We start from the raw sequence: 71,437 nt of genomic DNA on the forward strand, positions 1-71,437 counted from the left end.
AAGACAAAAGCTTTGTGTATATATCTTTTTCTCCTAATGAAAAAAACAACACTTTTTTCTTTCCTGCTGATAACTAATTGGAACAGTTAAACATGATACATGGAAAACTGGCTTAAGCAGAAAAGCAACAGAGCTAAGGGTGATGATCTACCGAACACCCTGAAATTATTTCCCAGTGAGGATATTTCTTCAGCAGCTCACCTAGAGAAACAAAGGCTTCATTATAGCCCATACGTAATGAAAACTGAATGCTAATAATTCAACATCAATTCATATTTAATACAGAAATTATGCAACTATGACACTCTTGCATCAGCTAAATGTCAATTCAAACAAATCCAACATCTTTCTGAAATCTATGAAATGCCTTTAAAAAATAATAATAACACAAATTCAATAGCACCATCGTGTGGCAGAAACAAAAACTACAAAAATATATATGAAAGGGAAAGGCACTCATTCTCGTGTGCATCCAGAACCTCTTCGTGCTCCTTCTTCGGAAACAATTCCACTCGTTTTAGGGACTCGACTCCAGATCAGGACAAATAGATCAGCCTAAGGCAGAAAGTGAGGAGGAATTAAAGAACCTTTTAATGAGGGTGAAAGAGGAGATCGCAAAATATGGTCTGAAGCTCAACATCAAAAAAACTAAGGTCATGGCCACTGGTCCCATCACCTCCTGACAAATAGAAGGGGAAGAAATGGAGGCAGTGAGAGATTCTACTTTCTTGGGATCCATTATCACTGCAGATGGTGACAGCAGTCACGAAATTAAAAGACGCCTGCTTCTTGGGATGAAAGCAATGACAAACCTAGACAGCATCTTAAAAAGCAGAGACATCATCTTGCTGACAAAGGTCCGTATAGTTAAAGCTATGGTTTTCCCAGTAGTGGTGTATGGAAGTGAGAGCTGGACCATAAAGAAGGCTGATCAGCAAAAAATTGATGCTTTTGAATTATGGTGCTGGAGGAGACTCTTGAGAGTCCCATGGACTGCAAGAAGATCAAACCCCTCCATTCTCTAAGAAATCAGCCCTGAGTGCTCACTAGAAGGACAGATCCTGAAGCTGAGGCTCCAGTACTTTGGCCACCTCATGAGAAGAGAAGACTCCATGGAAAAGACCCTAGTGTTGTGAAAGATGGAGGGCACAAGGAGAAGGGGACGACAGAGGACGAGATGGTGGGACAGTGTTCTCGAAGCTACCAACATGAGTCTGACCAAACTGCGGGAGGCAGTGGAAGACAGGAGTGCCTGGCGTGCTCTGGTTCATGGGGTCATGAAGAGTCGGACACGACTAAACGACTAAACAACAACAACAAGGCAGTTCAGTCCCTCAGGGAACTGTCTCTGCAGAGACTTCACTTGCAGGCAATATGCAGCCCAGCCCATCTCTCAGCTAAAATAACCAGCACTCAGCAAGCATTGCCCTGGACTCAGAGCTTGCCATGTGTTAGTGTATTAGAGAGATCTTGGGAGGGAAGCAGTGCATCACCTCTAGAGGCATGGCTGGTACAAACCTGCCACCTGCCACCTCCAGGAATCCCTTCTGGGGGAGGAAGGGAAAGGAGATTGTTAGCCACTTTAAGACTCCTTAAGGGGCGTGCAAGGTGGGATATCTAGTCCAAACTCCCCCCCCCTCCTGGGTTTTTATAAATTGCCCATTAGACATGGCAGTTTGGCATATACGTACATTGGCTTTAAAACAGGATTATATTAATTCCTGGAGGTTAAGGCTATCAAAGGCTACTAGCTATGATGGCAAAATTCTACCTTCACAGTCAGAGGTAATAATGCTTCTAAATACCAGTTGCTGGAAACCGTGAGATGAGAGAGTGCTCTAGTGCTTGGATCCTGCTGAATGGTCTCCCACAAGCCTCCTGAGAGAACAGGATGCTGGACTAGATGTGCCATTGGCCTGATCCAGCTGTTTTTTCTTACGTTCTTACATGACAAATGCCATTTAGCCTGTAGCCACATTTAAAGCACTATTATACTATTTTTTGACAGTTGTAGCTTCCGCCAAAGATTCTTGGAAACCCTAGTTTGTTAAAGATGCTGAGAGTTGTTAGATGACCCTTATTCCCCTCACCAGCCTGCCCTCTCCCCTCTCTCAAAATTGCAAACCCAAGACTTCATGCGAGGGCAGGGCAGCTCAAGCCTCTAAATCTAGGGGGCCTCACCAGCCTTCCCTCTCCCCAAATGCCACAGTCTCCCATCTCCCAAAATTGCAAACCCAATACTTCACGTGAGGGCAGGGCAACTCAGGCCCAGCAGCTATGAGACTCAGGGCTAGCCAGTGGGGCCCAATTTGAAGCAGTGGGGCGCAACTTGATTTTTTTTTTTTGTAGGGCCCCAGTTCACAGCCAAAGTCTATAAAATCTTATAGATATAAATAAAATCCATCTAGATTGCCCTGGTGCAGCGGCCCCCTTAGGAGCGGCACACAGGGCCCAATTTGACCAAATTGCTCAAATTGCTTTAAGGTCAGCCCTGATGAGACTGTGTAGGGGTTGGACTGACAAGCCCTGCACCTTCTAGGTCCCTGATGTCACCATTCAGAGTACAGACTCAAGGACTTGTTATGGAAATAAAGGGGGGGGCACTTATTGGAAATCAGTTTTGTCACCTCTTCCCCCCAAACCCTGGGACAATGAGCCCAGCCACCTTTTAGTCACAGTTGCATAAGCACTACACTACAGCATGGCCTGCACCCAATGTTGTTTTTGTACAATCTTGTTTGTCCTCAGTAACCAAAATTATATTATCAACGTATACAAGCAGAAAAGTTGTTTTCCTTCATTTGCAAGGAATCATACAAAACAAAGTGGCACTAATAAAGAAACGTTCCAGTGTGGCAACAGAAAGCAAACTAAAAATGCTTTTGCAGTTCATCAAAACTATCCAGAAATATCAAGTTAGAAAACTGGTGCTATTAACAGTAATCCTTCTGGTTGGTTAATTGGTTTGGCAACTTCCAGGCACATGATGTGTGATGCTAATTATTTCCCCCAAGAGTTAAATGATAATTGATCAGAGGCAGCTACCGGAGAGCTATGAGATTCAGGTGAGGGTGAGGATCATATGACTTGTCAATCCCAGCAGGTATATAAGAGGACAAGCTATGAGATTCAGGTGAGGGTGAGGGTACTTGTCAATATCAGCAGGTATATAAGAGGACGACCCAGCCTGCCTGCGGCTTGCCCAGGCCAAGCCCATCTCTTTCTATTCCCGTACGTTGTCACCCACAGAGCACAACTATGCTCAAATTGACAAAGAGGCATGTGCCATTCCCTCTGATGCAGATTATATATATATATATATATATATATATATATATATATATATATATATATATATATGGTTTTGCACATGTGCCCATCAAGCTGTGTGTGGGAATTATCCCTCCGTGTGTGGTGCTGTCAGGAGGGGGTCGTGCAAATGCTGCGGGTTGTGCAGAATGGAAATATTTAGGTATGATGCAGCTTGCAGAGGGGAAATTCAAGAGGGTGAGGGAGCATGGGTCCACTGTGGGGAGCGGAGCGCATTTCTTGCGCACGGGTGCCTGCCTGCAGAAGGGATTTGTGCTGCAGAGCTGTTGTGGAAAATGCCTATGTGGTTGTGTTGACAGGTGTGCAAAGGAGGGGTGCAGAAGCTAAAGCTATCTGTCTAGATGGCCTTTCCAAAGGCCAGGTTGTGCAGTCAGCTGGGGCCTGTAAAAAGCCAGGCCGGGAGCCACCTTAAGTTGAGGCTGCATAGGCCTTGTGGTGCATGTGATTCAGATTCTATTCAGTTGAACCTCTGGTTACAAAGTTGACATTTTTCAGCAATGCCCCCCTAGTGAGCCTTCTTTTGTTCACTTCTTTTTATTTCGAGGCAGTGCACATGTTTGTGGAACTGAAAACCTTTCCAGTCATGTGTTAATCCTGTCAAATCCCACATATGAATGTGGGGAAAGATGATGATGTGTAGCCTGGTGTAAATTAATTTGTAGCCTGGGGGAATTACCATGGCGTGGACTGTCCCTGAGAACCGTAGACTGTCCCCGGGACAGGTGAGGGTGCTGATCCCTTATTTTCAAATCCGAAACTTGACAGCTATGCCTATGGCATTGGGGGGGGGGCATTTCCACGGCAGAAGGCACTTGACTCTTTGTATAAACTGAACGTACACACAGAGAGAAATAATCCAGGATTGTCCTTTAGTCCTGGAAGACCTACTCCTTACAGTACTTTGCTAACCTTTTCCACCTGGCTTGGGAGGGTGGGGCCTTCACTGACTCCAGCTACAAAAGCTGAGGCTGTTCAGCAGGCTCTTGGGCTAGGGCATTGCCTTGGTGCAGGGCCGTCTCGTCCATTTGGGCTGGTGGTGCGGTGCACCAGGGCGCCGGGCCCCCAGGGGCGCCCCCGCGAGCCCGCCGGCATACCGGGCGCCCCCTCCCCAACCCGACCCCACGGGCAGGTGGGCAGGCAGGCGGGCGGGCGCTCGCGTGCCGGCGGCACAGCCCCATCTTCGAGCGCAGCGAGCAGGGGGGAGTAGTGCTGCCCCGCCAGCCTCCCCCCCGCCCCCACGGGCAGCCAGGTGCTTGCGCCGCCAGCGCTCTCCCCCGGACGCATGGGGGCGCCGGAAGGATTGAGCCCACTGGCAGCCCCCCTCCCCAACCCGCCCCCGCGGGTGGGCTGTTGGGCGGGCGCTCGCCAGCGGCATAGCCGCTGCCGCCCATGCCAGTCCCCAGCGGGCTGCGAGCCGGCCGCCATCGCCTCCCGTCCCGGGAGCACTGGAAGGGCGCGCAGAGCCCCGCGCCGCTCCAGCACCATGCCCCTCATCCCCTGCTCGCCCCCCCTCCTGAGGGGCGGCAAGTGCGAGAGGGAGGCAGCGGAGAGGCGGTACACCGGGGGCGCCGGAGGGATCACTGCGCCACGGCGGCCGATCTCCTTAAGATGGCCCTGCCTTGGTGGAAGGTGTTGTGGGTTTTTTCATGTTTTTTATTCAGATTTCTTAAGTATACAAAAGCAGTGTGGTGTCTCTTCAAGTTATGATTTCTGCAATTCAGTTGCATTTGTTATGAGACATTAATGATACATACAATGTTATGTTAGAAAGAAAAGAGGGGAAAAGAGGGAGAGTGGTGGGTGGGGTGGGGGTGGGTGCTTTTGTTTCCATTGTACTTAAGTGTATGTGTGGTGTTTTGTGTCAGCTTTACTTTGTGTGTGTGTGTGTGTGTGTGTGTGTGTGGTGTTGCTGCTGCTGCTGCTGCTGCTGCTGCTGCTACTGATTCTCTCCTTTTTTGTACTGTATCTTTATCTTAGATATTTATGTGGAATTTTTTTCCATTTGCTTGTTTACTTTTTGATGTATGATTTATTGTTTATGACTTTTTTTGCTACGTTTGTAGTTGTGCGATTTTATTTTTCAGGTTGCAAGCCGCCCTTGAGCGTGGCTTTAACGATGGAAAGGCAAACACAATCGATCCCTGGCCGCTGGAACTAAAAAGAGACGGCGGAGAAAAGCTCCATAATCTCAGTTACATGTAGGTAGCCGTGTTGGTCTGCCATAGTCAAAACAAACTATAAAATCAAAAAATCCTTCCAGTAGCACCTTAGAGACCAACTAAGTTTGTTCTTAGTATGCGCTTAAGTGTGTATGCACACGAAAGCTCATACCAAGAGCAAACTTAGTTGGTCTCTAAAGTGCTACTGGAAGGATTTTTTGATTCCATAATCTCACTCCACTCCACCCCACCCTATCCCCAGTTCAGCACGGCCGATTTTTTCTCCATTGTACAAATCGGCCGGTAAACTCCATCCGCGTCCGTCCTATAATGCTATTTAGTCCTCCTTGACAGGGGGGAAATCGGGAAATGCGCCCATTAACCAGCTCCTGCCTCCTTTGCTGCTGAGAACACCTTCCTTCCGTCCTTCGCGTGCGTGCGCATCACATGACCTCGTGCTCCTCCAATCAGAGGCTCCGGGGCGCCGTTCAAACCATCCGGCAGCGGTTGCCCTCCTGTCTGGCGTCGCTCGCCATCGCCTTGGACCGGGCGCGCTATGGAGGGCCGGGTGGTGTCTCCGGGTCCCTACCGAGCCACCAAGCTAGTAAGCGGGGCGGAGAAAGCGGCGAGGGAGGGACACACCCCGGGGCGATGAATGCAGAGCTGCGCATTAACCAGCAAGCCCGGAGTGCGCGGTTGGGCGGCTTCACACGTGACACGCGTGTCTGCTTGTATTCGTGTCTGTTTTGTTCTTTAATAAGAACTTTTCCCCCTTAAGGTTGCCTTTTGGGGTCCCGAAAGAGTTTACCTCTCCCCCCTCCCCATCCTCTCCAGGTGCTTGAAACCAATAAAAAAACACAATGAAACAAAATTAAACGCAAAGAAAATTGAGAAAACCTTCAGACTGGGCATGGGGTGGACAGTCTGTGGGGTTGTTGTTTTTTTCTACCAGCTTAAAAGCCATCAGGGATGCGGTTTGTTTTAATTTCTTTTTGCATGCTACAGTCATGGCATGCGAAGGTTTTTCTCTTCCTTGTCCACATGCTAGTAATCAGCAACTGGCTTCTTCGCCCAGGGACACCACCACCTGTACATCAGGGGTGGGGAAATTGTGATCCACCAGATATTGTTGGATTGTGCGGTCCCAGCCAGCATGACAAGTGGTCAGGGATAATGGGAGTTGTAGTCCAATAAGATATGGAGGGTCACATCTTATTGATTCCCCATGGACATGGGGTGTAAAGTCCTCCACGTGTGATTGCTACATGCAGCGCTACCCAGAAGTGGTTTCTATTTAGGGCCACAAAACTTATTTGGAAAATTATCCAGTTCCACACTGGTGAAGCTGGTATTTTTAATTTCTTTTGCCTAGAAGTGCATGTTTAACATCAGGCTTCCTCAAACTCGGCCCTCCAGATGTTTTGAGACTACAATTCCCATCATCCCCAACCACTGGTCCTGCTAGCTAGGGATCATGGGAGTTGTAGGCCAAAAACATCTGGAGGGCAGAGTTTGAGGAAGCCTGTTTAACATCATACACAAGGTGGTTACTACTCCACGTTAGAATCTGTGGATTAACACCTGTAAGTATGCATTGACAGGTGCTAACTGCTCTTAATATGTTTAGTGATTAATGAATATGTGATTCGTGGTGGCATGACAAAACATTTGCCTATATTGAAGAAGCCGTGGAGTGATCATATGATTCCTTCTTTGCACATCTGCGGATTCCACACTTCACAGCACTGCCATGTGTAATCAGCCCTTTGTTAATACCCTTCTACCTAAGGAGGAATGTTACTACATTTTCAATTGCTGTTATGGCTGAAATGAGAATTCTGACATGCATTAATAATTCCTTGGTAAACAGCACAGGGTTTGTGGTATATTTGGGCATTGGTATATTATGTGGTGGAAAACTTACAGTTTCATTACCAATTCCAAACTGCAGATTCTGGTTAGCTTATTCTTGTTGTTTTTTAAAACCTAAATTTCACTTCTGCCTTGTAGTGGAATGAAGTTACTAAATATTTTCGGGCAGAAATGCCACGAAGGAAACACAGGCAACACTTCAAAAAATATGGGAATTGTTTTACTGCAACAGAAGCAATCGACTGGCTTCATGAATTACTGAAGAATAACAGTAATTTTGGTCCAGAAGTTACTAGGCAGCAAACTATTCAGCTGTTAAGGAAATTTCTCAAAAATCATGTGATAGAGGATATAAAAGGAAGATGGGGCTCAGAGAATCTGGATGACAACCATAACTTGTTCAGGTAATATATAACCATATTGACAGAACTTGGAAAAAATGGGTTGATTGGATGCAAAAGTCCTGTTGATTTCCCCTGTTTCATGTATTACTTCCAAAAATAATGAGGTTTTAATTTATTCACAGTTTCCACCTTTGAGTAACATGGAATTGAAAATTAGCTGTAGCATCATATTATCATCTAGTAGTATGATATAATATGCACTAGGCTTGTGCCAAACTGCTTGGGATGCTGGGCTTACTTTATCCTGTTCATACAACGAAAGAATTCCTCTTCTTCCTACGTTTCAGTACTTGAATGTGACATGTATCCATTACCTTAATGAAAATTGTTGACTTTTATACTGTAAATGTTTTTGAGTGATGAACACTTTCCCAAATATTTAATTACTTTGAAATGCAAACTGTGTTTCAAAATAGCCTGTGACGCTACTGTTCAATGTTGAGCTTTTGTGTTTTAAAATTATAGGTTTCCTTCGGTTTCCCCAGTGAAAATTCTGCCACGTCGGTATCCGTTGAGTGAGAGCACAGATAATATTTCTAAACAGACAGAAAAGATATTTAAGTTGCCACATTTCTCCAGGAGAACACCCAAAAAATTTGAATTCCGGGAATGTAAGGTAATAGGTTATTTCTGACTCTATGATTCTATTTACAGGTGGGTAGCCATGTTGGTCTGCCATATGACTCATTATGCACGCTTACCTGGGAGTAAACCCATGGAACAGACCTACTTCTGAGTATTTATTAGATTTCTATCCTTCTCCAAGAAACTCAGTGTAGCAGTATACATGGTTGCCCTCTTCTCCATTTTATCCTCACAACAACCCTGTGATGTAGGCTAAGCTAAGAGATGGCGACTGACCCAAGGTCACCCAGTGAGCTTCATGGCTGAGTGGGGATTTGAACCCAACTCCAGGCCAGTGGCCATGCTGGCTGGAGCTGATGAACACAGTAGTCCAACAGCATCTGGGAAAGCTACAAGTTGCCCACTCCTACGTTATGGCGTTGCAGGATTGCTGTAAACATTGTGGGAACGGCTAACTGATGAGCAATTGTGGGAACATCCATTAGCGGACGTCTGGCTTCCAGTCAGAGCCAGTGTGGTGTAGTGGTTAAGAGTGGTGGACTAGTAATCTGGGGGAACCGGGTTCGCATCTATGCTCCTCCACATGCAGCTGCTGGGTGACCTTGGGCTAGTCACACTTCTCTGAAGTCTCTCAGCCCCACTCACCTCACAGAGTGTTTGTTGTGGGGGAGGAAGGGAAAGGAGAATGTTAGCCGCTTTGAGACTCCTTCGGGTAGTGAAAAGCGGGATATCAAATCCAAACTCTTCTTCTTCCAGACTCCTGGAAGGATGGGGAGGAGAAGGGTTGTTATGAGACAGTCTGACTCTCTCCCAACTCTTGAGTAAAAGTCTTGACTATACATATTTATAATGCCTTTTATTATTGCTCCTTTATAGGAGAACACAGAAAATGTGAAAAGTGAAATGATGGAAGAGGACAGGAAAAATATGTACATCAGACAAATAACACAAGCAGACATAGACGAAGTTTGGAGAAACACGGTTGTGATACAGTGAGTGACAAATGGTCTTCTTCACTCCCATCATTTCCCAATGTGCCTAAGGATAGAATCGTTAACTTCTTGGGCAAAGATCATTGTAGTGTCCCGATAATCAGCTGAGATTCTCAAAGCATTCTGTTGGGAGAAGCCTCCTTTTAAGTTGTATACTTTATTGCTGGCAGAGCATTTTGAGTACATTCGTACCTTGGTTTTCAAACGCCTTGGGAGTCAAACGTTCTTTGGAACCCAAATGTCCTACAGCCAATCGGAAGCTGTGCCTTGGTATTCAAACATTTTGGAAGTCAAACGGACTTCTGGAACGAATTCCATTCAACTTCCAAGGTACCACTGTACTGGAAATTTTGAGCTTAGCAAGCTTATACACCAAATTGAATTATAATATTAGCATTTCTAAAGATCACTAGTTCTATTAAAATATAAGTGCATGGATTTAAGTTGGGAAAGACAGGGTGTATTTGGAAGAAGAGATATTTATTCTAGGGAAGAATGTGTGTGCTTTGTCTCTGGCCCTGTTTATATTTTAATGATAAACTCCTCTGGTTAATTTTTTAAAAACCTATTTTTAAGCCATGGGTAATGAAGATAGTTTGTTTAACTAACAAAAGTTTGCTTTACTCCACAATCTCTGGTTCATATGTAATACCAAGCTAGGTTTTGTGAAAACCAAAACTAAACTCAGCCAAACTCCTCCTGGCTGCATAGCTGATAATGAGCAGAGGGAGGAGTGTGTGAGCCCAAAACTCACAGCAGCTCATGCAAGTAGTGGTAAATCATAGTTAAGCATTACTTATGAACATGGCTTCTGTGGTACTTCATGGAACTTCTGTTGGACTTTTGAAGATGCCCGGTCTCTAGTGTCCTTGTCCTTTACCTGTCTGTGCTTAACAGATTTATCCTTGCTTATTATGATGCCTTAGACACCACAGGAAAATTCATTTCAGACTAGGCACTAAAGTGGATTTACATGGCCACCCCTCTTCCCCTATACTATGATTTATTTACTTAACACAAACTCCTCCCTCCAAAAAAGAAAAAACCTGGAAGTAGCGCGATTTGAGCGCTTCTGCGCATGCGCAAAGTGCACAGAAGCGTTCTGCGCATCCGGGGGTCACGTGCACTCCGGAAAGGCTTCCGGGTTGTGGGCGTTCTTAACTTGAATGTCCGCAACCCAGGGTATGACTGTATATCGAATCCTTTTGCAAGCCTGTTTTCTTTAGAGACCCCCCCCCAAAGTGACATGCTCAGTTCTGGAATTATCTGGTGTGTTGTTTTTTTCCTCCTTGCAGTTTGCAAACTATTTTAGGCATGCCATCACTCAACGAAGTATTGCACCCTGCACAAATAGTTCCTCGGTACATAATATACAACATGACTAATACAAGTAAACGTGGCATTGTTCTTCTGCAAGACAAATCAGGCAAGTCCTATACAATTATTTGAAAACCTGATTTTCACTCCCCCCTTCAAATATTATGGAAAGTGCAGTACAGTATTTCTCCTGTCTGGTAATTTAACATCGGTATTAAAATCTAATAATTAATTCCACACATGTTTACTATGAAGCCCTCAGTAATTTGAAAGATATCTGTCTCCTTTCCTACAGGCCCTCCCAGATGTTAAGATCAGCAGAGGGGGCTCTCTTGGTAGTTTTCCCTCCCTCAGAAGCTTCCGGGGTGCCCTGGGAGAGGACATTCTCTGTGGAAGCCCCTAAGTTGTGGAATTCCCTCCCCATGGGGGGGGGGGGTGCCTGGCTTCTTCACTATTCAGCTTTTAGTGAATTTTGAAGACGTGCCTGACCTTTGACACCTGAGACGTGTGTTTTCAGAGCCCACCCGTTTTGTGTGATTGTGATCTGTTTTAACTGTTTCAAGTTTTTAATTGTAACCCCCCCTGGGATGTGCTAGTGAATGGTGGGTGACAAATGCAATAATAATAATTTCAACAGAGCTTCAATTTAAATATGCTTCATTATCACAACCTAGCACAAGGGAATAAAGAGCAAATGGGAAGTCTAGAACTTTTGCTTCTCAAACTACATGTTTTAAAACAAGTTACGTCAGTTAAGGGTAAGCTAGTGTGATGCAGTGACTAGAAAATTAACCATGAAACTTTTAAAGAGAGTGACCTTGAGCAACTGGTAACTCTTGGTCTAATTCCCAGCTATGTCTCATGGGTAGCATGAGGGTAAAAGTGAGGTGTTATATCTTCCAGAATATGCCCTTAGATGATGGATGAAACAGGACAAATAGAAAGAATATGTGAAGTCTGCTCGTAAGAATAATAATGGGAACTGCTCAATTTGTCTCTTCCTTCCTCTACCCCCTTCCTTGCAGAAGACCTCCCTCACTGGGTACTGTCAGCTATGAAGTGCTTGGCAAACTGTAAGTTAGACACACATTGTTTGAAATGTCAGGTGCTGAAATAAAAATGGAAAACAGAATAGAAATACCAATACTATATTGGTGACATCTGCTGGGCTCTTATTTATTCTGGGCTTCCGATAATCTGATTTTTAGAATATTTTATGAGATAAGTGAAATTAAGGCCGAAAAAAGAGCAAAATAGTAACACTGTAATTCCATAAATGCACCACAAATTTGTGCCTGATCTGTACAATGGCAGTTCTTAAAAGAATTGTTGTGTTATGTCATGTCAGGGGTCCATCCACCACCATACCCCAGCCAGAATAACTAGCTACCTTTATTTTTGCCACTCAGGAAGATAATTCCATTTGTATAATTCTGTATGATGGTTATGGCCGAAATCCTAACCCCTGCTGTCAGGGCTTTTCAGAGCAGCAGAGGGGCTGCCACATCCACACACCAGCCACTCACGGAATGCAGAAGCAGGGTGGGGAGGCTTGTATCCCATCCCTGTACCAGCTGCAGCAGTTGGGCCCAATCCTAGGCTGCTCCGCTTTCAGAATGCCTGTTTCTGAGATTTCTGCTGGTGGAGATCCTGCCTGCTAATCCCGACCATAAAGAGGGTTGGAGTCTTCTGCCCCGTAAAATCACACACATACAGCTCTTTGTGTTGTTTCCTGTTGTAAATTTTTGAAGAGTCGAGTTCAGCGTTAATGAGATTTATTTCCTTTTGTATTTTAGGGCCTAGAAGCAATGGCACAAGCCAGCCAATGTACATGGGCTTTGAACGAGATGTATTCAAAACAGTCGCTGACTATTTTCTTAGTCTTCCTGAACCTTTGCTTACATTTCAGTACTATGAGTTATTTGTGAATATACTGGGTACGTATTCCTCTAGTTCTGAGGCACCCCAAACTTTAATGGGCATTTGAGAAGATAGACTAAGACGCCATGTGTCTGAGCAAAATCACTTGGTGTATCTTAGATTTTCAGAGTGAACTCTGGCTGACTTAATAGAACAAGTAATTCATTATAAATTTTAACAGCTTGGTTTTCTGTTCTTAGTCTTTGCACTGAATGCTGAACACTGACTGGCTTGTTATGTGTCCTTAGTCTTGCATATCTGAGCTATCTGTTGCACTTACGTTTTTGAATATCCTCTGACTGAGCAAGTGTTCTCTTCAACATGACTAACTTTTCTGACTTAACTTTTCTGACTTACGTTGCTTGTCTTGTTGCCCTGTCACATCACCTGCATCTGAACTTGTATTTCATTTTCTGATAGTTTTGTGTGGCTGCATCGCAGTTCCAAATAGATCCAGTGGAAAATCTAGTGCACGGAATGACTTGACGCTTTCAAAAACTCCACCCTTAAACTCTTTCAAGTCAACTGAATGCCTTCTGCTAAGTTTGCTCCATCTTAAGACTGGCGAAAAGGACAAAGCTGAGGCTTCCCAAACAGTTTCTGTAAAGTGCACAGCTGAAAGGGGACATGATAAAAAGTTGCAGCATGATAGTGCACCTTGTGAACATGCCACCGTTCATGAACTAGCAGGTGGAAGTTGTCAGGACCTTTCAAGAGTGAAAAATGAACAAGCTATGCCTCTCAAACTTAAGGCGAGGTGTTACTCTTTGGAGGGAATTACAGATACCGCCTCAAGCAAGTGTAGTAAAGACGGACTAAAAACACTTTCTGAAACTGGAGTTCATATACCGTTTGCAAGTAATGGAGACCAGCTGTTTCATTCTGCGCGTAATCCAGACTGTTTCTTGGGCCTTTGTTCAGACGTCGCTGGCCCAAAACAAACATGTGGCTTCAAGAGAGTTTCCGCATCAAGTATTCCAGACCAAGAGCTGTCTAGTGTTAACCACAAATCAAAGCAACTTTGCAGATCTCGTAGTTTACGTGGAAATAGCAGCTCTGGCTGGTGTAGTGCCCATGCTCCAGTTGCAGAGATCCCGGTGAAACCACATCCTTTGGGCCATCTGGGCCAAAAAACCCAAAGCACCACTACACTGGTTACTAAAATAGGGAATAAACCTGGGAATTCTGATATGGCCATCAGTAAAAGACTCTGCAAAAGTGCAACACAACTTTCAGAAAACACGCTTCCCCCCAGCACCCTTATGTTGACTGGCACAAGTAAGATTGCTTTCCTGAGCATGGGATTTGTTTGTTTATTTATTTATTTATATTTACTAACTAGTTTGTTTTTCTGCCTTTTTTTTTCCTTTGCACAAACACCAAGGTTTTAAATGACTAAACGTATTCGACAAGATTTGTCAAAACAGTTCCTATGGCCTTTGAGGTTCAGTAATTTTTAAAAACTAATATTTTACCATGCAAGCATCAGTATTTTCTGTAGTGCATGCTAATGCCAAATGTGTGTGTGCTCTTCTGTCAGTGCTGTTATATTTGTGTAATTCAGCATATTTGTAACTTGCGTGGCTACTGGGCAACTCTCTTCCAAACAACATATAGAGAAAAGAGAGAAGCTGCTATTGGGCACAGACTGCTAAATCACTTGTCTAGTCTCTAAACTTCTAAACGACCAGCTAGAAGGTTTTTTGTAATTGGACTTCAGCACACTTCGGTGTTAAAATAATAAAGTTTTGCTTTCATTTGCTCTTCACCTGCATTACTGGAGCAAAATGAAGTGTGTTCAGGATCTTAGCACAACAGTCTAGGATAGAGCACATAACTAACTTCTTAACTGGAATAGAAAAAATCACTGTAAAACTATTCCTTTGTGTTATGCGGGGAAATTAACGTGCAGAATTGCTAATTCTGCTTTTGATACAGTTACCGAGAATAATGTCTGTCCCCAATTCTTAATTTGCTAGAGCTGCTCCAATCTCATTTAGAAAGAGTTGCTATTGAAGCACTGCAGATCTGTTGCTTATTGCTTCCTCCATCAAATCGCAGAAAACTTCAACTCTTGATGCGCATGATCACTCGAATAAGTGAAAATGTTGATATGCCACGACTTCATGATGCAGTGGGCACCAGGTCTTTGGTAAGATGCCTTGCTTTCCAAATTTTTCTTAAGTTGTTCCATTGTACAACTGAAATTTTAGGCTTCCAATGTTATCAGTCTTCCCTTCTGTGCCATTATTACTGTTAAGGGGATATGTCTTGGGAAGGAACGTGATGCCACATTCCTTCCCAAAGAATTGCCTCAATATTCGGTACAATTCTTTTGTTTCCTAACCAGTTTGTTTAAATGTTTCCAGATGATACAGACATTTTCTCGATGTATATTGTGTTGTGAAGAAGAAGTCGATCTTGATGAGTTGCTTGCCATAAGATTAGTTTCCTTTCTAATGGATCATCACGGAGAAATTCTAGAAGTCCCAATTTATTTACAAGTGGCTGTACAAGAACACTTAGAAATTTTAAAAACTACTCAGGTAAGGGAAAAGGTTGAAGCATGCCTTTCATGCTTCAAACAAAAACTCTTATGAGTCAGAGATCTTAACTACTGAGCTTGCTGTCTTTTTTCTCAGCCTGGATCTTGGGACACATTCGTCATAAGTTAACTATTTAAGGCTCCTACTTAAAATGCAGAATTTGACATTTCTTGCCCCTTAAACATAAGGATGTTTTGCATCCTTGAGGTACTATTCTTCCCATATCTTCAGGCAATTGTAATAGTTTGGCTCCTGGCGAAGATTCTGTAGAAATCGTTCGGTTGCTTTTTGGCTATTACAGTGGTGCCTTGGTTGTCAAACTTAAATCCGTTCCAGGAGTCCATTTGACGCCCGGAACTGCTTGAAAACCAAGGCACGGCTTCTGAATGGCTGCAGGAGCTTCCTGCAGTCAATCAGAAGCCGAGGAAACCACATTGGATGTTCAGCTGCCGAAAAACGTTCGCAAACTGGAACACTTAATTCCAGGTTTGCGGCATTCGGGAGCCGATTTGTTTGGGAGGCAAGCCATTCAACAACCAAGGTACCACTGTACTCAGTTTGGTCTTCAGGGAATTCTGTGGACTTTCAGACCTGATTATTAATTGACAGGAATCAAGTTTTCATTATGTTACTTCGTACTATAACTTTTCTCTGTACTGTAACTCTCAGTCCAATGGCCCTGGGTACGTCTGTGGTTTTAGAAAATTGGGTCATATTTTTATCATACTTGGATTCCATTGTTCATTGGTATCTTACCCTTTGGGAGTTTCAGCCTCTATAAGTAGGTCACTATTATCATCATCATCATCATCATCATCCACATGTGACAGATAGAGAGAGGGCTCTGAGAGTCCTGGTTTGAAACCCATTCAGTGCATCCCTGGCTTAGATTGGAACTGGGAGCGTCAGATTGAGAGTGCTTGCTGTTTAACAAATGCACCAAACCGGCTCTGTGTAAAATGCCCGGAACTTCACATTATCTTTGTTTGCAGATGGAGTGCCTAGGGGAAGAACTGAGCACCATATTTCCAACTTACTCCTACTGTGAGAGGATAACTTCTCAGGAATTTGATGCACAAAAGATTTTCACCTCTCAGGCAGCAGTTGCTGAGCTTCTGGAAAGTATCATTAAGGACAGAAAATTAACTGTGAAAGACAAGAAGAAAAAGCTTAAGCAGGTAATAGATGTTAAACCTGCACCAACATTATTTGTGAAGCAGGTGGCCATTTAGTTCTCAGAACTGACAGTTAAGTTGCCTCTGGCACTCTCATTTGGATGAAAATTGTCTGCCTGGAAATGGATGCTTGCAGTGTGGAGAACAAAGGGCATCTTTTTCTTTTTCCTTTTAAAAAATCTGCATCTGTTCCTGAAGCCTGCTACAACCCCATCACTGCTGCCTCTTCAGTTTTAGTGGTGAAAACAAGGCTTATTTCGCAAAGGTTAAGGTGGCACCTTAGGCCTGGCAAGTCGAGCAAAGATATAACAGCTCTGGCCCAGGTTGCTACTTTAATCTTGCTGCTAATTAGCATTCTGCTTAGGCACTTATCTGTGTTAAGGAGGTGTCCCTTTAGTGCACCAGAACTTCTGTTGAGGTGTAGGTGGCTGCTCCTCTTGACCTCCAAAATTCGCCCCCATCCCAGCTGTGATGATCAGGGACTTTCTAGTGCTACAGTGTTCATTGTGCCAGCTGCTTTGCCAGTGCAAATATGACTGTGTTGTAACTCCATAATGGGAGGATACGGCATTCTTTTATGGGATTGAAATCCCTGGCTATAGTATGCAGAATCATACCTAGCCCACCTCAAGATGTCTGGCTGAATGGCAATGCATTTTGCAAACTAGCGGTGGGTGGTGGTGGGGATTCTTTTCGTTTTTTTAATGGATCAAGAGCAAGTCTGCAGTAGAGATTTATGCCTCCTTCACCAGCCGAATCCTATGCCTCTTGACTTGGAAATAAGTGCCACTGTCCAATACGATTTGCTCTCCAATTAGTATGCAAAGGATTTCAGGCTTAAAGGGTTAATGGTGGACATGCTGTGTTTGCAACTGGTCTCTGCTTTGATATTACTAGTACTCTAAAATGACACATACACTCCTGCAGTTGTTAGGAAAAAGTGCATGCTAGGTTGAATAAGTAGGAGTCGGTTCCCCCCCCCCCCCGGTAAGTGTTTAGCTTGGTTTATTCAAGGTCACCTGACACACAATTTACTGTAATCTACTTTTGGGTAAAGTACAATATCTTTGGAAGCTTAATACAGAGGATTTCTGTTCTTCTGCAGAAACCTTTGAGTTTGTTTTTTCCTGGACAAACCCCCTACACAAAATTGTACTTGTCCCAGGACGTTCTGAGTCTTATGACTGGAGTCCAGCTCTAACGCAAGCAGCTTTTAAATCACCAAGTTGTTGTTACTATTCTCTGTACTCTCTTGTAGTAATGGAGACTTTGTTGGGCTTGAATTGTTTCTTAAATTCAGCCAAAAGGACATCATGCCATTGAAAGTTCTTACTCTGTAGCTAGCTGGTTGCCAGTGAAAGAATTGTTTCATTCTGGATAGCAAGAAGTCTTAAGCCAGTATTTTTGTAGCAAAGTAGAATGTTAAAATTGAATAAATAAAATAAATAGAAAATAAAACAAACTTGGGCACCTCCCTGCTCACCCCGACTGTCTTTATAAGACTTAGTACTTGTTTGTAGCACTGTATTCGTTTTTTGTAACTTTAGTATGACTAACATGGCATCTTGTTCCTCAGTTTCAGAAAGAGTATCCTGAGATCTATCGAAACAGATTTCCAACCACAGAAAGTGAAGCCATCCTGTTTGAAGACAGGCCCACAATTAAGCAGCCAATGCTCAGCCTGCGAAAGCCAAAGCTTCGTACCATGAGAAGTTAATTTTATGTCTTTTGACGGATCTGATGTTTGTAAAGCCATTTTGCTTGGAAAACAAATATTAGCAACATTTAAGTGAAGCGAGTATACAAAAATGTGAATTTGTTGAACTGTGCTAAAATAGGTTGGGTCCCAGGGTTCCCTTGTCATACCTAAAGTCTGGAAATGACAACATTGGTGTTTACAAAAGAAACCAACCAATGTAAATAGGTAATATTTGTGTGTGAGTGGAGTTGGGTGAAATGAAGGTTAACCAAAAATGTACAGATAACCAATAGCGAAAAAGAAAGATGGTAGAGTTAGTAGTATTGAGAATGCTTGCTATAACCCATTCCAAGAAATGGCGCATACGTTTACCTCAGTAAGCTGGTGTTTGTGTTAATTTTCAAGAAGTACTGCATTTTATTTTATTTTTAGAATTTGTAAGTAGAAAAGTAGAGGATTTGATTTTTTATTATTTTTTGAGTGAATGCAATAGGTTTGCAAGCAACTTGATTAGACAGCTTTTACTTTTCAATTTGCACTTACCGTGTATGTTGGTCGTCTGTTGTCTCGAAAGTTTGCATGGTCTGCTGTTGACCAAGAAGAGGCAGGAGAAAAAGGCAGGCATGGAACATGTGTCGTCAGTGTTAAACAGAAGAGAGCGATTGTAAACCTGATCATCTTTGCACAAATCCAGCCTTTCATAGAAAAAGGCTTCAACAGCCATAAAGAAGTGATTTAAAGCCTTGCTTGCAATAGTTCGAAGTGTGTTGCATTTGTAGTCCTGGAATATTTGGAAATACGTGGTTAATGGGTCACTGATCCCATTACTTGTGTTGAGGTTCTACTCCCATGCTGTCTTTGTTCTCTTTCTTTCCATTTAGACCAGTAAATTGGATCCAGGCTAGAAGAGCAATCCTAAGTGGGATGAGGTGGAGTGTTAAGTAGCAGGCAACCTCCACTTCCAAATCCCTATCAGCTTGCTCTGGCCATGTTGGGAGTTGGAAGGGGTTGCCAAATTTTACAAATACACATTGCATACAATAAAAGAAACAATTTACATTACAAACAATAAAAGAAAAGAAAGAAAGAGGAAATTACAGAAAAAGAAAAAAGTAAAAATTTGTAAACTATTTGGAAATAAAATAAAGATTTTATATTTAAAAAAAAAGAAGGGGTTGCCAGCGTCATCACCCTTCCATACTGATGGGGTTGGTTTCGTTTTTAAAACCTTTCCTCCTGCCTGTTTCAATGGGAGGGAAATTAATTACGGCAGGGTCAGGCCAGCATCAATAGGTAGCCCAGTATGTTGACTGTACAAGTGAAGAGGGTTGAATGCAGTGGATCAAAGGTCACCCCCAGTTGATCCCACCACAAATGGGGAAAAAACACTGGCCGTACTGCTTCCATGGCTCCTGGGGGCTTACAGGGGTCTCTATGGCAGATGGGGGATGTCCAGTCAGCAGAGCACTTCCCCAGTGGCAAAGCCACACTTCCATCCTATCCCCCTTTCCCCTCTCGGCCTTCGACAAGGGTTAAATTCAACTAGTTTTCAGGGGAAATCTTAAGTCATCACTAATATAATTTAAGTGGGACCTAAGTACAACTAAGGTCACTTTGGATCCAATCCATTGTGTGTTGTAGTAAGACTACACTGCCCAGATTCTTTTCACCTCTCCTTCTCTTTTTATGTTTATCTGTTGTAATTGTTTTGTGTTTACAGCATGTATCTGTCAATATTTAATTGATTTTATATTTTTAAAATATCTGTCAGAGGAAGCTTGTTGAATAAAATGACATAATGTTGGTACTCTATTAGTGTTTTGTTCGGAAGGGTGTTTTCAGAATGTGCATCAAAACTGAATTGTAGCGGAAGGACTTGCAAGTTTAGGAACTAAACGCAGAATTGCACTTAAGGAGTTAAATATCATAGCAAATGGAAGACTATATGGAGTACCTTTTCTGACGCATAACACTGAATTTAGATTGTCATAGTATGAGTGATGTTTAAAGGCTGCAGTGGTAAATGGAAGGCCCCAAATTGTAACCATTTGATAATTTATTATGGGGCAGTTCTAAAGACCAAAGATGCTCTGAGTTATTGCAGTAATTGTGAGGTAACCTGCTTACTCTGAGTCTTTTATGATGTGGGTTATTTTTCATCACACATTGGCTGTAGCCATCATACTGGGTTTTTAGATACCTTCATTTCCATGTGAAAGTTTGATAGGTTTATCCCTTTTTTTCTTAATGCTGACTCTTAGCCCTGAGCCTGTCAATCCTTCTAAGCCACTATTTGCTATCTTTTTATGTGTGACAGATATTTCCTAAGGAGGAGGGAATGTGCCAGTATTCCTGATAATTTAATATGCCCATTCCCATCCTCTCTACATGATCCCTACCATTTTATAGCCTTTAGCTACACTTGCAACACATGCCTTCAGTACTTTTTGTATCAGAGATTCATTGACTTCCGCCAAATTTAATTAATTCAACAACAACATATCAGTTTATTGTGAGGACCATGCCTTTACACAAATATCTACACAATAGTGTTAATGTTAATTAAGTTCCAAGAGCCATCATACAGCAGCTAACTGTTTTCAGCCCTACTGAGCATTTCTTCAAGGTTAGAACAGTGTTTCACAGAATCGTCTTCAAAGTCTTTTTGGAAAATAACATAGGAAGGCAAACTGGAACAACGAAAATAATTTTCAGGTATGTTTTATCCGAGTCCTTTACACTTTCAAGTCATATTCTTTATGGCAGACCTACCACACTTTATAGTTCCATATAAGCAAAGCTAGACACCTTTCACAATGTATCAGAATGTAGGCTTTGCAGCTTAATTGCACAAGAAAAACGATTATTGGGAATTAAAGATCTGTTTGGTAATAGTCCCTTCTCTGATACCTATTAAGAAGCCATGTGTGTTTTGCAACACAGGCACAATGCTTGCAATGTTCGAGAGAGTAACAATCTGTTTTAACTTGTACTATTCCCATTAATACAACAGTCTATTTCTAAGAACTACGGTTAATAGTTCTGTATAGCCCCAAAGCCTGCATGCCTTAGTCCAATTTGTGTACTTTATAGTCTCTAAGCCAGCCTTTCCTGAACCCTGGTGCCTTTCAGCTGTTTTGGACTACAGCTTCTCACAGCTCCAGCCACCTTCGGACTTGCGCTCCCAAACATCTTGAAGGCATCAGGTTGGCAAAGGCTGCTCTGGACAAATCGCTTGCTGCCAAAATTGAGAAAAGGAAACAAGGAGCTGTGATTGACCAACGTTCGTCACACAGAACTAAGAATTTCAGTGGGTCGACTCTGAGTAAAAGTTATTTGGCTACAGTCCATGCATGACCTTCTAATGCACTTTCAGAGGCCGCACATTGCTTGCTCTGAAGCTAAAAACTGAACAGATAACTGACAAAGGTGTTTGTGCTGTTGTCCAAATACAGATGCAGTGTTTTTAATATAAAAAAATAATAATTTGGGAGGAGGCAGAGATTCCTCTTTTAAAATAGAACTCTACAAAATTGTTTTGGTGTATAATGAAGTATAACCTACACAGCTGTGATTGGATTTAAGGACAGGTTAAATACGGATGCCCTTGGCAGCTGCTGCAATCTTCTGCTTCTCATGTCCATCAGAGACTCTTGTTACATAAAATGGGACATCTGGCAGCCTGTGTAGTCCAGTCTCCTGGAGCCAGCAGTGTGCCGATGGCCAGTTCTTCCGAGCTGGAGGTTTGGGTAATGGGGCAAAGGTTTTGTGCCAAGCAGCGAGCACGTTACAGGCTGTGTGACTATAGTCCGCTTTCTTCCCCCTTGTTGTTTCATTGTAATCCACTTCTGCATGGGGATTTAGGTCTCTGGAAAACATTCAAAGGCCTCTCTTGAGCAGCGGGGCAAAATCTCATAAAGCTTTGGGAGGATTTGAGTGGTGAAAGACACTTCTGTTCCCCAGGGCCCAGCTGATTGGCTCATATGTTTCCATAAAGCTGTTGCTCCCGTCAGTAAGACCTAACGTTCATATAAATACCCAGCACACATCTCCGACTGCCTTACTCTGCATTTGGCTCAGGGAAGTTCAAATCCTTTCCTGGGGAGAAAATGGCCAGCCAGTAAGTACCTTCCCTGGGCTTTGCTTTGCATAGAGTTTAAATGTCAACCCAGTAAAGTGTGATAATGTCACTAGTTTCTTGCAGCTTGCAAATTTATCAGAAGCAAAGAGTCAGTCGTCTTCTCATGCTGCTGCTTCTTATGGAGCATGCATGATATTCTAACAAGAATCCACAGATTCTTGTGGCAGGGCAGGCAGGCCTGAAACAGTAGTAAAGCTGGACTCCTGATTCTGTGATTTTTATTGTTAAAGCTTAATCCATTGCAAGCATAGTTCTTTGAATTGTGACCAACATGTGTTGGGAGGGTATTGGAATAGGAGAGGTCACCCTGTGGTGAGAGCAGGAGCACAGTGTTTCTGGAACATGATGCCTGGCACTTGTAAGGATGAGTAATCTGCGCCTTCAGTCCATGTTCAATGTGATTTGGCCATGGGGAAGCTTGGCTGGAGGAATGCTGTGCCGATTCCACTTTCTGGAAATATATTCAGCACTCTCACTTGACCACAACCTGCTCTACAAAGTGAATATCACCACATTTCTCTAAAAACGCTACCAATTTTATCCGGGGGGGGGGGGGAGCCAGTGGCACAATCATACATTTCATCTCAAGTTACCTTGCCTCCTATTTATGCTGGTCAAAACAATTCTTGTCGAATGTATAGCTCTGTTCTAACCTTCATCCAATAGTTGGAAGGACTTGCTCACCCTTTGTTTTCTTAACACCCTTCAGAGTTGAACATCCAGCAGGTGGATACAAGAAGCTCTTTGAGACCGTGGAGGAACTTTCCTCACCAATAACTGCTAATGTCACAGGTATGTGGATTTCTAATGCTTTCTTTCCAGATTGCCCCAGTGTGCTATTTTCCTTCATGAGCAAACCTTGGGGGGGGGTGGAGATACAGAGGGAGAGATGAAGAAACCTTGGGTATTCTTTGTTGAAATACTATTTTATTTAATTAAAGTCAAATATTGCATTTCCATAGCCTCATGCTGAAAATCCACAAATTAAAATTGTTGACCTAATCATCACAAGCTCTGAAATCCTGCCGCATACCTGGACTAATTAAATGCCATTCAAGTTAACCTGACAATCCTAGAACAATGTTCTAGTAGAACATGGCAATAGAAATTCAATACTCTAACAAAGCAACAAATCTCTAGACATCCCCTTCTTTCAAACGCCTTACACGAAACAAAACTTTGCTCTCCCCACTCTCTGGCCTTTGTGCAGAAGTAGACTTCTAAGTTTGGTAAACATATTCTAAACAGAACATCAAATCTTTTTTTCTGGATAACAAGTGTATTTATTTAGCCCCATTCCTGGGGTTCATATAATGTAAGTAAAATAATAGCTAGAATCTATAGTACCTTGGAGAAGCTTTGTGATGTTCCTCCCCAGAGATGTTATGGTCCCTGAGGCAGAAAACCCAAATTTGCTATCCCTTCCCAATCATTGCCCAGTCAGAAGTAAAAATATATTTATCCAAGCAAGTAACAATTTGCTGCTTTTTAATAGTATCCAAAAATCAGCTACTGCCTTACAATGTGTCTGTGTTGGCTTGGCACAGTGTGAGCGTATGTTGGGTGGGACCAGGCCTCATGCTGTCCTTCACTTGCAGCAGCAACTAGGAAGGCAGCCTGTGGGGCAGAAGATGGGATGGGAAATTACCACCCTCATGTTTTCCAACTTTAGTCGTCTTTTCTCAGCTGCCACCATTGTCAATTTGATTCTGTGGGGGGTGATCAGCCTTGAGGAGCTAGGCCTCCCCTCACCCATCACAAATATATTGATACAAAGAATAAGGGAAGACTTGAGACTTCCACTTAGTCAATAGGCTGCTTAGCAGCCTGATTTCTTAGTCGAACACAGTTGGGCCCTTTTATTTCTTTAATATGTGACGGCGCTTTTTGCTATCATTGCAACAGGCAGGATTCCAGTCTGGCTCAGAGGCAGTTTACTCAGATGTGGGCCGGGTTTATTTGAAGTTGGCTCAGAACCATTTTATCATTTGTTTGATGGCCAAGCACTTCTTCACAAGTTTGACTTCAAGGAGGGGCATGTCACTTATCACAGGAGGTAAGCATCTCCATTTTTCCTACTCGGCATTCCCCACCGATAGCAATCATGCCCAAGGCAAGGCCTTTGTCCAAATCAAATTTACTTTTAAAAACATTCTGTTCCAGAGCTAATAATGCATTTTGGCTATATTTTATGTTCTATGAAATAGGGATCAGCAATCTGCCTCACAGGCTTTCTGGACATTAATGTTAAGGATTGCATAGCATGATGAACATTGAAATGTCAGGGGTTAATAATATCCAGAGATCGGGCAACAAGGGCACTCAGGGTTGGCTTACTCCGTCCTGCACATAGCTCCTCACCTCCACCCTAGCCTTTTCTAGAATTTGTTCCAAGCTTCTTCTACTTCCATCCTTATTCACACATTGCTGGTAATAGCACGGAGACTCCACTCTGGTGGCTACTCCTTTGTCGCTTCTTGACAATGTAACTTCCATCCGTATGGTTAGGGTCGTTTGAGCAAATATGTGACATACCACTTAGGGCCCATTCTACAGTTACTCTCAGCAATCCAGCAACTGTATCACCTTCCCATGCATCTCCAGAAATCCAAGATGCTAGGACAAGAGCTGGTTCCCATGCCGATGCCATCCCTCCTGGAGCATGTGACAGGCGACATGGGAAGCGCACTCGTCCTAGGTCACCTGAGGATTCCAACATACCAGACCAAAACAACCTTTCTTCCTTCTCTATATATAGGTTTATCCGGACCGATGCCTATGTAAGGGCAATGACCGAGAAGAGAGTTGTAATTACAGAATTTGGCACCTATGCTTACCCGGATCCATGCAAGAATATATTTTCCAGGTAACAAAACAAAGGCATATTGTAGGGGATGAAGCCGTGTTCTTTTCCTCCCCCACCAGAAGAAATAATCTAGTGTCCTTGTTGGTTCTGTTTGGCAGATTTTTTTCATACTTTCAAGGTGTGGAGGTCACCGACAATGCCCTGGTGAATGTGTACCCTGTGGGTGAAGATTTTTATGCCTGTACCGAGACAAACTTCATAACAAAAATTAACCCAGAGAATTTGGAAACAATTAAAAAGGTAAAAAAAAGAGTGATACATATGGATAGATAGGTAGATAGATAGATAGATAGATAGATAGAAGGCAGAGGTTGAGGAGAAATGCAAAAAGGGAAAGGAAAAAAGCTTTTGGTGACGCACAGTCTGCACCTGCAACACAATACCTGATTGGAGAACTGTCTGGCTGTATATGCGGTCTGTGGCAGAGTTCCTACATGCCAGACCTCTCTCCCCATTAGAATCTAGTCCAGGCATTGAAATACTGCAATAAACATTTTGCAAAGTTTGTGTTCTCAGAATGCACTAGTAAATATCATGCAAACGTGGACATTTTTGGTATTTATGCCAGAGCCAAATGACATTCCAATGACATTCTGCTGGTTACTTCCACTTGTAGGGCATTCATAACTGGATTTATGACATCGTAAAGTGGCCGTGTTAGCTTTATAGATGTCGTGCTTCAGCAAGAGCTATAAAGAGACCAGTAGTTTTACAGAATTTGCTATAAATATATCACAGCTGGTACGAGCAGGCAGACCTTCTTACAGGTGGTACCAGAGGACGGGACAATGCCATCATTAAGAGATTAGAGTCAGGGGTTGTTTTTCATTGCAAGAGATAGTTTTTGTGCCTGAAAAAACTGCATAAATAGTTATGTCTTAGCAGCAGCGTGTTTATCAAAATTAGCTGCAAGGAAATGTTGCAGTGTCAATGTGCAACATACATTTATGGCAAAATAACATTACATCATAACTTCAAATATTTCCAAGTATGTAGAATTTTTTTCTACAGTGATTGCCTCTGTTTAGGAAATTCTGTGGGGCTGAAATCTAGCAGAGGGTCTCCTCCGGCTGGAGGAAGTGGAAACTTTTTCAGGTGACTACTCAACCTTTTTCAGGGAACTGTGCAGAGAGGAATTGGTGGGGGTTGGGGAAGAACAATCTTTTCCCTCTTCCTGTAGCAGGGATGTCCTGTGAGTGGAACTCTGCTTATAGGAACTCTGGATCCAGCCCAATGTATGTAGGGGCTACTACAGTATTCAGAATCATTCTGTGAATAATCAAGGACTCAAGACACAGGCACAAAGTGGATTTGGAGGAGTCATCTTACCTTCTCATCTTATTTGCAGTTGGTACAAGCCTTTACTGTAAAACTTTCCAACAGGCCCATACAGTACCAGTTGAAGGGGGATTATATTACCAAGTCAGAAGAACTTTTTTTTTAAATCAAACCTCTTTTTTTAAATGTCATATTCCTTGTTGATCAGTTTGAATTTCCCCCCGGCAAATGGTTTGTTTATTTTTAGATGTTTTGTGTCTAAAGTAATAATAATAATTTTATTATTTGTACCCCACCCATTTGGCTGGGTTTCCCCAGCCACTCTGGGCAGCTCACAGCATATATCAGAACATACTAAAAAATTAAAAATTAAAAATTAAAAACATCTTGATACAGTGCTGCCTTCAGGTGTCTTCTAAAAGTTAGTTAGTTATTTCCTTGACATCTGATGGGAGGGCATTCCACAGGGAGGGCACCACTACCGAGAAGGCCCTCTGCCTAGCTCCCTGCAACCTTACTTCTTGCAGTGAGGAAATGGCCAGAAGGCCCTCGGCACTGGACCTCAGTGTCCGGGCTGAATGATGGGGGTGGAGACACTCCTTCAGGTATACAAGACCTGACATTTAGGGCTTTAAAGGTCAGCACCAACACTTGGAATTGCACTCGGAAACCACAGTGGAAGCCAATGAAGATCCTTTAGGACCGGTGTTATATGGTCCCGCAGCCACTCCTAGTCACCAGTCTAGCTGCCGCATTCTGGATTAATTGCAGTTTCCGGGTCACCTTCAAATGTAGCCCCATGTAGAGCGCATTGCAGTAGTCCAAGCGGGAGATAACTAAAGCATGCACCACTGGCGAGACAGTGTGCGGGCAGGTAGGGTCTCAGCCTGCGTACCAGATGGAGCTGGTAGACAGCCACCCTGGACACAGAATTAACCTGCGCCTCCATAGACAGCTGTTAGTCCAAAATGACTCCCAGGCTGCACACCTGGTCCTTCAGGGGCAGTTATCCCATTCAGGACCAGGGAGACCCCCACACCCACCCGCCTCCTGTCCCCCAAAAACAGTACTTCTGTCTTGTCAGGATTCAACCTCAATCTGTTAGCTGCCATCCATCCGTCAACCCCAGATGAATGTATGCACCAACAAGGCATCTTTCTGTTATGTTCTCCAGGTGGATATCAGCAAATACGTTTCTGTCAATGGAGTAACAGCACACCCCCACGTTGAGAATGATGGAACCGTTTACAATATAGGCAACTGCTTTGGAAAGAATTTTTCCCTTGCCTACAACGTTGTACGGATACCTCCCCTGCAAGCAGGTTTGTTCACTTCCGAAAAACATCTGCATACTTAGAATATGACAGCATTGTTCCTTTTCCATTATGAGTAAAATCTATCTGCTACACATAGTGCAATACTTCTCACTTTTCCTGTGATTTCTGTCGCTTTTCCTTCTCTTACACAGTAGCTAAAGTGTCAGAAGCTGTGTGTATGTATGTGCATTTTGCAAAAAAGCATCAAAAAAGGTTTTTGTAATGACGAGCTCATTTTCAGAGAAGCAGTGCTTGTGTTTGAAGACAGATTGAGTTGTAACTAAGTTCTACTCAGAGTTAGACCCCTTTAAACTAACGGACCTAAGTTAAATCTGTCCATTAGTTTCAGTGGGTCTACTCCCGAGTATGATTAATGCTGGATACCCTTCGTTTTTTCATCTACTGCACCGGTTTTCTTATTCTTATATGCAATTCTCTTTCTTCGGCTTGTACAAGATGAGCAGATGAATTGTGTCTTTATATATAAATATTCTTTTTAGATAAGAAAGATCCAATGACCAAATGCGAGGTGATTGTTCAGTTTCCTTGCAGTGACAGGTTCAAGCCATCTTATGTGCACAGGTAAATTCCACCCTCTAATATAAGCCAACAATATAAACATTATGACTTCAGCTAATATAAAAGGCCCATCTCTCGAGAGAGACAATGGAGTGCACCTCTAGGAGTGAAGTCAAACGGCTGGAGAATCACAGCGCGTTATGGCTGCAGAGACTGGTAACGCATAACTGCTGTTTTCCTGCATTGTTTTTGCTGCATTAGCAGCACCGAAGTGACCTCTGGGGCGTGAGCCTGGGCAGTGTGTATGGAAGTCCTGGGCTGCCCAGATGACAAGACCCCCCTTCCCGGCTTCACTGATGTAGTCCAAAGGAAAGCAGAGCAATATGTTTGGCACCAGCTTGGAAGCAGGAGTTGCCAGGAGGCGTACAGGATGCCATCCAACTGTCTTAGGGACTCAACTCTGGATTTGTGTAGCGTTTACTTCCCTGTAGATATCTCGCAAAGTAATGGAGGTTTAGGATCAGAGTTTTCCTTCTTTTAAATGGGCTCCCTTCCCAGGTTGACGAGCCCCATCTGCCCCTGTAGCACATGTAGCATGGAAAGCATTGCTAAAAAGAGAATGTGATCAAGTAAAAAAAAAATAGCATCTTCAAAAGTTTGTATTGCCTAACTTACATTTTAGGTATTTTCTGGAAGTGCAAATAAGCACATGGAGAGTTAGGTAGATACTCTTCATTTTGATGTTCTAAAAGCTTTTAATGATGTCCCTGACCAATATCATTCATATAATCAATCCAAATTTGAAAGGACACATTGTTTGCCCCATATGTAAAAGCCCTTATTTATTATTGGCAGATAAGATTGAATTAAATTAGCAATTAAAAACGGGAAGAAACAGCATGCAGCTGAATATTGCACACTTTCATGTATGCAAAATGCTGTGTCACCTGAAATAAAACCCACAACTATATTTCTGAACAGCTTTGGATTGACTCCAAATTACATCGTATTTGTGGAAACACCAGTGAAAATCAACTTGCTCAAGTTTCTTTCTTCCTGGAGTCTTTGGGGTGCCAACTACATGGATTGTTTTGAGTCAAATGAAAAAATGGGGGTAAGTGATGTTGCTCTGCAATTTACATGCCCCAGCGGCACAAAGCAGATGATGCTATTTTCTGGATTCACACAGTTCAACAGTGTGATTTTATTTTTTAGGTATGGATGCATGTAGCTGATAGGAAAAAAAAGAAGTACCTCAACATCAAATACAGGACGTCACCTTTTAACCTTTTTCATCACATCAACACCTATGAAGATCATGGTTTTCTGGTTGTGGATTTATGCACATGGAAGGGGTGGGTATTGACAAGAAGGTTGCTTTCAGGTGATTCTCCAAACCGCAGTTTGGAGGATGAGGAATGTTCCCTTTGATCGCATGCTTCCTCCTCCTCCTCTGGTGCATGTCTTACCAAGTTTATTTGTGGTTTAATCAAACCATAGCGTCCTGCAACACTCAAATAATGCAACAAACTATCATTCAAAGGTTTGGAGGGTCACCTGAATACAGCCTGAGTATTGCCATAGCACTCAAAAGAGCTCTGAAGAAATCCAAGTAGCATGTGTCAAATACCGAAGGATTTTGTCAGCTTTCTTTAAGAGTGATAGAATATGCATACTAGAATACATCCTAATACTTGGGGGTAATTTGCAGAGACAAAGGAATCAGCTGAATAAAAGAACACTTTCAGCCCAGGTCTTACTGATTTTCTGGATCCTGTTTCTAGATCCTTAGGGTTGCATGCTCAATTCTGCTAGGTTTTTTTAAAATGCCACCTACTTTGAAAGACTGGTTGTGTGCTATATTTTATTATATGCAGCAATTGCTGTATAATTTTTTTGTCAAACAAATTTTGTGGGCCAGGACTCTTCAGGAAATTTGATTCATCTCTTGCTTGTAGGGTGTCACAACAAAACCATGTTAGATGTCATTAACTGCTTGCTTTCAACATTTGAATGCTGATACTTTTATCCTCCTACAGGTTTGAGTTTGTTTACAATTACTTATATTTAGCCAATTTACGGGAGAACTGGGAAGAAGTGAAGAAAAATGCCCAGAAAGCTCCTCAACCTGAAGTTCGTCGATACGTCCTTCCTCTAAATATTGAGAAGGTACCTGCAATAGTGAAATAAGAGTTCTCTGTCTTTGAACTTGCAAAGCCTAAACAACAGCTGAAGAATCAGTTTTTCTTAAATTGTTTCATTGATGTAATTTGTCAATGATTCCAAAGGCTTGGTTGCAGAGGAACGTTTCTGTCTGGTGCCTAAAAATATGTAGTGAAGGTGCCAGGCAAGCCTCCCTGGGGAAAGCATTCCACAAGTGGGGGCCACCGCAGAAAATGCCTGTTCTTGTGTTGCCGCCCTCCTAGCCTCTCATTGTGGCAGAGGCGGTTTTAGGGTAGCATGGCCAGTGCGTTCTCATTACAGGCAGCCCCGTTTAAACGGAGGCTATATTCCAAGGCACTGCACGCATCTGTGAAATCATATATAATTGAAGCCCATTGAAAAAGACTGCGAACACCCCATTCTGCCCCCACCCTGTCCCCGTTCTGCCCTTTTAGTGATGTTTCAGTGACGTCTTTATGAAGTTTCATGGTCACTTCCGGGTTCAGCACGTTTACATGGTTGCACACATACTGAACAAACATAAATGGGGAGCTGCCTGTATATGAGAAAGCACTACAGAACAGTGCCTACCATTATCTGTGAATCAAGCTTGCTCCTACCTGCAATCTTTTGTGCAGTTAGTTTTTTGGTAGCACTGTTAGTACAGTAGGAAAATGTTGGAAAATGGAGTATATCTTGTAAGAAAGCATAAAACTGTTTCCTCCTCCTTACTTTTTTCATTAGCTTCCCTTTTTTATCCTAGGCTGACACAGGCAAAAACTTAATCACACTGCCTAATACGACAGCTACTGCAGTTCTGCACAGTGACGAAACCATCTGGCTAGAGCCAGAAGTTATTTTTTCAGGGCCCCGCCAAGGTAAGATCATCCTCAACAAAGACAGCCTAGTGTGTTGCATCTTTTTCAGTTGCAAACCCGACAGCAGGAATTGTAGTTTTTTTAAGTGATCTGTAAGCCACTCTCTGAGCATTTCTTGGCCAAAGGGCAGGATAAAAATGCTTTAAATAAATAAATGACTAAAAATGACTCACTAATTCGTGTAAATGTTCTCTTGTTTTGTTTTATAGCTTTTGAGTTTCCACAAATAAACTATACAAAGTATTCTGGGAAACCGTACACATATGCATATGGACTTGGATTGAATCACTTTGTTCCAGACAGAGTAAGTATTTGCTAAGATGGGTGCAAATTAAGATTCCTTAATATGGCAGGGCCAGCATTGAAAGGAATGTGCAGGACAACACAGTTTAGTGCAGTTTTAACACTATCTTCAAGAGACTCTTAATATTAACATCAAGCCCAATCAAAAAGTCATCTGATTTCACTCAAACCTGAAATATATTTAGTAATTCTCAGCCCAGCATTTACAGGTAAAAGGTGTTCAAAGTTCTAAATATATTATTTCGCTCTTTATAAACACAGACACATAATCCATCAATACGGACATTAATTTATGAACACTATTTCAACATCTAGCCAAATATATTTCTATTCTTGTGCACTGGGCTAAATCCATTCTTCACAAAATTTCTGTTCTCCTTTTACACCACATGATAAACAGTCATGTTAGAAAAAGTCTGTCATCTATTGGGCTAAGAATTTTCTTTCTTTTTTATCTCTCTCTTTATTGTTTAAAAAAATACAGTGGTGCCCCGCTAGACGAAAATAATTCGTTCTGCGAATTTTTTCGTCTAGCGGTTTTTTCGTCTAGCGAAGCGACAATGACAGCCGCGCTCCGCTAAACGGAAAAAAAAGACGAAAATTTTTCGTCTTGTGAAGCAGCCCCATTGACTTTTTCGTCTTGCGGGGCAGCTTCCGCTATACGAATGCCGTTCGTCTAGCGAGTTTTTCGTCTAGCGAGGCATTCGTCTAGTGGGGCACCACTGTACACACACACAAATAAACAAACATTTACATACATAACTACTGTCCTTTTTTTACACACAAATTCTCGTACCTCCAATTATCCTCATTGCATTTTGTAATATTATATTTGTATAGCGTACAGTTATAGTTTCCATTTACCATTCATGTTTTTTCATCCTTGAATTTCTATTTACTATTTTAAAGGTTGTCTACATCTGCCATTAGGATTCCATTTATACCACTATTCCTTAAATATTCTTTAAATATCCTCCACTCTTTCCATACTTCTTGAGTCATCCGTCTTCTTACTTTACCCGTTATTTTAGCTAGTTGCAAATATTCTATCATTAGGTTTTGCCAATCCATTATGGTTGGTGCAACTTTATTTTTCCAATTTCTGGCCACTAGCATTCTTGCTGCTGTTAGACCATACATACATAGTACATCGCTTTGTCATATTTTCATATTTTTGTGATAACATCCCATACCATATTCTAATAGTGAGCACGTGTAAAAATAATGGATGTCTTAATTTGTGATGATTTTGCAAAATCTACAGAGTTAGTCAAGAATGTGACTAACAATTCTTTATATAATAGGGAGAAATTAACTTCAGTATCCCCCTCCCAACAATCTCTTTCTAGCTTTGCAAGATGAATATCAAAACAAGAGAGACATGGGTATGGCAAGAACCAGATGCCTATCCCTCTGAACCAATCTTTGTTTCACACCCAGATGCCCTGGAAGAGGATGATGGTAATGTTATTTCTTTATTCAAGTCTATGCACATCTTTTCTCCAGTGGGTTAGGAAGACTTTCTTTGAATGCCAGCCATCTTACACAATAATTGCAAGAAAAGAAACCTTGTACACAAATATTCACCAATAGAATAAGGGAAAACTTGTTCAGATTTTGGTTTATTGGTCATTGCAGTTTTCTTGGATGATATAGTGGAGATTTGTTGAAGTATCTGGTGCTGCTTCAGCTAGGTAACTCGTATTTATTTTTGGTTCAGGTGTTGTCCTGAGCATTGTCATTAGTCCTGGAAGTGGACCAAAGCCTGGCTACCTTTTGATCTTGAGTGCAAAGGACATGAGCGAAGTCGCCAGGGCAGAAGTGGACATAAACATCCCAGTTACTTTTCATGGACTCTTCAAACGAGCATGATGGTTTCACCTTCACTAGACCTATTATTAAAACCTGACTTTTAGCATAACGGATGCAGCTACAAACTGTACTTAAAAAACTACACTCTTCCAAGTATCTGCCCTCGAGGACCTGTAGAAGTATTTTAACATTTCAAAGAACTGCACCCTGACAGAATTCAAGAATACTTTTATTATCCTCATGTACTGTAGAGAAACAAATGGTATATGAAACTGTCAGCATTTGGTATTTTTCATTCAACAAATAAATTTAACTGAAAAGAAGCATTGTCAATTGCAAAATAGTCTTTCATGACTTGGTAGCCTGACACACAAACATTTAAAGCAAATTGATGATTGTGTAAGTGGGTGGGGGTAAAGAGACTCAAGTCAATTTAAACACATAAAAAACTTAAATTATGGACAGATTTTGTAACTGTTAAGTCACTTAGCAAATATATTTTCAGGAACAAAGTGAGAATGCATTCTTTGATATAGTCTTGAATTCTAATACTTTTTAACAATGATGAACAAGTTAAAAAAATAATTACAATAAATCTGTTTGTTTGTTTGTTTGTTTGCCTGAAACTTTATTTTACAAACTGAACATGTTTCATCCCTTCTTCAGTGGAGCTATCTGGAGGAGTTTTAGTTATGCACTGTTGAATTGTCAGATTCCCATGGACCCAATTATAAGGCATTTGAAGATATTGGAAGAAGCTGAATTTGACTTTTAAAGCCAGCTCTCTCTGCCATGCCAAATGCCTGCATCTATCTTGAAAATGTCATTTTCACTTATCAGAGAGCATAGGGGTGTGCATTTATGGCCTTATTTATAAAGTCAAAATTAGCCTAAAAGCAAGCATTTGCTCCTTTAACTTAGTGAGTAGTTAGAGCTTTATGAGAGGAGACTTACAGGGAATCTCTGCTTCCCTTAGTTTGCATGTATGCAAATATTAATTTGTTTATTGCTTAAGATTTGAGTTTTCAAAAGGAAGAGTGCCATATTAATGAAGATTAGAGAGTTATATTGGAACTCCTCCCTGAACTCCTAATTATTACATACATGTAAATTACTACTCAGCAAGATTTCTGGAGATATTCCTAGATGTATCTGATGTCAGTTTGCCAAGATCATTACATTTAAAAAGCTTTGGAGGAAAAACCAGCAAATCCTGTTCTAGATGGCCATTACCACACCTGGAGGATAAGGATAGGAATCCACATACCAGCACTACAATATGTGCCTGTCTATTTCAAATGTTGGACCACAATTTGAGCTATGGTTTCCATCAGCATTTAACAGGCTGGCAGAGATGTGAGGGTAGGGTGAGCTTTGTTTTTTTAATTGCCTGAAGCAAAATGCAAATGTTTTTCACATCAATAAATGCATTAAAGATGACTTCTGGTGAGGCAATATGGTACGTGCCACGGCACTGCGGAGCTGAAGGCAGCCAGCGTTAACTGTGCTGCCTGGCAGGCTCCCGGGCCACCAGGATTGCTGCCAAACAGAACCAGAACAGAGGTAGGAGACACCGGGAGGGCCAGGGAGGCTGCAAAAAACCACGCAGTCGAGCCCAGGCTCGACCCAAGCCTACCTACCCAGCAGCTAGCGTGCCTAGAGCAGGCCGGGACCCAGAGGGAAGCAACGCGACGGAGGACTCCCTCATACTTGGACCACTGCAATACGGAGAGAAGAACGCACGTGTGAACAAGAAATTGGATAAACCAGCTGTGGAGGTGCTGTGGCCCCCATCTGGTGACAACAAAGAAGAACACCTGGATCCCAGAGTGAATGAGCTGCGGGAAAAGGAAGCCTGCAGATGTTGCAGAGGGGCTGTGGCTCCCATCTGGCGACAACACCTGGAGCTCAAAGTGAATGAGCTGCAGGAAAAGGAAGCCTGCGGATGCTGTGGAGGGGCTGTGGCCCCCGTCTGGCGACAACAAAGAAGAACACCTGGATCCCAGAGTGAATGAGCTGCGGGAAAAGGAAGCCTGCAGATGTTGCAGAGGGGCTGTGGCTCCCATCTGGCGACAACACCTGGAGCTCAAAGTGAATGAGCTGCAGAAAAAGGAAGCCTGCGGATGCTGTGGAGGGGCTGTGGCCCCTGTCTGGTGACAACAATGAAAAACACCTGGAGCCCAGTGAATGAGGCCCGTGTGAAAAGGAATAATCAGAAGAACCCCCTCATGCCTTGGCCTCTGTTACCTCGTCTCCTGGGTCCAGAAAGTCTTCAAAAAAGCACCGCCACCTGAACCCAACACCAGCGGGGCCCCGCAAGCCGAGAGGAGGCCACTCGGCATGCGGCTGAGGCGGTGGCTTCGCCAACACTGCAGCTGTGTGCACCCAGAGGCACTTTGAGGATGAGGAAATGCCGCAACTTCCCTTGCCACTAGCCCTCTGGGTGCCATCGCATCCGGGATCGGAGCCGCCAGAGCTGGGGGCAATCCAGGGGCTCCATGGACTGGGCAAGGCAAAGCCCTCTCTCCCCACTTCTGAGGAAAAATGACATGTTCATGATCTTACATGCAGAAAGAATTAATTTAAGTCTTTATTGCACAAAACCTGAAGAATCTTCAAGGCAGAGGTAAAAACTGCATTAATTGTGAATATCCATGAAAAGCTCTTTACAATCAGAGCCTCATAACTTAGAAGACACACCTCTGTGCACCATCCTGCAACTTCAATCACCTAATATAGTCAAATTTCAGGGGCCAACTCTGTGGGAGGTAAAAACTGCCAGAGATAAAAAATAAGGTGTTTACATCAGTTGGCTCCCCTTTATTTTGATTTTTTTGGAAGTGGTGGCAAAGTATTATTTCATTTATTAGATTTATACACCACACTTCATCATAAGATCACAGGGTGGTTGACAGAAAACAAAACAGGTTTTGGCTTGGCTGGTTAGTATATTTTGGTGTTTCTGGTGCTGTTAAATCTTTGTTTTCTGTATTATTTAAGTTTTGTTTTAAACTATTGACTCAAGACACCTTAAAACCTTGGTAAATCAGCTAATAAATGATTTTCATAATACTTCCTTCGTTATATTCTGCACAAAAGGCATCAATTTAAAGTATCCCACCACTGGGTGTGGACAGTAATAGAAGCATGATTGAAGACTGATATATAAACATATATTGAAATCAAACATTTTCATACTAAGAAATCATGATGACAATATTAAAATACAAATTGTTTCTATTTAACATCCAGGGAGCCAGATGTTCAAATTCATTTTTTACTGGCAGGCTTTCCTGCTTACATTCTTATGACAGGAAGAGGAGACTGTTGCAGGGACACGATCTGGTATTTCTGCTGTTTCATAATTCTTAAGCATTGCGCAATAACCTGCCAAAAGAAACACACAACAAATACTTCTACAACAATGTATTTGGAGAATTCTAAAGTGCTTCACAAGACAAATGCAACTGACAATTACTGGAGAAGCTGAATAAAATGTATCAGAAGGTCACCCTAATGATAAAGGAGAAGATGCTAAAAGCAATTATCATGAAAAAATATGTAAAGCGGAAACTCTAAGAAAGGCAAGCAAAGGAATATAGGAGGAAGCAGATAAACAAGCAGTGAATGTGTTGTGGCAATTTATTGTTGCAGTAAATTAAGAGAAAAAACATCATCTACCCATTATTTCAGAGGGAATTACATCCCTAAAGTATGCTACCATTGTTCTGTTTCAATTATGTCTGGCCTACCAGCTCCATTACTAATCACTAGGGCTGTCTAAAGCGCCCCTACCCCTGATCTGCCGTGGCTCTAATCTAAAAGGCCTCCATCAGGCCAACATGCTCCAGAACTTGTCCCAAATAATACAGAAGTTGCACTAATGTTTAATTAGGTTTTTTTTTAATAATAATAATAATAATAATTAATAATAATAATAATAATAATAGGGTTTTAATGGGGTATTTTTAAACAAACAAATGTACAGCCAGGAGGAAGGCAGGGGAAGAAAACGTGCCTCCTTCCCCTCCCCTCCATATACAATTTTAACAGGAAAAACCAGAAACCAGTATTTTTTAACAGGCAGCCTTGGGAAGGAAGAGATATTGGCACATCTTATAGAGACACACACTTAGAGAAAGAAGCTTACCTTCCTTGAACTCTGCGGTAGGATTACTCCATCATCCCAGAGTCTGGCAGAAGAATAGAATGCACTGCTTTCTTCCTCTAGTCTTAAAAGACAAAAGAAAAATTTCAATTTTCATCTGCATTTGTAAAGATATTGTGTACTTTGGGGATACTAAGACAATATAGCACATTTTTAATACCCTCAAACTGAAGAGACAACAGTCTGCTTCAAAAAGTAAAATAATCTCTAGTTTAGAAAATTAAGGAATTCCAAAATTTTATAAGTATTTTAGCCATTAAAAAAATTAGAAGCAGCAACCTGAAATCCAAAGAGAAATGCCAATACCATTAATTTAATCATAACACTGAGGTTTTTGTTGAATGCACCTACTTCTCCTTTAATAGTTTTAAGTCTACTTCTGCTCCTTGGCGATCAGCATCCCAAAGAAATGAGTGTGTATGGCAATGCCTTGAATCCACAAGGCCTATTCTTGCATTAGGCCAGAGGAACAGGAAGTTTGGATCAAATGATCTTCCACACTAAAGACAAACAACATAAGACCAGAGAAATTCAGAAATGAAAACTCACCATTTAAACCAGCTTGAACAAACCATTCACTCAAGGGAAACATTAAGAAGCCATTAAAGTACTATGAAATATAGTGTCCATCTAATTTAAATCACCAATTTCTTGTTTCAGTACAGTCTGATCCTTTGGAGCCATGTCTACTCATGTCAACAATAATTCTGTCTTTTCCTTACTACGTGCTAGAGATTCTCTTTAGTTATATCAAGTTTCAAGTGTGGTATTCAACTACCATGTAGTGTAAGCACAAGGATTTCTGCTTACACAAGGGGACATTTTCCCTTTCTTCCCCCCCACCCCCCACCTTTCCAAATCTGCTTCAGAGGGTTGGGGAACACCTAGAACAGATTTGTCCCAACCCAGTGACCGCATGATGACATCACAAATCCACTCCTTGGGTAAGTAACAATCCAAGTATTTGGGGGGATGCAGGGGCAGGAAGGGGAAGAACATCGGCTACCCTAAGAAACTAGCTAGGACAGGAGCTGTGTACATGGGGCATGTGGGTGAAGAAAGAGAAGCTGATCCTACGTTCAACAACCTACCATAGCATAGCTTTCATTTCCATAGCATCCACCAATCACAAGGGTTATCTTGGGAACAGCAGCACAAGCAACTGCAGCCATCATGGATGCTTGTGCTTTCAGCCTATTAGTGTGATCCTCTGCCTAAATTAAAATGAAAGAATGGTGAGTGTTATTTATTTTACCTTTTACATGCAGATGTTCCCTTTGTTCCTGGTCTCAACATGTACAGGATTTGCAAATCTTTTATACAAATATTTAAGTGACTAATTTGCCTGCCAACAGTAAAAGGAGGGGAAAGAGGAAGATTGTAGTAATTAATACAGGATTCAGTGCTAGAAATTCATTGCTCTAGTCTATTCCTCTTCAAAACAGAGACCAAAGCTCTCCATCTATGCACATGCAGAATAAAATGAAACAAAGAGTTTCAAAAACTGCCAGTCCATCATTTTCCAGGCACAAAAACAAAGTATACTACAGTGGTACCTCGGGTTACGAACTTAATTAGTTCCAGAGGTCCGTTCTTAACCCGAAACTGTTCTTAACCTGAGGCGTGCTTTCGCTAATGGGGCCTCCCGCTGCCGCTGTGCCATTGGTGTGCAATTTCCATTCTCATCCTGGGGCAAAGTTCTCAACTCAAGGTACTACTTCCAAGGTAAAGGTAAAGGAACCCCTGTCCATTAGGTCCAGTCGCGGATGACTCTGGGGTTGTGGCGCTCATCTCGCTTTACTGGCCGAGGGAGCCAGCGTACAGCTTCCAGGTCATGTGGCCAGCATCACTAAGCAACTTCTGGCAAAGCAGAGCGCACGGAAACACGGTTTACCTTCCCGCCGGAGTGGTACCTATTTATCTACTTGCACTTTGACGTGCTTTCGAACTTCTAGGTGGGCAGGAGCTGGGACCGAGCAACGGGAGCTCAACCCATCGCGGGGATCCGAACCGCCGACCATCTGATCGGCAAGCCCTAGGCTCTGTGGTTTAACCCACAGTGCCTGTTGTGATATTATGACATGACGAGCTGCGAACGCTGCAGCAAGGTCACAAGACTTAAGAGTCATATTTCACTCTGTGAGAAACACACTGGGCATACCAGCTCCCACACATGTGATGTCATTGTATTTTACTATTGTACTTTCTCCTTTCTGTTTTGCATCAGGAGATGCAAGACGCATTAAGACACAGCTCTGAATTATGAGCTGCTACGCAGAGACATTCTGCTCTAATTCTACAATAAAGTAGATCTTAGCCAAATGGCTGTTGTGTGTGTTGTTTTCAAGCTGGGAACAACCGCATATTACATTGTGCCCCTGGACTCCAGAAGCCAGAGGGCACGGAAGCTTCGTCCGTCTTGGGGGTCAGTCTCTCAACTTGCCCCCGCGGGAAGTTTTCATAACATTGGTAGCAGAGGATGGTTTCCGAACATCGGACCTTTGATGACTTCTGCCTGATGTTTATCTGCCGGCAAAGAAAGCAGCCTTAAACTGTGTGCTTCGTTCCGGGGGAGTTTTTTCGTGCTGAAGACGGCCGTTTCCCACTGTGAGAAGACGCGTTAATTGACTGTGAGTAGTAGCCGGACTGATTTACGAGGCAATAAACCTCAGAAGGCTAGGTTTGTTTGCTTAAATTGCTTTCTGAAGACAGAGAGTGAAAAGCCTGCTTTTTCGCCAATATGGCAAAGGATAGCAAGCAGAGCAGCAGCTCCCTTTGTCCACTTCTCACTGATGAAAATTATCAGACATGGCGTATTAAAATGGAAGCTGTGCTTACCAGGCAGAATTTGCTTGATGTGGTCACTAATGCCCCTCCACTGCTCCCTGGCCCTCGATGGCTGAACAGGGATAATCAGGCGAAGGCGACCATTGTTTTGCATCTTGACCAATCTCAGTTAATACACGTCAGAGATTTGGTCCACGCTAATGATTATTGGGTTGTTTTGCAAAATGAACATTTAAGGATTGCGGCAGGAAGTTCCATGCTGCATTTCCAACGTCTCACCAACCTAAGGTTAAAGGAGGGAGACAATTTGCGTTCGCATCTTAACCATATGAAAGAATTAAGAAGTGAACTCGCACAACGCAACGTTCAATTGAACGAAGATGTGTTTTGTTTCATGGTTTTGAATAGCCTCCATGCCGGTTATAGTGCTATTGCATCACAGCTAGGTGCCCAGGATGCTCAAAACTTAACCGTTGCCAGAGTCTTCTCAACTTTGCTAAATGAGCAAGATCGTTGTGCTGCTCAAAATGAGGCTAATGGAAGGGGGAGTGAAGCAAGAGCGTCCTCAACCCCACCTAGTGGTCCAACTGAGCATGTGCAAGCTCTTAAAGTCATACGCTGCACAAACTGTGGAATGAGAGGACACAGTTTCCAGACCTGCAGAAAGCCCAAGAAAGGATCTACCCAACAAGCCGGTGGATCTACAGGCAAGGCACAAGCCAAAGTCTCCAAAGGGCGCACATTTGCATTGCTTACACAAGGCGTGCAGGAGCAGGATGACATTGACATTGACCTGGCTTTTGTTATTGACTCAGCTGCCAGTCACCACATGACCGCAAACAAGCGTTTGTTTAAGACTTTTAAGAAGCTGGAATCCACCGTGTCGCAGGTGAGTGGAACACACCTGAAATCGACTGGAGTTGGAACTGTTTATCTTCAGAGTCTCCAGCTATCTATAAGCAACGTTCTCTATGTGCCAGAAATTGCCTACAACCTGCTTAGTGTACCGCAGCTTACCGAGAAGGACTGCGAGCTCAGGCTGCGCAAAGGACTGTGCACAATTTATAAGGATGGAGAAGTTATCCTTACAGCTCAGAAGAACAAAGATGGACTGTTTTTACTGTCTTTTGATTCAAATGACTGTTGTTATGATGTTGTTGACTCTTATTTTGCAGGTGCTGCTAAGTCCAAGGAGACTACCAAACAGCCACGCAGAGAAAAGGTCACAAGATGTTTCCAGCAGGTCTCTGCTGATGTAATAGGACTTCTGCCAAAATCTAGAGGCGGAGCTACCTGTTATTTATTGCTGTGTGATCAATTCTCTAAATTCTCTTGGATTTACACAATGAAAAGTCCGCAGCAAGTCTTGGCCAAGTTCACTGAATTTTGTGCTAAGATAGATTTCATGCATGATGGCAAAATTGAATGTTTGTATACTAATCAATTACCAGTGTTTGATTCACAGGAGTTCCAAGAGTTCCTAAGTCAACATTGCATTCAGCACAAAGTTGCCGTCAGCCAATCATCATGGAACAAAGATTTGTGTGTTAAAATTAACACAATACTACGTGAGGGTATGCAGGCGCAATTGCTAAGTGCAAAGCTGTCTGAACAAAATTGGGCTGAAAGCCTATCTGCCTTCACATATGCATGGGTCAGGAGTATTCCAAAAGGAATGGAATGCTCACCTTATGAGATACTGTTTAACAGAAAGCCTTCTGTTAAGCATCTTAAGGTTTTTGGTTCTCAGATGTGGGTGGAATCACTTGGAGGTGCAACCATCCAAGGCATCTTTATGGGCTATGAGAAAGGTCAATACAGAATACTATTGCCTTCCTCTAACACAGTAATTCTTACTCAGGAGGTAGAACTTACTGTAAAGCCGGAGACACAGGTTCTCCAAAGCTTTCCCATTGATGTCAATACATATGAGGATTCTGACACCAGCAGTAGCAGTGCAAGCTCAACAACGGCTAGTTCCGACACAGGTGAAACTGTCATTGAGAGAACTCATGATAGTACCAGGCCATCAGATGAAGATGATGTGCTAGGATCTTTAGAGCCACTGTTTACAATTGGTAAAGTTTCTCCAAAAAGCCCAGTTAAGGAGAAACTCAGCAAAGAAGATCTACATCTTGTGCGTAGATCTGAGAGAGTAACAAAGGGTCAGGCGCCCAAACATTACTCCAAAGAGTTTGCAATCTCAGCTGTTGCAAATGTAGCTGTAGTTTGCACTCAAGACAGAGACACTCAGGCTCATTTCACAGGTGTGAAAAAGCAACATCAACAGGTTGCAAAGTTCAACACTGTTTCTGCCAACACACACAGAGCAAATGCTCTGGTCCCCTGGAGAGTTGGTTATCAAAGGCTTCAACTGGTAGAACCAGTCTCAGAGAGTTCCAAGGATGGAACAAAGACATCAGATTCATACTGTGTATATGATAACTGTTTGTTTACTTCTGTTAATAATGCCTTAACTTTCGCCGCTCTTACATTGTCTAATATCGGGGGAGGATGTTGTGATATTATGACATGACGAGCTGCGAACGCTGCAGCAAGGTCACAAGACTTAAGAGTCATATTTCACTCTGTGAGAAACACACTGGGCATACCAGCTCCCACACATGTGATGTCATTGTATTTTACTATTGTACTTTCTCCTTTCTGTTTTGCATCAGGAGATGCAAGACGCATTAAGACACAGCTCTGAATTATGAGCTGCTACGCAGAGACATTCTGCTCTAATTCTACAATAAAGTAGATCTTAGCCAAATGGCTGTTGTGTGTGTTGTTTTCAAGCTGGGAACAACCGCATATTACATTGTGCCCCTGGACTCCAGAAGCCAGAGGGCACGGAAGCTTCGTCCGTCTTGGGGGTCAGTCTCTCAACTTGCCCCCGCGGGAAGTTTTCATAACAGTGCCACCTGCATCCGGGTTAGTGGAGTTTATAACCTGAAGCATTTGTAACCCAAGGTACCACTGTACTTGGAAATACTGAGCTCTGTAGGGAACATTATTTTTCATTGCATATGGTGCAATCTGCTAGTTCTGATCTTTTTCACATAGCAAGAATTTAGTTAATTGTAATCATTACCACTGAATTTCCAACAAAGAAGCTTGCATTATAAGGAAACTACAGTTTCTAGGTATTTTTTAAAAAGAAATTAAAGCCTACAACAGCACTTCTTATGCAGTGTCCAGATGTTAACTTGTTGGGCTCCTAATCTGGCTGACAAGCTACCTTAAACCTGGGAAATACCAGGTGGATAGATTTCCTCTCAATCATTTTTCAAACTTTTTACATTCAGAGAACCCATTCCCTGTTTGATGCAGAGGAATCTGTTATTGCAGGGAAGAACAGCAGTGAGCAAACTTTTCCAGTGAAAAAACTTTTTTCCATTTGAAACTGAAAACATGACATCCTAATTCAGAGCCATTTGACTGTGCTCTGTACTTGTTGCTTTACCTGTGTGAGACTGACTGGCTCTGCTGCACATGGAGCTGTATTCAGGACAAAAAGGATCGGAATGTTTCGTTGGCTACAAAGCTGTATGAAGTGGGAACCCTTCAGAGAAGCTTCCTGAGTCAGCTCACCATTGTTAGCCACTATTCCAACTAGCTGTCTAACAAAAACATAAAACACTTTTTATAGTACAAGGGTAGTAGAAACATGGAAATCAACACAGTAAGTACCCTCCATGTGTTCACTACTATAACTTTATAATATCATCTTAAATAGGCAACAAATTATTTGCATTACTTTTGCTTCAAAGCTCCCAAGATACTTAGAAATGTTTACAATAAATAATCTGCTGCTACAAGTCATTAAAAAAAATATGGTTTGGGTGAAGGGCAGGCATGGAAACTTACTTGTCTAAATTCCCTTAGTGAGTCACTCTCAAAAGCAGGAATGTTTGTGCAAGAGATCTGTCATAAATTATTAGGAGGGATCTAGGGAGCCCCTTATGCGAGGGGAAGGCATGTTCACTATTGGCCATGCTGGCTGGGAATGATGGCAGTTGTAGTCCACACAAGATTGTAGGCTAACTTAGAATGTATGGACAAACATGGTTCCAATGCCAAAGTATGAAGCAACAATCTAATGGGTTACTTATTCTGTACTGGTTATGTACACTCAAGGCTGAAAAAGCTCAAATTAGTCATGCAAATTTGTACTTTTAGTGACAAAAGCATACATTTTCATAAACAAATGAGCCTGTATAAGTAGTTAATATGGAACTTATTTGTTAATGTTCTCAGTCTGCTTACAGCAGGAAGCAAAATACAGTTCTTATTCTCTGTGGCGTAATTTTCCATTATGATGAAAAGACAAACCATCTCAACTATCCTATTCTCATCTCAGAGGAAATCAATGAGTTTGAGTCTGCAGCATGCTTTATTAATCCTAGCAAAATAATTCACTTTCTAGAGCTACTTAGAGACAAGCTTAACATTAATGGAAAAGGTTAGGCCACAAGAGGCTTCTCTTTCACTTACAAAACGGACTTTAAATATTTATTTGAGCTTTTTAAAGTTTTGAGTGATTTTAGAGTCAGTGAAAGCAGTCTTATTATCAGCCCCAGAGAGTAAGGCCTACTGCTTAACCATTCAACTGACAACCCAGAAGGTGGCAGTTCATCAGGCTCTTTCAGGCTGCACCACAAGCACTTACTAGCCTCTGGATCCTAGACTTGACTTAAGCAGCTATGTGCAGAAATGGATTTTCTGCACAAGAAGCCATTACTTCAAAATATTAAATACAGTGTAGCACTTGCCCAAGGAAGGCTAACAGGATGGCATCGAGTTCTCACTGGACAGAGAAGGAGCATGGATAAAAACAATGGCCTGCTGCACAGAGAGCTGCACATTGGGGGAAAGCCTGTTCAACGTACTGACATTTTGTTCTGAAGATGTTGTATATGTTGTAATGCCAGAGAGTACACTGCCTATAATTATTTTCAGGGAGGACTCACAAAATTGCTCAACAAAGTTATGGAGGGACTTGGGTAGACTTGCCAGTGCTTCCCCTTTATCCAATAGTTTGAAATGTTTTATGTAACTACTCCCACTGGAGAGACAAACCATACAACCTTAAATTTTTGAATTTTTAAAACAGACAAATGGTATGGGGAGGCTTTTGCTGCTGGACTCTAGTTAGCAGGTGCCTAGCACACACATGCATGCACATAAACGAGGTGTTAGTGAGTGGTGATTATAGCGGAGAACTCACATTTCTCTAGCAACAGCAAACTGATGTTTGTTGGGAATGCATGTTCCCCACACATCAAAGCTCTACATGAGAGAATGATTAGATCTCATGCAAGAATGTGATTGTAGATTATTTGTGCAAGACAACTATTCTGGAAAGATCCTAGAAAAAACTCATCAACTAGATTATATTAAATTAGGTCTGATCAGTATCTTTTAGAGCTGATCGTGGACTTTCAGATGCCGGTATATGACTTGGCCCAAAGCTAGCCATTGCTGTGTTTATTAAATAAATTGCTAATTTGCTTAATGTAACCAGGTCTTTGGCTGAACTTAACTGCTATTGGTTTGTTAGTAGTGTGATACTGATAATTCTTCTGAGCTCTGAGAAGCTGAAATGAAATTTCATCTGCATGCTTTTTAAGCTGAAATATGAAAATATTTAGCAGAGATAAATCTTTAAAAAAAGAATTACTAACAGTAGAATCATATGCATTCTACACAGAAGTCACACTAAATTCAACAGGGCTTATTCACAGATGTGGGTATAGTACTGCAGTTGTAAATAATTCTATAAACACATGCAATTTTTTTAAGGTGCAATTTAATATGAATCAGCAATGCTGATTGTCTAGACAGGTGGCTAAGTACAGACTAAATTAATTTAAAACCCCAAAATGTAAGCACTAAGCACATGGCATACAATGAATCCAACAAAATTTAAATCCAATTATATACCTTGGCTTCCAAAAAACAGTAACAATGTAAAAACAATTGCATAAGTGATCCAAACAATCTGGGAGCCATAATATAGTAAGGCTACATTTCTATCCCTATAACAAATCTAAACTCAATTCTGCAACTTCAGGGATCAACTTCAACAGGGATCAAATTACCATATGCTTGAACAAGTAATCATTAAAAAATGTTGCAATAATGTGGCCCGCTGGTTTAAACTTCTCCCTTACCCTTCTATGTAAGCAAATCCTGCTACTAAGGTAGTTCCATAATTAGCTTTGAATTCCTGGAACCTGCTGCCATCTATCATCCGACTCAGGATCTATAAAGTATTGTCAAGAGAAATGAAAAATCAATAGTAGGTAGCTTGCTGGAAAAATATTCATGTCTTCTGTCTCAAATTATGGCTCAATATTCAAAGATAATAGATGATATATGACTAAGTCATACTAAAAGTAGACACACTGAAATTAAATCCAATGATTTCAACGAGTCTACTTCAAGTATAACTGAGTCAGGTACTACTCTATGTTAGATCACAAAATTGTAAACAAACATTCAAAATTGTTTTACTTGTTTACATACCAACCGTACATCCAAAGCTAAAATTTACTTTCAGTTTATTGCCAGATAATTTAAGTAGGTATTGGTAGAGCATAAGACTCTTAATCTCAGGGTCATAGGTTTGAGCACCACGTTGAGCAAAAGATTACTGAATTGCAGGGGGTTGGACTAGATGTCCCTCATGGTCCCTTCTTGATGATTCTATTATTCCAGTGGGTTCAACAGCTACAGTCTAATGGAGACAGCCTGATCACAGTAATCCAGGCTGTAGTAACTTCCCAGGTTGACTGCCATTACAGTAGTAGGGCTACCCTTGGAAGATGGTTCAGAGACAACAGCTATTGCAAAATGTTGCAGCACGGAAACTAACGAATATGATAACACAGGAACATAAAACACTGCTTACAACGCAGTTGCGTTGCCTGTGTATTTGTAACTGAGCCCAGTTTATGCCCTCAGCTATTTATGGCTTTGTATGCCATAGTCAATATGGCATATAAAGTCGTAAATAGCTTGGGGCATGGATACCTGAAAAAACATCTCTCTCAATACTATCTTGTCCATGACCTGAGATCTGCTGGGCAGGTCCTATTACTTGTTCTTACATCAAGAGAGATCCTGTTAACTGGAATCCAGAATAAAGTATTCTTGGCAGTAGCACCCTAGATCTGGAATGAAGTACACCCTGTGATCAGGCATCTCCATTAAGCTGGAGTAGGGAAAGAGTAGGACAGCCTTACTGCTAATAAAAACAGAGTAAAACAAACTAAGTAGAAGTAAATCCTCAGACTAATAAGGCTTTTTGATTCATGAAGAATATGGTGAATACTTCTCACATCTCTTCCTGAGTTTTAGGGGAAGTAACAACCGACTACAAACCATGGCCTCGACTATGCACACATAAAGGAGTAGACCATTTGAAATACTCAAAATTAATCCTTGAAAAAGTAGATCAACTCAGCACCTCAACACAGTATAATCTCTGGAAGTACTTCTAAAAGCAAGCAGCAATGGACAACTTCCAGAGAAGTAGCTGTGTTTTGTTGGCTGTAAACAACAAAAAGTCTTGTAAGCACCTTAAAGACTAACAAAGGTATTATAACATAAGCTTTCATGAACTAGGATCCACCTTCATCAGATGCATGAAGCATGATTAACAGTGCTGCCAACTGAGAATCGCACTTCATGCAATGAAGTGTACTCTCTCAAAAGCTTATCAGATAATAAATTTGTTAGTCCTTAAAGTGCTTACAGGATGTTTTTGTTTTCACCAATTTACATAAATGATCCAAGAAAACTGAGCCACAGGATTTGTAGTTTGACCACTGTTAACTATACTGTCACGCTGTTTATTTTTTAAGCCCACTAACATCAATGGGATTTATATCAAGTAGCCTAACTTCAGATTGCAACAAACGTTTTCCTTACCAATTTTATATGTAGAGTGTAGCTATAATCTTGTGGTGCAAGCCCCAGAAGCTCATCAGCACTGTACAAGGGACTGTCATACTCTAAAGTTTCTTCTGTAGGAATTTCATAATTGAGTGTTGAAATAATATTTCTAACACATTCATATGCTTCTTTTTCTGAAGATGCAAAATGGTCAACACAGCCACTGACCCTGAGAAAAATATTTTACAAATATTTGGCAACAGATAAAATTCAAGGCAACATACATGATCAGCAAAACATTACTACTAACAGTAAAATGAATGATTCCTTATATTTATCTTCTGTCTTTCAAATGATTGGAAATAATAAACATTTGCCTCAGACAAGATAATTTTTTGCAAAAAATATATTGCAGCTGGTGAGACTATCAATTTGCATTAACTGTACAGAAGGAGGAGTGCTATTACTTTTCTTCATGAATTCTCATGTTTAGATTAGCATGTGCTCTTGACAGAAACTATTGCTACTGCAGAATGCAGATGCCAGGGCTATGAATGGTGCCACATAACACTGGTTCTGCACAAACTGCACTTGTTCCCAATTCAAATTTCACTGGGTCCCAAGTACTTGAAGAAGCACCTCTCCCATTATTGGCTGGCCAGTGTGGTGTAGTGGTTAAGGGCGGTAGACTTGTAATCTGGTGAACCGGGTTTGCGTCTCCACTCCTCCACATGCAGCTGCTGGGTGACCTTGGGCTAGTCACACTTCTTTGAAGTCTCTCAGCCCCACTCACCTCACAGAGTGTTTGTTGTGGGGGAGGAAGGGAAAGGAGAATGTTAGCCGCTTTGAGACTCCTTCGGGTAGTGATAAAGCGGGTTATCAAATCCAAACTCTTCTTCTTCAGATGTGCTGAGGATCTTAGCAGCTTCTCACAATCCCTCTACCAAGCATAGGACATGGGGCAGTGATGCAAAGGAAGGTCTTCTTGGTTGCAGCACTCCATCTGTGGACCACCACACCACTCAGAGAAAGATTGGCTTTCTTCTTGAGATTTAGGTGTGGTGTGAAAGCACACCTTTCCAATCAGGCCTATAGTGCAGTGATGCTGTCTGGCTTTTTGTACTCTGATTCTTGCTGTGAAAATAACAATCGGTGGTACCAGGGCTTTTTTCAGCCTGAACTCAAGAGAAACTCAGTCCCACTGCTAAGAGAACAAAGGAGGTGTTCTTGGTGAGCTCCAGCACTTCCTTTTTCTAGAAGTGGGTTGTACGGTTTGCTATTTGGTTTTGTTCCTCCCTCAGTTTAATGTAAAATGAACAGTACTTGTGCAAGGCACTGAAAGAACAGGATATAAACAAAAAATGTTGTATGTTGAGGGGTGATTTTTGACCCAGAAATAGATATGGGCCAACTAAGTGCAAATAATGCAGCACTTTTTTGTTTCTGGGTGCTTCTGACATTTGCAGGCATTTTTTAAAAATGAGATAATACCTAGAAAAACTAGGACTAAAGGTATCATTCAATCAATATTAAGAGCTCAGGAACAAATATTATACCTACTTAGCATGCAGGTCGGCTCCTCCCAGTGCCTCGGGATGAATATCTTCTCCTGTGGCAGCTTTAACTAAAGGGGGCCCAGCGAGAAACATTGTGCCAATTTTATCTACAATGGCTGTTTCCTCTGCCATGGTAGGAACATAAGCACCTCCAGCAGTACAAGAACCACACACAACTGCCACCTAGAGGACACATCAAGATAGCTGGGTAAGAAAAAAAGAACAAAGATGAGGAAATATTTAATTTTATGTTGTAAATTTCCAGGAAAAGTTATCAAGCATATGATTATATTGAAAAATTGCACTGTAACAGCAGCATTTAACAGCTCATCTCAGAAAAATCCCACAGGAAAAAGGTGTCTAGTTTCATTTCAGAGAGCAGTATCAAATATCTCAGACTTAATTTTATATTGTACAGCAATAATGTATAATCCTTACTTAAGCAAGGAAAGCATGTGCAGGCCATACCTCAGATACAAAGTCTGTATTATGATTTGAGGCAGCTTTGTCAGAGTTGAGGGGTTTTTACAGCAAGTTCTCTCCACATCTAAATTTTTTGAGGTGGGCAGAACCTGCTCCAGTGTTATCACCAGTGAGAAGAGGTAGTAGTATCATGCCTATGTGACATGTTGCAAAGGGAAGGGTAACCAGCTCAGATTATTCAGGGACCCACAGTATTCATGATATGAAGAGAATTTAGAAGGAATGTTTCAGAATGTGACCCACTGGCTATCTTTCTCTAGTCTGTTGAAGCGAATAAGATGAAAGTACTGATAGGTGTTTAATGCAAGAAGTTAATGACTAACTATGGTCAGATATTTAAGACATGAATGTAATGGCCAATGATTATCTACCATAATGGTTTCTGATCATAGTGGACCTATTCCTTGTGCAACAAATGCAAAATTTAAACTGCTGGATGACTCTTCCAAAACACTATGAACTGCTTTGCTCAGCAGTGCATTCTTTTACTTATTAACTATATACTACTGAGAAATGCATTTTTAATGCACAGATTTCTTCCCAATATTATACCTGAGGGATTCTCAATGCAGACATCATAGCCTCATTGTAGAAAATTCGGCCTCCGTGGAATTGGTCAGGAAACAACTCTGCCTAATAATACAGAGGCAGCAAATACAGTAAAAATTCAAAAGTTAACTTTTTATCTATACTTTGGGCTAACATTCAAAAATCACACTTAATTGTATTTCACAAAATACCCAACCTTATGCATTGTTAAATAACTTCAAATTTTTCAAGACATTTCATTTGTTCTTTTTACATGCAATAACCACCCAAAGCTATCCATATCTGATAGTGTTCTACAGTGTTACTGGATGGAGGGGGGAGAATTCCTTGGATGATGGAGAGGGAGTCATCTGGAGGAAAGAGCAATTTGAACTTGTTGGTTACAACAATTATTGGGAAAAGGACCAAACGCCTTTACAAATTGAGTTTTGCTTGACTGGGGTGAAAAACTGTTGTGAGCAAAACTACATGAACTAAAACAAGTATGCTAAAGATTTACACAGTAACTCTTTTACTTATATTCTTCAACTACCATAGAGGTGATCTGGTTTTACCTGTATGTGGAAGAGACAAGCATCACCAGGAATGAGTCCCAAAAATGCTTTCTTACCCAATAGGTAGGAGTTGCCAAAATGAGTTGCTCTCTCTCACCTGGCCAAAGAAACAAGGGCCACTTGGACATTGCTTTTCCCCACTCCCAGAAAGAGCACCATGCAAAGGGGAAGACCAGTCAGCCCCAGCTATTGGGCAAAAATGAGCAACTTGCTAGAAAATTGCTCCAACAACTACAGCTGCTCCTCAATTGGGATAGCTTTGGCCACAGTAGCACAGGCACTGGTAAACTCCAGATTGGATTACCACAATATGCTTTGTGTGGGACTTTCCTTAAGGCTGGTCTGAAAGCAACAAGCAATGCAAAATGCTGCAGCAAGGTTGCTGAAGGGATGCCCCTTTGAAAGCATGCAACACCATTGCTGAAAGAACGACACTGGATGCCGATATACCAGGCATGTGCAACAGGTATTTCATAACAAGAGGTAATTTGCATATCCCTTCTGCCTTTAAGGTCTTCAACGCCAAAGTTATAGCTCAATTGCTCTATGGTATTCCAGTCTGGCTGCCAGGGTTTACCCAGTTGGTAGAACGAGTGCAGGCAGCTTTCCTCTTCAAGATTTTTACTGTCCCTCACTGTGTACCCTATGCAGCCTTATGTCTAGAGGGAGGTCAACACAAGGTAGAGACTGTCACCAGGGCGAGATTTCTTCTATGCTGGTTAAACATCTGCCTTACATCACATAAAGATCCTCTCCTATGTTCTATGTGGTTGTTCTGCCTCTTTCTTTTTCAAATGTTGTTTTTAGCATACTGAAAGAATCATTTTTCTGAAAATCTGTGTTTCTTTTTTGGGGGCCCCCTCCCAAAACCCCAAGTATATTCTGTGCAGTAATTTTATACATAACTCCTCTTTCTTTGACATTATTAATTCATTGACAGTTCAATGACAAACTGGCTTTGACTTTGTTACCTTGACTATTTTTCTAGTATACAATATTTTTAGTACACAGACTTGAAAGCCAACAATAAAACAAGTCAAAGGGAATAATTTTAAGCAAATTAAATCAACCAATTTAATAGAATATGTCTTTTACCTGAAGTGGCAAGAATGCTCCCCCACTGTCCACAAGGTAAACAGATGGAAGTCTATTTTTAATTGCTATTTCTTGAGCTCTCAGTTGTTTCTTCACTGAAATAGGATAAATGGTCCCACCTTTCACAGTTGCATCATTTGCCATGAAGACACACCAGACTCCACATATTTTTCCAATACCTGCAACAATGACTATTGTCATTACATTTTACAAACAGTATGAATTATCCACATTGGAATATTTTGTAACTGGACCATAAAGTAAGACAATTAAGTACATAAATATGCTAGAGATATTTTGTAGCATATTAAAATGCCAACGAACTCAGAAAGAATGCAGCTCGACTTTCAGCTATCCTCTTACTTACACTGCTGCTAGAATTTGAACATGTGTAGCAAATGAGAACAGTTGTGGAACTAAGCAGTGACTCAGCTGATAAGGTATCCTATGGTGACATTTTTCATTACATGCAGATAAAATTACTTGTTTATCAAAAGATCCTATAAGCTCAGTGTAGAATCTCCTTATTGCTTTGTTTGTTGTCACAGAAGTGATTATTTCTGTCCTGAACAAATTAATTCTTTCAACCAATTAAATAAAGGCTGCAATCCTAACTCCTCCCCACTGCTAAAAGAGGAGCCACCACTGCATTCCCAGCCCGGCTGCTCAGTGGCTGCAATGGAAGCTGGGGAGGCAGGACAACTGGGCCTGATCCCTGGGCCAGCTCAAGGTCTGGATCCCAACCCCTGTATTTTGAATTCTTCTGTTGGGCTCCGAAAGTGAAAAAACTACCAGCAAGCCTTCTATCTGCTTGAATGTCTGGCAACCAGTTAACTGAGCTGAAGGGTGTCTCTGCTCAATCCACCCCCACATCTGGTATAAGGTGGGGTATGGATTCTCTTTTGTTTGTTCTGTTTTGTATTGTAAGATGGGTGCAAATGCCGAATAAACATCTATCTATCTATCTATCTAAAGTCAGATGATAATCAATCAAATGTCCACTCAGTATTATCAATATTTCAGCTTGAGATATTAGATTTAAAGGCCAGCTTTAATACTTTTTTCATTCCTGCTCCACAGACAAGAATCCAAAACATCCTCAAAACAAGTATTTTCTAAATCACAGCCTGACCAATTAATTGACTGAGGCTTTAGTTGATTAATTTATCAATTTAACTCATTAAACCTTGTGTCCATGCTGCAAAAGAATTGAGGTAAATTTTACTCCATCACAGAGAGATGACACCATAATATGTACTACACAAGTAACCACTATGGGAAAACACAAATGAACAGCTTTCCTACCAACTTCAGGGCCACTACTTAAATTCTAAGTATTGTTTTCTCATAAGCCCTTCATCAATCTCTCAATTGTGTAGCTTAGTGAGGACTGGTTTCCATTGCTGACATCATGTGCCACTGCTGCACTGGATCAAGGGGAAGGTAGGCAAAACAGCTGGCAAGAGGCTAACTGCAGATATGAGTATGCCATTCTGTCTTTTCCAGAGCACATAAGTTTCTACTTTAATTTAGTTAACAGATATAACATGCCCCTCAGAAATCTTTTGTTACTATATGCAGAACAAAAGCATTACATTTAAGCATGAAAAAAAACTATGAGTGTGACTCTTGCCTTGTAAGGTAAATACCATAAACAGATTTACGAGTCTACTGTACGTTAATACCCACCTAGGAAAGCCTTATTTGATGTGCCAAACCAAACCTGACCCCAAACATTTGCTTCTGGTTGACGAAAAGGTAGCTTAAAGGCATTCTAATGTCTCCCTCTCATTCTGTCTTCACTACTGCATCTTCCAAGAGACACAGCACAGATGGAATAGATTTTTCAATTGGCGTGAATTGATTAAGTGCATGCAGATTTATTATACTGCAATTTACCTTTTTAAAAATTCCTTACACAAAACCTACCAGTGAGACATCCTGCTGCAGGAACATCACCATAAGGCATGTCAAGGCCTGCAAAAGGGGAGAGCTCAAGGAAACTTTCATCATCAAGAAGCATCTTTAAGCGTTCACGAACAAGCAACTTTTTGTTCTTCTGAGTGTGGCGCAATATTGCATTTTTTCCTCCTCCTTTACTGACCTTCACAAGCAACTCTGAATACCTGATATCAAAATGAAAAGCTCAAAGGAACTGAAAACCACCTTTTGTTTCCAAAGACAGAAGTACCTTAAAAACAAGTTAATCCAACACACATATTAACAACACTGCCATCATACTTGTAGGGAAATTGTGAGACTATTCAAAATTCAGCAACAAAGAAAAAAATATGAATTTATACTGGACAGATACATGTGTTCACATGTCAAATTAGGGGAAACCTTGTATGACATAGACATAACCTTGATCCTGGAAAAACATGAAAACATCTGCTTCATGGAACTGTGACTAAAGATTTACGGTAAGTACAGACTTAAAATACAGCAGCTCCTTCAGGACTGTATTTCTTAAGAAACAAAAAGAGCAAATAGAATTTTATCCTTAGCTGATTTTACTGTCAATTCCTACGACCAACCACAAAGCTAAGACAGCCTATCATTCAAAAATTAACTATATTATTTGATATTTGGATTCTGGCTTTCTCAAGAGATAAAACAGAAATAGTTAAACTAAAATAACTAATGAAAAGTACTGATTTTCATGAATTTTCTTTCAGCTTGCACTACTTGTTTTGAATAAAGCCCTTTGAGCTGTTGCCATTTTTCCTTCAGGACCAATACGTACAAGTAGTGAGTCACCTTCCTCTCTTTATCTGTGAATCATGATTAATTAAAAACTCTTAAGAAGATATGACTCATATATATCTTTGCATTCAAAATGAAATGAGGGACCCGTTTTATGACATTTTCAAAAATTTGTAAAGCATATAACACAGATAATATTTATGGTATCAACTTGCTAGATGCCTTTTTAAATGAGTTAACATTACTCCAAAAGTGCTAAAGTATCTACCCAACTTATGAAAACAAAAATCTTCAGAGAGATATATAGGTACATATATAAGTTGAGAAATCATTCTAAACCTTTCAGGAGGCAGGAGAAATAGGCCTAACTTGTAACAGTTTTCAAGTTTATAGATAATTGAATTCAGCAAACTGATTAAGGAAAAAATTGAAGCCAGAATTATTTTGGATCCTGGCCTAAGGTAAGGCTAGTTTGCAAGAACCTAAAAATGCATACCCTACTCAAAACTGTTGAATCAAGGGACTAATGCTGTAGAAATATTTTTTTAAAAAAATTAGTTACCTCTGAAAGCAGATCTCACTGTTTCTTGCATTGCCTTCAACTACGTGTCTATACAAGGAAGGGATGCTTCCATCTAATACTGGAAAGTTTTTTGTATGGTTATGTTTATTTTTTATTTTGAAGCTCATAGAGGAGGAATGTAGCATGTTATGTGGAACGATGCTGGTGCATTTTGTTCCATCCTTGCATCTCCGAAGGCTCCATATTTGCTGTCTGCCTATGCCAACTTCCTGACATATGCTCTTGGAAGTTTGGAACAATGAAGAGCAGGAAGTAGACGAGCGTCGTGAATATCTGGCGAGCATGGTGAGAGTGATCCACATGATCCTAGAATCATAAATAACATATTACTTATTTTTTAAATGCATATCCCATATCATCCCTGAATTCATACAAAAATAAACCAATAGCCCTCCCAAGATAAAATAATGTGCCATACAGCTAAAACATTTCAGTTATCATTTTCAATGCTGTATGGAAGCAAGTACACAAGAACTTTTCTTGAAGCAAAATCTCTGCTACTTAATTTCATTTCATTTCAACAGTTAAACAATTTAAGTGAAAGGCAGGACAATTCTAGGGTCCACCTTCATACTTTACACCAATGTAGCTAGTTGGGATCCTATACTCTACCAGCAACGAAATCAATAGCACAGTAAAAGCACTAGAAAAAAGCTCTTCTGCCAGCCACCAATTACAAAGTTATTCCCAATGATACACTTTCAGTGCAAAAAGAGATCAATCATCCTGTGGTAACACCATTAATACCATGATGTGATTAAACCCATTCCACACATAATACATGAGCACTGTGCCAGGAAATCTCACAGTACCCCATCCAAAATAGCTAATTCCAAAGCTCAGTGGTTAGGAGACTCCAGTGCTTCCCTGAGGCTGGTATTTGAATCTTCTGACTGCCAAATCCCAGGCATTAGCAGAAAATTCCTTATGCCAAGGAAGGGCATAACTGCCATTTCAGTTATAACAGTGCAACAACACAGTAACTATCGGTAGGAGGAAGCCACCATGCAGAATTTAGGGGAAATTAAGATGTGGTGTATCTGGGGGTTAGTACAGTACTGCACCTTTACTCTCAGCTTAAGTGGGCATAGGTTTGTAGCCTGTCAGGTAAATTAAGCCATTAACAGGTCAACTTTATTTTGTAAAGTGATGGGCTGAAATTAAACCTCAACCAACTATTAAAAAAATACGGAATTATGTTGCAGCAAGACAAACCCTGGGAGTCCATTTAGGGTGCACCAGCAGCCTTCTCCAACAGAGTGCACTCCAGATGTTTGGGACTACAACTCCCATCTTCCCTGATCACTGGCTAAATGTTGGGTTAGGCTGATGGGAGTTGTACTACCCCTGAAGAACAACAGGATAGGCAAGGCTGCTATCCCTTCTGTGTCTGCTTCATCTCTTTGCTTCAAAAATGGTTGTTGTATTCTGAACTGCACTGATGCAGAATTACGAATATATGCAACTCATGGAAACTTATTTGTTCTAGCTGCATCACACTGAGCTTGAATGTTTTCTTGTCTCAGCGCGCGTTCAACAAGTCCTGGGCCAAAACTGATTTGACTGTCGATTGCTTTCTGACTACATTTCATCTTATCTAATGGAGAGGATGGACGAATTTATTTATTTTTTAAAAGAAATGTGGTCACACACACCATCGGGTTCTTCAGCTGTGATAACCCTTCGAGACAGAAAAGGAAGCGTTGGAAATTCCGCATGAAGTCATTTTGAATATTTCGTGCCTCGACTATTACTGCCCCCCTCATGTTTGCTCGTTTTTGTTTTTTTATTTTAACTGGCGGGTCTCGGTTGCTGAGCGAGCCCAGAAAGTGAGCGTGGTTGTTATGGCCCCAACGGAAAGCTCTTTCTCTCCCGAAGGCCCCGCGAAACTTCTCAGAGCTCTGCCCCAAGGGCGGCCCCGGAGTTTCGAGGGAAACAGCTGCACAGGCAAGTTCGCTGTAGGCAAAACCAAGGCCTTGTTTCCCTTTTTATCCCTCCCCTCCGTATCTGCCGTTAACCCGACAACTGGACTGGGTTCGCCCACCGCCAGCTGCGTCACCCGACGACCGTTTTCTAACGGGCATTTTCTACCCGCCCCGCCCCGCGCTTCGGAATGCACCGAAAGAAAGTTCGAAGTTACCGTTTTCTTCCAACTCCTGGCTTTTCCCAGAAGCCCCGGCCCCGCTTCTGTACGTAATGCGTCCTCCTCCTCACAGGACGGGCTCCGCCCCCTCGGCCTCCCTCTCTCTCTCTCGTAAGGGCGGAAGCCAACGCCTCTCCCCTGGTAAGTGTGGGAGTGCGCATGCCCGCCGTCTTCACACGCTTCCCCCTGCCCAGTTAACAGCACGTGCTGAGCGTCTTTTTCAACAGAAGCCGCTCTGGGCTGAGTGAGTCCCTCGCGGGCGCTTCCTCACGCGTGTTCCTCGAGTACAGCGAACGGGGAGTGCAGAAGGGCATAAGAAAAGCCATGCAGTCCAACGTCCTGTTCGCACGGTGGCCAACTAGACACCTGTAGGGAATCCCGCAAGCGTCTCTTCCCCATGCCCACCCACTGTGGTTTCCAGCATCTGCTATTCAGAATTATTGCTTCCTCCAATTTTGCTGCCTCTCGAAGCTACTAACATGAGTTTGGCCAAACTGCGAGAGGCAGTGAAGGATAGGCGTGCCTGGCGTGCTCTGGTCCATGGGGTCACGAAGAGTCGGACACGACTGAACGACTGAACAACAACCAATTTTGGACGCAGAGCACAGCCACCCTCTTTCAAAGCCATCTAGATTGGTGGCCATCACCGCCTCCTGTGGGAGCGAGTTCCATGGTTTAAATGAGTGTTTTCTGCCCACACACCTCCCAAGTTTCAGTAACATTTGTGAAGCTGTAAGCTCTGGACATTTTGTTTCCCTGAGTAGATTTCATTATGTTTTCAAATCCCTTCTCTGTGCTCTCTTTGTCTAACTTGCCCTTCCCACGTGTTTCCCAATATATTTCATATTGGATTTATTCTTTTAATTTTTACACAGAGAGTGTTTAAACGGATGAAAACCCTTTTCCCATCTGGCTGAGGAGTTGCACTGGAAGGCTTTATGTTGATTCTGAGAACCGATTGCAAGGGGAAACAAGGTTGCCACATTTTATTAGTTTGTCTTTCATATGTTATTTAAAATAAGCAAACATATGAAAAATAATAAACAGGTGTATAGCTAGTGGCAAATCAGCTGGTATATTTGAAGTGATGCAAGAACCTCATCTTTTATATGTTTGTTCATTTCCTTCCAGACTTATTAATTAGTCCAAATAAATCTTTATTATCGGCAGCTTGGGGTGGCATTCATGGCTCCCCTACCCTCTTATCTTCACAACATAATTGTGAGGAATGTTAAGCTGAGGGCTGGTGACTGAGTTTTATAGCTGTATGGAAATTTGAATTGCTGAATTGCAACTTATTACCAAACTTAAAACCATGAAGAGACCTGGTCTGAATAGAGACATTGGATTCTTATCTCATTATACATGATAAAGCTATTTTTAGCCATCTCACCCGTTGCTTTTTCCTGTAAGACCAATTGCAGTCGTTAACAGTCAACAGGTTTTCCACACCTATCAGCCAATCACCCATTCCCACCACCCTTCTGAGTAATACCCCTCTCCACCCTCTCACTATATATAAGGGTCTGGTGACTTCTGTTTCAGTGTATCTGAAGAGGTGTGCATGCACACGAAAGCTCATACCAAGAACAAACTTACCAGTAGTTGGTCTCTAAGGTGCCACTGGAAGGAATTTTTTTATTTTGACTACGGCAGACCAACACGGCCACCTACCTGTAACTGGACATTTGAAGTTAGATCTCCTTGGTTCTAGACTTCCAGCAGACAGATGAGACTACATAGTTGTTAACTTTCCCTTTTTTTGCAGGAAATTCCCTTATTCCAGTGCCGTTTCCCAATGCAAGAAAAAGGAAGGTTGACAGCTATGCTAAGGTCACAGAGTCTACACAGTAATTACATTATTGACCTACTGTTTTGTTCTTGGTTTTATTATGAATTTTGTGTTTTTTCATCTTGTATTTTCATATTGTGAACTGGCCTGAGAATCTTCCCAGCCCTATACAGCATATAACACCAATGTCTCACAACAAATGTAACTAAAGAACCTGAAGAAAGAGAGAATGCAATGTGCTTTTGAAAACGAGGGGAAATTGTTATTTTTTTAAAGAAAATGAGTGTGTGGCAGCCCCCAATATTTAAAGAGCCCCCACCTCTATTACATCATTAGAACCAGAACATAAACTTATGAAACTAGAAAAGAGCAAAAAATATCAATGTTTGGTCCAGATCCTAGATACTGCACCCTCACTAAAGAGACTGTATGGATGATTCACTAAATGATTGTGGGATGACGTGTGTACCTGAGCTTATGGCCTCAAATTCTCTTTATCTTATATGCTGCTTTATTACAAAAATGACAACTAGACTACTGATCCTAAACTGAATAGTTACCGGTAGTTGCCCAACCACCCCCTCCAGAACCCACTGCTCTCAACTGCCTCACATTCAAACTCCCTTTCAAATCCTCATCCAATCATCACTCACCACCAGAATTCCACAATCTCTCTTTCCCCCTCCCTCCTTAACATTCCCCTAATCATTCTGATACAATTACCTTAATAACCCTACTACATTCAATATTTTATGCACACTGCTCCCTATAACCATACTGTTAGAAGCACTTGAGCTTCCCATTCCTGGTTCCTAGGAAATGGGGGTGAGAAATGCAGGTTCTCCATCCCTGTTCTAAAAACCAGATGTCTTCCCCCCAAATGATCCTGGGAATTGTAGTTTGTTAAGGGTTCTGGGGATTGTGGGTCTGTGAGAGGGAAGCTACAATGGCATGAATCGTTTCGGGGGAAGTCATGTGCTTTAAAGGCGCATTGGATGCTCTTTAAAACATAGTATCATATAATTGTAGAGTTGAAAGGGACCCCGGGGATCATCTAGTCCAACCCCCTGCAATGAAGGAATCTCAACTAGATGATCCATGGCCGATGGCCATCCAAGCGCTACTTAAAAACCTCCAAGGAAAGAGAGTCACTGCTTCAGGTCCTAAAGACCTCTGGAGCAGGAGAAAACAAGCTTCCTTCATCCTCCATGTGACAGCCCTTTAGACTTTAGTTATTGAAAGGGCTGCATGGTGTGGATCTCATATCAGTGTTATGAGAGTGTAAGCAACACATTTCTCTCTCCCCTTTCTCCACACCATGCATAATTGCAATGGTAACCAGAAGGCTGCAGTTTGGAGCCCAACCAGGACTGGCTGTGGGCAGGATCCTTGCATTGCTGTGGGTTTGACTAGATGACCCCTGGGATCCCTTCCAACTCTGCCATGCTATGGTTATAAACTGCTAAAGGAACAAAAGGATGCTTCTGAAACATTTGGGAATCACAGGAACACTCTCCCCCACCAGTGGCTTCCAGCAAGAGCTTACATCTTCCTTAGGAGAGAGGCAGTCCAGAACAAGGAGGGAAAGGCTCAGAGTTCAGGTAGGTGGAAATGCCAATTGAGTGCCCTATACTATAGGAATGCTTCCTTCCCGTGTCCCCCACCCTCATGTGCCAGACTGCTGTTAGCATGGCTGGGAGCCAGGCACCTGCTGATTCCTCCATTTTCTTTGCAGGGAGGGAGCCTTTCCCCAACATATACTGTACATTGTTCTGGCCAAATCCCTGGAGAGACGTGACAATCCTCAGGTACTGGGGCAGAGGAAAGGAAGGGGTCCTTGTGAAACACGTTTGGGGAGCCTGTGGCTTCCAGCAAGTGCTTTTCAAAAGCATTGCTCCCTCCAAAAGGGGAGGCTGAGCCTAGCCATCATGGCTAGTTGCCTCTCCTCCATGCAATTGTCTAGCCCTCTTTGAAAGCCATCCCATCCAATATGCTCTTGTGGTGCATCTGATTCTCCTGTGCTTCCTTGCTCCTGCAAGGAGATGACTATTGTGAGATCCTTTGGTTAACATCTATCTGGGCTGGAAAATATTAAAGAATTTGATGAGCTTCCCTTGAAGCAAAGGCAGGCAGATCTGTTAGCATCTTGATAAAGATGCTCAAACGACAAAGGATATTATCATACTCCGCAAGCGTCTCAGAAAAACCTTCCAAGCTGATGGAGAAGAGAGCAGTTAAGTGGTCAGGAGGGCTCCAGACTGCCATTTCTGGATCCCACCACAGCCCTTCCAAGTTGCCAAATAAATCGAAACAGTTTTTTCCTCGCACCTCCTCCCCATGATCCCATGTGGGGCTTCCTCAGACATATGCTGTGCCTGAACCAGCAGATCCCACCAAACCAAGTAATCGAGGACCCAGTTAGAAAAGGAGTGTGTGCAGTCATACCATAAATAATCAAAATAACTAAACAGGTACTAGAAGTCACCCCAGAACTGGCCCTACTGAACATCTTCCAAGATAACAATGCCCACTCACACTAGAAAGAGCTCATAACCCACCGACAGCATACGATTCAATATGGCTAACTTAACCCGACAACCCCCCTCATCCACTCACAAACAAATCCCACTGCAGCCAGCCAAAGACGATCAACCACACTCTAGGCCACCCCAACCTCTCTCACCACCAAGAAAACATAACAAGCAAATAGAAAGAGAACTTCCCCAAGTGACACTGACAGAAAAACTCCAAGCATACACTAAATAAAAGAACTTAAGCTTTGCCACCCCAGTTCCTCTCTCCCATACCCCCCCCCCGAGGTCTATCGGTGAAGGGCAGTATACAAATTTAATAAATGAAGTTGGCTCCTCTCAGATGCCAACCCTAAGGTCACAGCTGCGGTGGCAAAGTTTTGTGCTGTCACTATTAAGCTTCAGTCCACACAATTAGGTGGCTCCTGATCCTTCTTTCGATTTAAGTATTATAATAATCTGAATTGCTGTTTCTTTAAATTAATTTTAATTTTAATTGCATTTATTATTGATTCTGCATGTGTCTGTGTGTGTGTGTGTGTGTATGTGTGTATTTGTGTGTGTGCTGGTTGTCGACCATAATAAAGAGTTAAAAAAAAACAAATCAGCAAACCTTGGAGTTCCCATAGCATGCTGTTACCTCCCTCTTTCTTTCTTAGTGGTTCAGGTTTTGTTTTTTTTACAATATTCCCTGCACTCTCCAGCTGAGTTTACTACCGTGTTTCTCCTAAAATAAGACACCGTCTTATATTTTTTTTCGCTCAACAAAACACAGTATGGCTTATTTTCAGGGGATGTCTTATTTTAACCGCGTCGCATCGGTACGCTGCATAGCCACGCCTCTCCAGGCTGTTTTAATGGGAGGTACCATGTCACTATGGCTTATTTTCGGGGTATGGCTTATTTTTGGGGAACGGCTTATATTTCGCAAATGCATAGAAATCCTGCTATGGCTTATTTTATGGCTATGTCTTATTTTAGGAGAAACAGTATTAGAGGATTATAATTACAGCAAAAGAACATACCTACAAATGAGTTGAATTTGCACCTACAAATGAGTTGAATTTGCAGGTGTTAGAATACAGCATACTAAAGTTGTATACAAGATTAAGCTTTGGGTGCCTGAGGTTTGGCCAGATGAAAATTTCATACTCCCAAAGGAAAAAATACATTGTGGCAGAATTTTTCAATCCAACTTGCATTTCATTAATTGTCCTGTAGAGGTCTCCATGACTTACTAAGTAATTGGTATAGCATTTCTTACAATTTTGCTTGGTCTGCTTCTAGATTGTTGCTGTTTTGTGGGTGAGATTGAACTGCAGGCTAGCAAAAAGTTTTTGTGAACTCAGCAGGGAAAAGGCAATGCAGTATCTAATTAGTGTTGCATAATTGGTACCTTCCTTGCACAACAGTATTATGCTGGATAAAATGAATGAATGGACTCTTTCTATTCATTCTTACTCCGTCAGTATAACTTGTAAAAATATGTACAAGGGAGAAGCACACATTATTATGAATACTGTCTGAAATACTACAAATTCATAACTCGTTAGCTATGTAGGGGAGATGGCTTATCTGATTAATGAATAGCACAGGAGCTTAATTATTTCCTCTGGAATCCTTTTTGCCCCTTTAAATTGACCCAGATGTGAATATGCAGTAAAGAGCTTTTCTGAAAATTAAAATATAGCAATGAGAAGTTACTTAAAAATTCCTAAGGCTAATTGAGCAGTGACTAATGGTTGTTAGTCTTTGATAGTAAGTTATTAGAATGATACTGAAGGCCTTTTATTTTTGTACCATTTGGGTGCTCTCTTGTCCAATCATAAAGTATGAAGAGTGCTTAGTTGTCTTGGGTTAGAGCTGATAGAGTCAAGTTTTTTTCAAACAGGAGAGGCAAAGCAAATGTGGGGTGAGTTAAAGAGGAATATGTCTCTCTTCTGTCAGCTTTTGTTTTGTTTTCTTGCCACAGCTGGAAGATGTTAGGTATTAGATATGCTACATCAGGCTTCCTCAACCTTGGCCCTCCAGATGTTTTGAGACTACAGTTCTCATTATCCCTGGCCACTGGTCCTGCTAGCTAGGGATCATGGGAGTTGTAGGCCAAAAACATCTGGGGGAAGGAGGTTGAGGAAGCCTGTGCTACATCTTTTGAATAGCAGCAGTTCCTGTATTTGGGGGCAAATACCATACAATTCTCAAGACCCCCTGAGAGTCAACTAAAATAACACTTCTCTTTTCATCTGGATAACCAACCCACTGACATGTGGATATTTTATGTAAATATTTCTCTTCTTTCTGATGCTTACAAGTTTTACATCAGAGTTCTTCTTAATGTATTTCCCATTAACATATTTCAATTTAATTAAAAGCGTCAGTTGTGCTACTCTTTCATCCTGGAGGCAACACTGTTATCAATAAGCTACATACCATTGTCTACATACAAGTTGAAAACAGAAAATACTGTGTAAGGATATTTTTCTTCTAATAAAATCTGTTAAATAAATATAAATTAGCACAAGGCCACACAAATTTTCTTCTTGAAATCATTCAAAATCTATGTGAATATGCTGTTGCAGGAAGTAATGATGTTTTTGGCAATGTTGCATAAAGCACAACCGGTTTTTCTAAAATTCATTTCTGTATTCACTTTCCATTTGTCTTCTCAAATATGAAGTCTGTTGTTGTTGTTGTTGTTGTTGTTGTTGTTATTTATCAAACCATTCTTTGCAATGAGGGCATAATGTAATTTTCCATTGTTGAGCCAATAATATCTGTGCAGCTGTTAACAAATTGGAAATAATTTCCCTAAGCTCTTTCCTTATACTGGGTGACATGGTTCAACAAAATCAATACTGGATCTAAATTAACTTGGTACAGTATTTCAAAATGTAGTTATTTTAATAATCCTCTTCAAGTATTTTTGTCCGTAAATACATGTCTACCACATACAATAATAGGTTCCATTTTCTTTTTTTACTCTAACCAGATTTTTTGAATATGTTCTGTTTATTGCCTGAATAGTTGCTGGAGTCTTGCCATTACCTTGAAACAATTTTCTCTCACATTTGCATTCAGTGAAAATTTATGATCCTTTCTCCATATTTTCTCCCTTACCCCCATAGCTATGTTATTTCCCATATCCTGATCCCACTTTATCACATATTCCTTTACTCATTCCTGTTCATCATATTGTAACAACAGAGCTTAGATAATGGGTGTTTATCTTTCTTTTTTTAATTATATTTATAAATTCTGTTACCTCCCTCAGTACCTTATTCTCTCTTATAAATTTTTGTTGTATATTTTGTACTTGTAGACATTCATACCAGTGCAGCTAGTCATTCTTTGTTGGCTTTGTGACTGCTGGAAATTGAATCAATGTTCCATCTTTAATCAGTTCTTTATATAGATCATTTCCCCCCCAGATGCTAAAACCATGATCCTGCTTGATTCCATCTAATGCCAGCCGGAGAGGGCAGATAGTTGGGCTTATTAATCATTTATATCGATTCCATTTTTTTTAACCGAATGAATACCAGAAAATTACTTTTAGCTGCTATTGCTCAATTTATTATAGGCCTCCACAGAGCTTTAACTTATTTAATTGTGTACTATAATGATGAGAAGCAAATATTTATTTATGGATTAGAGTTTTGTTGGTTGTTTGGAGAGCCAGTGTGGTGTAGTGGTTAAGAGTGGTAGACTCATAATCTGGGGAACCGGGTTCGTGTCTCCGCTCCTCCACATGCAGCTGCTGGGTGACCTTGGGCTAGTCACACTTCTTTGAAGTCTCTCAGCCCCACTCACCTCACAGAGTGTTTGTTGTGGGGGAGGAAGGGAAAGGAGAATGTTAGCCGCTTTGAGACTCCTTCGGGTAGTGAAAAGTGGGATATCAAATCCAAACTCTTCTTCTTCTTTGATTATTGTTGATTATTGTTAAGAGTTGTCAAAAGGGGGGTGGTCTGCAAATCTACTGTTTCAGTTGGGAGGAAGATGTGGACGGACAGAAAATATACTGTATTAGACACAAATATTCCACTTATGTATCAAACTTCTTGAGCTGGTCATGTAATTTGCAGTTTTATGGAATTTATGAAAGCATGTGGAGTTTGCATTTTGAACGCTGAATAACAAGTTGGAATGTGCTTGCTTGTAAACCTTCTCCCCCCCCTTCTTTATACAGTATTGCATACAGTATTCTGCATACAGAATAGGAGGTCTGGAGATAGCAAAATGAGAGACACTGACAGCTTCTCCATATTTGCAAGGCATAGTTAGTGTAACCATTGCTTCACTTTTATTTAGTAACCAACACACGTATGGGCACTGGCTGCTATTGTGGAAAAGGACATTGCAATATCTTGTAATGTTCTTATAAAGTTAAGCATATTCCTGCCAAAATCTACTCCAAGTTGCTTATTTAAAGTGTTTAAATTTAAAAACAAAACAAAACACCAAAGGCCTTTCAGTCCCCTCTGACAATAATTGCTTAGAAATTGTGTCTAAATTAGAGAAGAGTTTTGTTTGTTTACCAAGAGAAACCCCAAAACCACAGCAATTTTGGCTCCTTTAACTCTACCAAGCAGTCCACTCAACTGATTGTACATGAATGCAATAATGAAGATGTTTGCCTCAGGGCACTTGAATGCCTGGCAGTACTGGAAGATGACAAAATAAAAGTGAAAAAGATGTGGCTAAGGACTCTAATCTTTCATATATTGGTGCATGTAAGCAGCAATTGTTTTTGAAAATATGTAGCGTATATCACGTGCAATTATTTGAATTATGCAGAACCAATCTAAATAAGGATTGTTCAGCAATTCTTAGCAGTCCGTATCCACGTTGGAAGATATGGTGTCTAAGCAGGCAGTGGAATTCTTCAGTCATTCCTTCATATTTGTTCAGCATACCAGTTCTATACCCAGAGGGAGTCTTAAAACTTATGAGGGAGTCTTTATTGTGGGGTTCAAGCCCCACATTGGGCAAAGGATTCATGCATTGCAGGGGGTTTGACTAAATGATTCTCATGGTTCCTCTATGATTTGTATAAAACAATTTTAATAAAAATAAATAAATAGAGGTTCTCAACCAGGTCCATAAATAATAATAGAAGCAAAACCACCACCATCCTGAGCAATCCTTTCCCCCTCAAACCATCCACCTCATCTGCCTGGAATTCCTTCCCAGAAGACCCTATGGTTGAACCACCTCTTTCTTCAAACCTCAACTCACCTTTCCTTCAGCTTAGGCAGCTAGTCTTCTTCCTGAGCTACGACGAAAATCTATTTACATGTAACTTTACTGGCTTGCATTCATCCCTTGTTAGCCTTGCCATTCTCAGGCTGCCTTGGCTGTCTCTTAGTGCAAAGACCCATGTCATCACGCCTGAGCTTCCACAGCTGCTGCTTGCCATGAACCACCATTGGCAGGATTGGCAGCAACAGCGGCAGATATGCTCTGTGCTTATGGTCATATTTTATTCTCTTTTTGGTTATGCTGTTTTAAATATGCATTTTATATTTCACTTCCGTTAGTAGTGTTTTAGATTTTTTTTAAATGTTTAACAGTGCTGTGTTAAATGTGCGTTCTGCTGTCGCCATCCTTTGTAATGTTTTATTTTGAAATCTTTAGGGTAATATTTTCATTTCCTGTTAATTGTGTTTCTTTGAATGCATACTTTATACTTGCCTTTCTTCAGCAATGTTTTATTCTGAATTGTTTTATTTGATGCTTTAATGTCGATTGTAAAAATATAAAGCGGTACAGAAATTAAAAGAATAATAACAGTAACAATTTTTGATACCTTTGCTCAGAAAGGCTCAGTTGGGGCTATTATGAACAGCCCTTTAATTTTTAGTTGATGTTTAGAAAATATCTATAGTTTCCATGCAGCGATGAATACCTTCCTGTAGGCTTCCAAATACACTGTTCTTTGCTTCCCCCCCCCCCCTTTCACTCTGAAGAGCAGTGACAGTGGACTTGGGATAAAAAGGCAGCTGGCCTCTGACTCCCAAAGCTACAACCTTGGGTAATATTTGAAGAAATGAAACCATGGCACTAATGGACTTTTCTTGTTCTCATTTCATGGCTAAAACATCTCTGGCTTAGAGGCATCTAACAGGAGAGCCATTAGTTCTGGTCAGAGAGTTATGTGGCTTCTCTCATCCCCTCCCCCCTTTAACATAATACCTCTTCCTGTCACTAACAGACTAAATGATTAGTAATCTTTCATGGAGAATAATTTTTAAAATTAAACCAAATTGTTTTGCAAACTCATTTTGCAAAATCCTTTAAACTAGTTTAATGGATAGAACTGTTGCCTTTGTAATTTCACTGGTATGAAATGCCTGGTATCCTATATTATTTTTTAAGACTCTATTGTGACCTTGAGTTACCCAAAGGTTGAGTCTTGGGAGCTGGTCATGTCACAGAATAGCTTGAGGGCACAAACTAGAACCTTCGGTCAAAATGAAGATCTAGCCAAGCAGAAACTAATTTTCATTATAAATATTTCAAAATAGTGGGCTGAGGTGTGCTATCTTAGTATGTTTTTAATAGGGCAACCAGCTATTTGGCAATGTAGCAATAACTAGATAATTTATCTTTTCACCTAATAGCATCACTTAATAGTTTCTAATAATTGTATACAGATGGAAAATGAGTTCTATAAATGCTGCTACTTCTGATGTTGCTGGGAGCCAATGGATGAACAATTCAGCCGTGGAAGGGAAATGTTCTACACATTTTAATGCTAATACAAAACAAATTTATTCTATAAGAATCTTCATTTTTATGGATGTTTATGACAGCTGCTGACCAACAGTTCCTTGTTAGGTGGATTGCTCCCTAATAGTCCAAAAAGATCGGTTGATGTCTCATCAGTGAGAGGTTAGGGGATGTTCTTGTGATAGTCTTTAGTGCAGGGATCTCAACTAAAGTATCTATGACAGATGACCATCCAACCTGTGCTTAAAAACCTCCAAGGAAGAAGAGTCTACAACCTTCCAAGTGGACTCTCCTTCATTGAAGGTTTTTAAGCAGAAGTTGGATGGCCATCGGTCAGGGTTCCTTTATCTATGATTCCTGCATTGCAGGGGATTGGACTAGTTGATCCTTTTGTGCATTATTTGGACCATCCTGTTCTGGTAAGCTTGATACAATGGAAGTGGAGCTAGGGAAGCATTTGTCCATCGGTAATTGCCAGAGGAAATTCTGCAGGGATCTTGCCAATTGAACTGGAATGTAATGAAATACAAGAACTGCAAGAACCGTGCATGATGGTTCTTAAAACGTAGCTATGGCTTTAATGCACTACATAAGATACATTATATAGAGATGTGGGTTTGAACTATTTTTGAACAAGGGTCACCTGTGGTTTCTTTGCAGCACTTAGAAATCTTTGTTCAGTAAAGTGGGTCGCAAGGTTTTCCCTCAATGTAATACTGCAGATTCTTCCTTCTCTGCCTTCTCTTTCCGGATGGTTTTGTAATCTTTCTGTATGGTTTTGTTCTCTTTCAAGATGTCCAGCAGAGAGCCTCCAGTTTGCTAAAAGAAAATTTTTGCTTCTGCGAACAAATGACTGTACTGAGATAGAATGAAACCATCCATACAGTTTTAACCTTTGCCCTTAGCCAGCAGTTTTAGGTAAGCAAAACGGTCTTGTTCGGCTGTACCTCCAAATGTCTGGTAGCTGTCAAATACTCCATTTTGTAACAATGGAAATCTTGTTAATGGAGTTATTGACAGACTTCAACATTTTTTTCCTGCAATATGACTCATCCCAGTGCTTTTTCTTTCTTTCTTTTAATCCACACTGATAATATAAGTATTAAGTAGAAATGGCTAAAACCTATTAAAACTGGATTAAACAGAAGGAACTAAGACTAATCTACAGGTAGAAATAAAAACCAAGTCAGCCACTGGTCACGAGAGCTTGCCAGAAGAGGAGAATCATCCTTATGGCTCTCCTAAGATATATACTTACCTGGGAGTAAGTTCCATGGAACTTATTGGGATTGCATATGATTGTGGTCTTAATTGAGAGCACTGTAGAGACACACTATGGATTTGGATAAATGGAAGGTTTTGTAAATAAGACATAGAGTTTAACTTTATTGAGGCTTGCTGAAGCCTGTTTCGAATGTTGAGGTAACAGAGTTATTCAGACTGAGGTGTGAATGTTTTATCATAAGCATTCTGCCATCAGTGTGCAATCTTTAACAAATATAATTAGTGTGACTTCTTGTTCCGAGAAGCTCGCAAGCAAGAGTTAATGATTTCTTAACAATTTATTTTGTAAAATTTATATGCTGCTTGATTGTAAAAAGAACCTCAAAGTGGTTTACAATGAGAATGAAACAAAAAATAAACAACCTGTAAAAATAGTTAAAAGCAGCTATTTAAATCATCCAAAAGATAATTAAATTCAGCGATATGCAAAAGCAATGTAACAAGTTTGTGGGCTAGAGTAAGAAGAGTTTTATTCCAGAACTGCTTTCTGAGACAGAGTTTGAAAGGTGATTGATTGTAGTAGCATGAGTTTTACTTGAAAGCGTTTCCAGGCATAGATGACATTGTGCAGGAAGACAAGCAAAGTTGATTGAGGAACTTGTGGGCATGGACAGTGGGAGTTCCAAGCACAGACTGCGTTTCTAGGGATGGTATTCCAGTACAGCTTGTCCTTCCCATATGACCCAAGCTCTGTTAAATACCTCAAACCATCCAAGCTGTTCTCTCCCACCTTCCAGAGCCTTTAGCAAATGTGCATCTTCAGTCTAAAAGAGAAAAGGCACCTCCGTGACCCATCCTGTGAGGTGTATTCGCATAGATCGGGGATCCCAAAGCAAAATGTTGAAGATTGTGTCTGTTCTCCCATACACACAGGTCTGCTGGTATGTAAACAGTGCACAATCGAGATCCAGGTTCTGCTTAAAATGAGGTTCAATGACATTATTTTAACAGGTTGGCTATTTGCTCTCTGTATAGCTTCCCCCTCAGGAAACTCCAAGAAAACCAGGAAACCTCCTGCATGCAGCTATCAATACCTAGCACTATTCATTCCTGCACAGCATGAAAACTGTGGATTAATTGGAGAGGGGATGTTGTGGATTCTGGAAATTTCTTTCTTTCTGCGGCACAGCTGGTGTCCGGGGAAGTTGCAGCATGAAAACAGCCCTGTCAGTATCAATCCTTGTTACTTGGTGCTGTTACATTCCAGTCAATGAATTGGCCTCATCTGGTAACTTAACATGATTGCAATGCTGAATAGGGGTTCTCATAATGGCTAAAAGACAAATAACAGTCCGTAAGA

At 41.4% G+C, this 71,437-nt stretch overlaps 3 protein-coding genes across 5 annotated transcripts; 2 read left to right on the forward strand and 1 right to left on the reverse strand.

Annotated features, from left to right (window-relative positions):
• Positions 1-5,989: 5,989 nt before the first annotated feature.
• On the forward strand, positions 5,990-18,300 carry DEPDC1 (DEP domain containing 1). 3 transcript variants are annotated; one of them, XM_033151840.1, is made up of 12 exons: positions 5,990-6,093; positions 7,500-7,765; positions 8,231-8,381; positions 9,227-9,342; positions 10,638-10,768; positions 11,685-11,732; positions 12,456-12,596; positions 13,000-13,857; positions 14,559-14,731; positions 14,949-15,125; positions 16,118-16,303; positions 17,877-18,300. In XM_033151840.1, the coding sequence occupies exons 1-12, from the start codon at positions 6,046-6,048 to the stop codon at positions 18,015-18,017; spliced, it is 2,436 nt and encodes an 811-aa protein (XP_033007731.1). In that variant the 5' UTR covers positions 5,990-6,045; the 3' UTR covers positions 18,018-18,300. The 3 variants fall into 3 exon arrangements, with proteins under 3 accessions (XP_033007731.1, XP_033007732.1, XP_033007733.1); XM_033151841.1 differs by lacking the exon at positions 14,949-15,125; XM_033151842.1 differs by lacking the exon at positions 13,000-13,857.
• Positions 18,301-21,488: 3,188 nt separating this feature from the next.
• On the forward strand, positions 21,489-33,598 carry RPE65 (retinoid isomerohydrolase RPE65). Its single transcript, XM_033151844.1, has 14 exons — positions 21,489-22,119; positions 22,850-22,932; positions 24,046-24,196; positions 24,899-25,006; positions 25,105-25,246; positions 27,459-27,606; positions 28,101-28,182; positions 29,101-29,233; positions 29,335-29,474; positions 30,159-30,288; positions 31,046-31,160; positions 31,370-31,464; positions 32,813-32,924; positions 33,184-33,598. The coding sequence occupies exons 1-14, from the start codon at positions 22,109-22,111 to the stop codon at positions 33,333-33,335; spliced, it is 1,602 nt and encodes a 533-aa protein (XP_033007735.1). The 5' UTR covers positions 21,489-22,108; the 3' UTR covers positions 33,336-33,598.
• Positions 33,599-36,201: 2,603 nt separating this feature from the next.
• LOC117048250 (methylcrotonoyl-CoA carboxylase beta chain, mitochondrial-like) lies at positions 36,202-57,875 on the reverse strand. Its single transcript, XM_033151843.1, has 13 exons — positions 57,799-57,875; positions 55,638-55,964; positions 54,299-54,495; positions 52,370-52,548; positions 50,724-50,804; positions 49,693-49,871; positions 48,169-48,361; positions 46,407-46,498; positions 43,697-43,853; positions 38,535-38,657; positions 37,795-37,943; positions 37,426-37,507; positions 36,202-36,662 (listed from the first exon to the last, which is right to left on the reverse strand). The coding sequence occupies exons 2-13, from the start codon at positions 55,958-55,960 to the stop codon at positions 36,573-36,575; spliced, it is 1,845 nt and encodes a 614-aa protein (XP_033007734.1). The 5' UTR covers positions 55,961-55,964; positions 57,799-57,875; the 3' UTR covers positions 36,202-36,572.
• Between the last annotated feature and the right edge of the window lie 13,562 nt (positions 57,876-71,437).

This window comes from Lacerta agilis, chromosome 6 (assembly GCF_009819535.1).
Source record: "Lacerta agilis isolate rLacAgi1 chromosome 6, rLacAgi1.pri, whole genome shotgun sequence".
NCBI classification, from domain to species: domain Eukaryota; kingdom Metazoa; phylum Chordata; class Lepidosauria; order Squamata; family Lacertidae; genus Lacerta; species Lacerta agilis.

What these genes read in the sequence shown, in the direction of transcription:
- LOC117048250 (XM_033151843.1), bottom strand. Translation starts at nt 55,960, where the DNA reads ATGTGGATCACTCTCACCATGCTCGCCAGATATTCACGACGCTCGTCT. An exon ending in ACACTCTACATATAAAATTG is followed by an intron (nt 46,499 to 48,168) that starts GTAAGGAAAACG and finishes AATACTTTATAG; the next exon opens with ATCCTGAGTCGGATGATAGA. An exon ending in TTAAAACTATTAAAGGAGAA is followed by an intron (nt 37,508 to 37,794) that starts GTAGGTGCATTC and finishes TTGTCTTTTAAG; the next exon opens with ACTAGAGGAAGAAAGCAGTG.
- RPE65 (XM_033151844.1), top strand. An exon ending in TGCAAGAATATATTTTCCAG is followed by an intron (nt 25,007 to 25,104) that starts GTAACAAAACAA and finishes TCTGTTTGGCAG; the next exon opens with ATTTTTTTCATACTTTCAAG. An exon ending in TTCCTCTAAATATTGAGAAG is followed by an intron (nt 30,289 to 31,045) that starts GTACCTGCAATA and finishes TTTTTATCCTAG; the next exon opens with GCTGACACAGGCAAAAACTT.
- DEPDC1 (XM_033151840.1), top strand. Translation starts at nt 6,046, where the DNA reads ATGGAGGGCCGGGTGGTGTCTCCGGGTCCCTACCGAGCCACCAAGCTA. An exon ending in CCTACCGAGCCACCAAGCTA is followed by an intron (nt 6,094 to 7,499) that starts GTAAGCGGGGCG and finishes TCTGCCTTGTAG; the next exon opens with TGGAATGAAGTTACTAAATA. An exon ending in CCTTATGTTGACTGGCACAA is followed by an intron (nt 13,858 to 14,558) that starts GTAAGATTGCTT and finishes TTAATTTGCTAG; the next exon opens with AGCTGCTCCAATCTCATTTA.